Raw genomic sequence first — 72,089 nt, forward strand, 5'->3', positions numbered from 1 at the left:
CAATACTAGAGTCACACTGAGGTATTTTATATGCTTTTTATGTGCTTGGTTAGAGTCACACTGATGTGTTTTATATGCTTTTTGACTATTGTCAAGGGTGTCATTTTTGTAATTTCTTTCTCAGCCTGTTTCTCTTTTGAGCAGAGGAAGGCTACTTATTTGTTGAATCAATAAAATACTCTGCCACTTTGCTAAAGTTGTTTATTTGGCTTAGAAATTCACTGATGGAATTTGTGGGGTCATTTAAATATACTACCACATCATCCTGCATATAGTGACATTTTGAATACTTCCTTTGCAATATGTATGTCTTTACCTATATTTGTTTTCTAATTACTCTGGATAGGAACTTGAATACTATATTGAAGAGGGAGGGGGTGTCCTTGTCTAGTTCCTGATTTTAGTGGGATTGCATTATGTTTCTCTCCATTTAGTTTGATGTTAACTAAATGGTTTGCTGTTTATTGCTTTTACTGTGCTTCAGTATGGTCCTTGTATTTCTGATATTTCCTAGACTTTTAACATGAAGTTAAGAAAATATGCTTTCTGGACATTTAGTGAGATGATTGCTTGGATTTTTTTTTTTTGAATTTGTTTTTATAGTGGGATTCGGTTTATTAGTGACCAGTGGAATGGGATAAGGAAATGTGGGAGGGGACCTGGAGAGGGAACAATGACAGGAATGTAATTAAATAAAATAATTTCTATATTAATTTTAGTCATAAATTCAAATGCTCATTTCATTTTAACATCTACATTGCAATTCAATCGTGAATTTAGCGCTTTATGCTTACTGAACTGTGTAAGCATTAATTCTTAATTTACTCTTTATGCAATTTACGAATTTTCTCCATTCTTATAAAATTCCATCAATTGTGCTTGCATATGTAGAAGGCTTAGTATTCATAATTTGTGCAGAAAATACATTCATGAATCTTTTTATTTTAATGATCTGTTATGTGTGAACGTCTAAGTATAGATTTGTGCACATGAACACAGGCACCTGGGGAGACCAGGAGATGTCAGATCCCTTGGAGCGGCTTTTACATCTGGTTGCAAGTGGCTTGATGGATGTTGGAAACTGAATGTGTTTTCTCTAAAGAGCAGTAAGTGCTCTTAACCACTAAGCTAATACTACAATACTAATTCCATAATAAAACCAACCTATTTATAATTTTCTCATATATATCAGGGTATCTTTGAAATTGAGACATCTTGCCACCTTCTAGGTGCTGAGACTACATCGAGGCATTATTTTTTCCAGCTTTCTTTCCTTTATCATCGTAAGATTTGTTATATTAAATATGTTAATATTATGCAGTAAATCCTCCAAATGTTTCTTATAGAACATTGGTTTAGTGTCTGTTTCTTTCCTCTGCAATGACTATATTAATTTTACAGTTTACAGTTCTCCCTTTCTTTACACAATCAATCTGATATGTTTTTCTTTCATATAGAAGGAAGTAAAAACCTTTTAGTTTTTCTGTGAAGAGTTAATGTACTAAGAAAATGTGTTGAATTTCCCGTTATAAGGCCAATACAATACACTATTTCTTTAAAATCTTACTAGAGTTTTGTTTTTCCTTTTTATTATTATTATTGTTCTCATTAGTCTCATTATTTTTTTTTTCCGAAGCTGGGGACCGAACCCAGGGCCTTGCGCTTCCTAGGTAAGCGCTCTACCACTGAGCTAAATCCCCAGCCTCATTAGTCTCATTATTAATAGTCTGTATAAGCTTTTATGTGTTCTGGCCATGTAGTGAATATGGAAGTCTTCCAAACCTCTATGTGTATGTATCAAATTTAGGTTCTTGGTTTTTCATGGCATAAAATTTTATCTGCTCAGCCACCTCATTGCAACACAATATAAAACATTAAGCTCCAGGCTGCTTTTATACATTCAATGTTTTCATCATATTGCTTTTAAGAAATATTTTTATTATTGTAACATATTTTGTTTTCCATGTCCAGTTGGTAAATCTGGTATGCTTATTTTAATATTTAGTTAATAGTTTAATCATAATTATTATGCACTTGATACCTAGCTAATATGAAATTATCTTTGATACAATTGAATAAATGTAATAAGTTACCTACAGCATGATGCTTGGTACATAATTTTGTTCATTATTACTAAGCATTTGCATAAAAAAAAGAATATTTCATTGTCCCAATCCTGATGCCAATTTTATACTGTATGACAGCTACCAACTACATATGACTTTTAATCATTTAAAAGGAATTAGGATTAAATTGTTAAATGATATTTCCACAACATCATGTAAATAGATTTCTTTACTTCAATTAATTAAACATGCTACAGCAGGAAAAAATTTTATTTCCTTTGGATATGTTAAAATGAAATTTAATTTACCATTCTCCTGCCTATCAGAAAGTCAATATTCTTATACAGGAATATTTGCCAAGCACAGGTCATATTTCTGGTATAACCTGTAATTACCATCACCAGTCTTGTCAGTTTCAAGTGTTGTTCACATCATGCCTGTAAAACACAATGATCAACATGGCAGGATAACCAAAAGGCAGTGCAGTAGCATAAATAGCTTATTGATAGCCAACAGATCTCTAATTTTGCTTAAGACCTGTTCAATGAACATGGATTGTACTTGTAATTTATCCACGTATATAAGGCTATTGAAGCTGTGGTTATGGGGGAGAATGTACAGCCCCTTACTGACTTAAGCCAGTATCATACCTAACAACAATCATAGCCATGTGTCCTTATATAAAGAATTAATAACAGTCTCTGCAACAAACATCACAGTAAAAATCCCAGACATAAAAAATGAAGGATAGAAATTTCAAGTCCAGTCTCAATGGCTTTATCTACAAAATGTCACTTGATTCAAGGCTGAGGAACATTACAGAAGAGGGGGCAAGAAGATTGTAAGAGACTAAAGTTTACTATCAGATGGTGTCTCAAAGAAACACCAGAAATTACACTTATAATATCTAACTAACACGACTGCCTAAACAACAGCTGAGGAAGAGATGGAATGGGGAAGAATGGAAGTTTAGTCTTTTTTCTGCTTCAACTCTCTCTCTCTTCTTCTTCTTCTTCTTCTTCTTCTTCTTCTTCTTCTTCTTCTTCTTCTTCTTCTTCTTCTTCTTCTTCTTCCTCCTCCTCCTCCTCCTCCTCCTCTTCCTCCTCCTCCTCCCCTCCTCCTCTTCCTCTTTGTCTTCCTCCTCTTCCTGATATTCCTCTTCCTCATTCTCCTCTTCCTCCTTTCTCTCTCTCTCTCTCTCTCTCTCTCTCTCTCTCTCTCTCTCTCTCTCTCTCATTGTTTGAAAGTCCCTTGGTGTTAAGAGGGAAAGTATTAGATATGAAAATCTGTGAAAATAAGTCTTTTCTAAGCTTTAATTTTTGTGACTGCAGACAAAAACTTTGACTCTGATGTAACTGAGGCTTTAAATGTATTAAAAAAATTAACATATCTCATCTGCAAGAAACCTTCTAATATCTTATTGCTCTCTCTTCCAGGAGATGAGTGTCAATTGTGTCAATTGCTCTTTGTGTCAGGAGAAGGGCTTGTCTGTCAAATGCTTTGCAATTGCAAAGTTCTCTGAAGTTCTGCTCTCATTGCCTTTTCAATCTGCACCAGTCTATCTCTACACACCCCCATGTACTTCTCTCTAGCGAAATTATTTATCCTGGAAATAGGTTACACTGGCTCTGTCAAACCCAAGATTTGGAGAGCCTTGTAAGTGAGATCTGAAGAATCTCTCAGGTGGGAAGAGACACACAAAAGCTTTTCTTCACACTTTTTGGTACAAATTAGTGCTGCCTATTGACAGTCATGACCTTTGGCCACTGTATGGCCCTGCTTCCCCAAGCAACCCAAATGAGTCGTGAGGTATGTGCCCATTTGGCAATTGTTTCGTGGGGAATAGGTTGCCTTGTAGGGTTGGGATAAAACTACTTGAGGCCCAAATCTAACCACTCACAAGGAATTGATAAATTCTTGTTCATCTTCCATACCACAGTGAGATTCATGCTGGACCCCATCATCTATAGCTTAAGGAACCAAGAAGTCAAGGTGGCACTGAGAAGAACTCTGGGTCTGAAGAAAGTTCTGATAATAAATAGGTAATTAAGGATCTCAATATGCTCTTTCACAAAGGTGAAAAGTCTGTGAAAAAAGAAAACAAAATCACTGTGCTCCTTTTGGTGTCTGGAAACAATCTTAAGAAACATAACTTTGTTTTAGTGTGTTCTCTTTATTCCCCACCATGCTTAATTGCAAACAATTGTAAAGTATGTTTGCTACTAAATTACTTTAGTAGATCAGTCCAGTACTTAAACATTTTCATCTGGGCAGAGTTTAAACTACATCCTAATGTCTCAGGGGCCTTGAAAATTTCTGTATCTATTCTTAGCTATTTGGAAATCTTCCAGAAATTGTTTTTTATATGATCTAAGCTCGTTATGTTACAATTCCATATTCCCCAGTATATATACATTTATTCCATTGGACTGGAACTGCTAAGTAGTTCTCAGGAGATTGAATTGTTAGACTCTGCTTTGTGTACCATTTGGTCAGTCCATACTTCAGATCTGGGCACCCAGGGCCTATGATTATGGTACAGGAGTAGTCTTTCCTCCACCTTTTGATTTCTATTAGTGCGGTGGAAAAGAATTTCAGCCAGGTGATTACCAATATTAATATCATAATTTCAGATAAATACACACACACACACACACACATACACAAACACAGGTACCAACACACACACACATAAACACACAAACACATTCACAAACACAAAAACACATACACAAGCATGCATGCGCACATTATACAGGAATTGAAGTGGGTTACTAGTGACAGAATGCAAATATAAAAGTCAGCAAGTGTCAGATAATTAGATTCAGGTTGCTATTCAACAGGAAATAAAATAACACAAAATTATAATATTGAGTCTTTATGAATATAATTAAACCAAAATAAAATTTCATTTAAGTGTGCTGAAAATATGGAAGACATTAAAAAATTACCATGACACTAAAACTACAGTAATGTTTTGGCATGAGTCACCAAAACAGAAAGACAATAATTATAATAACCTCGGACTCATTGTTCTGAGTCTACTTACATCCAGTAAGGACCAATCAGGACAAAATGTTGGTAAAAAAATGACCAAGATGCTGAAAACAAAGCATAAAGTATTGAAGAGACACACACTCTTTCCATAGGCTTTAAGTGATTCTCCTATAACTTCTATTACTTTAAAAGTAAATACAAAAGAAAATACATTAAAATATTTTAACTACGAAAGGAAAATAATTTAAAATAATTTCATTGCTTCGTAATTGGGCGTTGTTAAGATGACAGGCGTCCTCCTAATGCTTAACTGTGATAAGCAAAGCAAGAAACACTTTTTGGTATCTGTGTCAAGTACATAAAATCTCAACATAAAAGAGAAAAACCACTGGGCAAATCCAAATTCAGAGACATTCTAGCAAAGTAATTATTTATCTTCAAAGGTGTGGTCACAGAAGATATAAATAGTAATGAATTATCACAGAATAGAATGACATAAGATATGCAATAACTAAATGTCAACTGGATTTCTGGATTGGATATGGGCATAGAAAGTGTACAGTTCTAGAAACATTGTTGTTATTTTTGGTCAGCCTACTGAGTTACTTGTATTTTTTTTCAATTTTCTAATTTTTGAGAATTAGTCATTAAATTGATTAAAGTATATAAAATTTAGTAATTAGGTTACAATATAAAATCATACTGTTTCCTATCAATTAAATCCATTTTTCCTGAATAGTTTGAATTCTGCTTTATTTTTTTATTAATTTATTTTATTAATTTATTTACGTCTCAAATGCTGTAATCCTTCCTGTTTTCCCCCACAGAGTCCCTCACCCCAATCACCATCCCTTTCCGATTTCTTCTTTCAAAAAGACAAAACAACAGTAGTTAAAAGGCATGTTTAGTCCCTGAATAGCTGTTCATTTGGCCACACATTTGAAAATCTACAACATTGATAGTGCAGACATCAGGAAGTAGCTTCAAAAATGATCTTCAAAAATTACATATTCTCCAGTTATCATCTATCAGCTATCAGCTTCACAAAACTGGAAAAATCCAAGAACAAAAATATCCTTGTAATGTACGTAGAGAAAATTGATCAGACAAGAAGGAAACAGATAGCAACCTTCCTGGATTCAACACAAGAGAGCCAAGGTTCCTGTAGTGTATTCTGCATGAGCTTATAGAGCTTATGGACTATTATCTGGAAATGAACTCCTACAAAAACCAACAAGAAACTAACCACAAACTGCAATATTTATCAAAGCCAAACAAATATGTGGAAAGTATTATTTTCAGCTCTATATGAGAAAATTAATGTTTATTAATTTGTATATTAATACAATTTTAATTTCATTACTGCACTTTTTTATTGCAAATATTTAAATAAATAGATTTTAAGTGACTCATGTGATCATTACCTTTTAGTGGCCTTGATTGCATTAAAGATTAATAATGTGTTTATTTGACTGTGATAATCACTATGAATATTCACGAAAAAATTTATGTCAACAAGGAACTGCTCTTCTGTTTTTGTACTTTTTGTTGTACATATGTAAGAGTTTTACCTGCTTGTTCACGTGTGCAACACATCCATGCCTAGTGTCCAGGAGGTTGATATTCCCACTTGGTCCTCTCTTTGATGAGCCTGAGAGAGAACGGGTGAGGGGTCAGCTAATAATGCAGACCCTTTAATGCAAGCGACAGCTTTATAATGTTTAATTTATTAAGAAATGATAATTTACTTTAATTAATTAGTTACTTAATTAATTAGTTAATTAATTAATAAGTGTGTGTGTGTGAGCTTGCCACTGAACATATGTGGACATCAGGTCCTCAGGCCTGGCAGCAAGGGCCTTGAACTGCTGAGCATCTCACCAGCCTGGAGCAAAATGCTGACCAAAGGAGGCAGTGGAACTTGAATGAAATGTTTTCTTTTTCTTTCCTTTTTTTTTTTTTTAGAGCTGGGGATGGAACCCAGGACCTTGCACTTGCTAGGCAAACACTCTACCACTGAGCCAAATCCCCAACCCCAGGTGTTTTCTTTTTAATTCTTTGAGAATTTATATAGATGCATGTGTGACATATTTGTTAAAATCCAGCCTTTCATTCCCTCCCTTTCAATTCCCTGATGCAAAGTCTGTGTTACAGGAAATGTCTAGAGAAGTGTGGATTTTTGGAAGCCCTGGGTAAGGTCTGAGCTTCTCACATCAGTCCTTCAGGAAGACTGGTGATTAGCGGGACCTTTAGCCACTTAGTGGGTGGGAAATGCCCCATTATTTCATTTTAAATGTCTAACTAGGCCTGGTAGGAGGCACATTCTTATCAATTCAGAAAAGCCTCAGTCCCCTTGACACCTGTCCCCAGCCCAGTGCCAAACCTAGAGGGCTCTTGTGTTTGGTGAGTATTGTCCTGGTGTGCTCAGGGATTTCTGCATTTGCTCTAGGACTCTGGGTGTTGGTGTGACTCAGACAGCACAGGGCTCCTTGCTTCTCTGGATTTCCATGAGAGAACTCCAGACCTTCTGCAGACTTCTTTAACAGGGTGTCGGTACTGCTAATGGTGTTCCCTTTAGGAGCTGATTTCTACTCTGGCTCATTACCCTCTCACTGGAGTCTGACCTCCAAGGTTTGCCCTTCAGACTCTTTGTCCTTACTTCAGGGAGGGAGCATAGAGCAGGTCTTAGCAGAAAAGATGCTGTGATTCTGAGTCGAGGGAGAGTGTGAACTGGGGACAACTGCAGCTTTGTCTGATGTTTGACATCTGGATTTGCCTTCCCTGAGATTTTTGCCCACACCCCCATCCCTGCTACTTCCTATCTTTGCCCTACCTTCCTGTCCTCCATCCTTACCCACTTCTTCTCCATGGTGAAGACCATTGCTTCATAACATCTTATTATTAGATATAACAGAGGCAAAGACATTGGAGCTTGTAGTCACATGACTTCACTCAGGAGACAAAGATACTAAACATTCCAGGCTGAAGAGGTTGGTCCCTGCTTCCCTCTGGTGCACCCCTCCCTTTCTCGGATAGTTTGAATGTGAAATGCTCCTCAGAGACTGTAAACGCAGAAACACAGCTCTCACCTTAAGGGACTAAGGATGATTTATTCTGCAACTATGTAGAGCAATCATGGTCCAGGAACAAAAATTTAGGTCACCCCTTATTCCAGTGTGGACACAGTTTCACGAAGTTTCATAGTTTGACAGAACAAAGAAAGTTATAATGCAAGGCAAATGTAAAATATGTTGGTGGGCACACACGAAGGCTTAAATCAAATTGGGGGGATCTTTTCCATGGCCACACGATGCTATATGATGACATTCTTAGCTTTTGGATGGTGGTAGCTAGGGGTTTACTAAGTTAATAGATTCCAATTTTTTTTTAAATCTATGATATATATTAGTTTTGACAAAGAGGTAGGCAAAGAATTCTGAGGACTAAAACTATCAGGTAACTAGTCTCTGGATCAGCAACATTCCAACATCTCCTCACCACTGCAGTTCTAACCAGCCAGTCAGCTTTCGCAGACAGCTTCTTCCTAGATATTCTCCTTTAAAGGGCACACATCTTTAAACAGTTGGACCTGAGGTGCTGCCACCATTTTGCAAAGGGATTGTGGAACATCTTAGACACGGGGACAAGCTGGCAGCCATAAAGTCACAGAGGCAGACTGCGAAGATCATGGCCTGCCTGTCCCTGACTCCAGCCTGGTTCTCTATATCATGGGAGCTTGGTGTACAGTGGCAGCCTCCTTTTTCTTTGTTACTTTGGTACTTTGTTAGGACAGTAAGGGAACTGAATAGCGCAATTAAGAGCAGTTCAACTAACTAGAAGCAGTCTTGAAAGCCAAGGGTACTGTTCTGGCTTTGCACTGAGTGAAGAGATGTTGAAGATCCTGTTGTCTACTTTCTGAATGATGAGTTTACATCTTTACATGCAAATGTCTGTGTGTGTCATTGAATGGAAGGCAGGGCCTTACCCATTGTAGCCGAGTGAAGCTAATCCCATATGGACTGGAGTTGGCTTCTGCTCCATTGCTGTTGACTTCTGAGACCATGAGAATAATGGGAAGCAGAGGAGGTCACTATGTGACAAAAGAGGCAGGGATGGACTATGTGCCCACAAGCCAAAGGGTGGTTGCATCCTGTAGAAACAATGGAAAAATAGGGAGCTCTCTCTCTCTCTCTCTCTCTCTCTCTCTCTCTCTCTCTCTCTGTGTGTGTGTGTGTGTGTGTGTGTGCGCATGCGTGTGTACGCACGCACAGCCCTATTAACACTTAGGCTCTAGATACTCACCTTCCACAATGCTGAGACAATGAGCATCTGTTGTGATATCCCCCATGTATGGGCATGTGTTGTAGCTACTTTCTGGCACTTACACTGAATGCCTTGCTGCTCTCAACTTGGCCCAAGCCCAGTGGGGATGACATGGCCAAACAGAAGGGGAGATGCTTGCACTGAGATAACCCCTGTAGATCCTGTCATAGCACTCAGTTCCTTGGGTTGATTGGTTCTATATCCCAGGGCCCATTTGTAGTCAGGATCCTGTTCTTAAGCAAGTGCTATTCTTGATAGGAGGAACAGCCATCTCTTAGTGGGATGTCCTCTGCTGGAGCCACTGCTGTAGCTTCCCCTGTGACAGTGGCACTGAATGTATGGGACTATTTCTGTCTTCGTGCTAGACACAAGGTAAATCCGCTCAGCCCCAGGACTATTCAGTGTGGGTCTCCTTCCTTCCCTTCTGTTTATGACCATCTGAGAATTCAGAATGGGTCTTTATGTGCAGAGCTGTGAGTACTGTTCTCTGCCAGATGAGCCACTCTTCTCTCAACTTCCGTAAAGCTTCATATCTCATTCATGTCAACATAGAGGAGACACGGCTGATGGTGTAGGAAGTCCTTCTTAACTTCCCTGGGACAGAACTTGTGGATTTCTGCCTGCAAAGGCAGGTCCACCCTGTGGAGAAGGGAGGGGGCAACAGCATGAGGGGTAGAACTGAGACCAGCCTGCTCCGAGCTCCCTTGTGTTTCCAGTGCATCTTCTTCTTTTTTTTTTTTTTTTTTTTTGGTTCTATTTTTTGGAACTAGGGACCAAACCCAGGGCCTTCCGGTGCATCTTCATTACACAGTTTTGTTTGCTCAACTCAGTTTTCAGTAGCATCATTCTGGGCCCCCTTTGCTCGTGGTTTGAAATTTAGAGCTAATGCTAAAGTAACCTCTGGAAAGGGGTGGAGCTGGGAGATGTAGCTTCTTCTCTACAAGTAAATCACAAATTTGTAAGCGGCAGGCGAGGTTGTTGCAAGTTTAGCTATTTTCCTCTCTGGGTTTCTTGTATCTTCTTTGAAGTCAGGGATTTGGGCAGGGATCCTGGCTCCTTCAAATTGCACACTTTTGGTCTTAGGATGTGTTGCTGGGGAAACAATAGCCATTCTCTACAGCACTCCCTCCCTTCGCACGGGACCTTGGGAGACATTTGGAATCCAAAGGACAGCACTCACCAAGAAAGTTCTTTGCTCTGGCTTTAGTTGCATTGACTGAATGAATGTTGTTTCAGGACCTCTGGACATTTATTTTTTCATGGGTTGTGTTGGGAATCCATTGGAATTGAAGCATTCCCTTCCGGAGGGAAGAAGGTAGCTCAGAAGATTCAGGAAGCTTAAGAAACCTATAAGGCTTAGGATTCTCGAAGGTTATGACACTCAGGTCCTGTTCCAAAGAGCAATAAGATGAGAACAATTGACCCGGTGTTCAGGGGTGGGTGGAGCTGCCTGCTGGTTGGGCTGAAAGCTACAGGATGTAGCTATTTTGAGTGTCACCCATGCTGGAGTGGGTTTTCCAATGATAGAGTTGTCTGAGCCAGTCGTCTGCTCCTGAATAGACATGATAAGGTAGACCTGGATGGAATTGTTTGTAGTTTGAGGACTACATGAGGTGAACACATATTGTTCAGGTCTACCCAGGATAGGTCACGTAACATAAGCTGCTAGACATTCATGTAGGCTAAAAAGTAGCAGAAGTCACCTTATGTTAACATAACCAGAACCAGGTAGCTAAGGGAGCAAAGCTAATGCAGTGTATAGGGCACAGGTTCTAGAGGACCCAGGGGAGGAAGGATGTTTGTCATCCTCGCCCCTCATCCCTGCACCTCTGTGCTGGTCCAGATACCACCAGGCAGGAAGCCATCCTACAATCCACATCTACACTGGTTTACCGCCCAGATCCAATACTTCAGGAACCTACAGCACTACAATGACCTCACGGCCTGCAGGGAGGACACAGCCAGTACAGAAGTTGATTAAAGTTAAAGGAGAACTATCACTCGTGTAGGGAGAGGTCATTTTCACTCTCCAGGAGTGTTGCATGAGAGCTCCGGCCTCCTGGGATCCACAGTTCTTACTTCAGGGCTCAGCAAAGCTCGGGTCAAATGTAGTCATTGGTTCGAGCTGCCTTCCTTGATAACTGAGCTGCCACAACGAAATTAACACTTAATTACGGTGGCATGTTTTTCATCTTGTGATACACAGTGCTGACCCAAGAAGGCATAGGGAAAACATAAACATCTGTTTTCACCTCTCTGCTGGAATAGGATGCATGTTTTCTGCTGGAAAGTTGTGAGTTTCCCTGTAATACAGGTTATGTTCTGAAAGGGATGGACGGGGACTCCAATCTGGTCTCTAGTAGTTGCTTTCAAATACAATGCTGTCTATTTATCTTATCTGTCTGTCTGCCTGGCTGTCTATCTTATCTATCTTATCTATTATTTATCTATCATCTCTCATCTATTTATCCATCCATCCAATCATCCATATACTTACTATCTATCTATCTATCTATCTATCTGCCTATTATCTATAATCTGTCTATGTATAATTTGTCTATTTACTATCTATCTACCATTTGTTTATCTAATTTCTATCATCTATGTATCTAATGTGTGTACATGGGTGTGTATAGATGCATATGTGTGCATATGTGTGTATATGTCTCCACATTCAGGTAGAGTCAGAGAACAACCTCAAGCCTCATCCTCAGGCATGGTCTGTGTTTCGAGACAGGGTCTCTAAATGTCCAGCTTACCAATCATGCCAGCTGTTGTGGTCAGCAGATCCTGGGGATCCTGCCCTTGTTTCCCCAACTGGCATTAGAAGCTTCTTCCACTCACATTTTGATGTGGGTTCTGGGAATCTAAACACAGGTCTTCATGTTTATGAGGTATCCTGGTTAGTTTTCACTGACATCTTGACATAACATAGAAGAGACTTGACATAGAGTCTCCTGGGAAGAGAGAACCTCAACTGATGAGCTGCCTCCATCAGATTATCTTGTGGCCTAATGTGTGAGAGACTGTCTCGACTTACAGTTGATGATGCTGGACCCAGCCACTGTGGGTGTCATCATTCCTAGGCCAGGGTTGGGGCTTAAAGAGAACGCCAACTAAGCATGGGCTAGTGAGTAAGACTGTGAGCAGTATTCCTTTTTAATTCTCTCCTCGAGTTCCTGTCTGACTGCCCACAAAAGCTGGTAATCCATGGTGCAAGCCAAAGAGACGTTTTCCGTCATCAAGTTTTTTTTGGCTAGAGTGTTATATCAAAGCTGTAGAGAGGCCGACTAATATGTGAGGCAGACATTTTACTGACCTAGTGACCGGCTTATTTGCAATCATGCAGTATAAAAGAAAAAGCTTTAGGAATGGGTACCAAATGGCTGACTATTTCTAGGGTGAATACAGAAATCAGATACCACAAAACATATATATGTGTGTGTGTGTGTGTGTGTGTGTTGTATATGTATATAATGTGTGTATGTATTGTATATATGTGTGTGTTTGTATTGTATATATATAGTATATTGTATATATACATTATAATATATCACACGTGTGAAACTGAGTGCACACACACTAATATGTATATGTGTATTTTTAAAATTATCAGTGCATTCCATCTATGTATGCTTATGTGTGCATGCATGCATGTGTGCATATGTTCTTGGTGTGCATATACTTGTGGATATATGTATCATCATGTCTGTATGCATGTAAGTGTATTTCTGTGTTGATGCTACTTAGTCTTGTCCTCCACATCGTAACCAGCCTGCTTACAGTGTCCCTTTAGATGGAGCTGGGTGTCTCCTCCTTCTGGTAGGAAATGATGGACCAAAAGTGAATATGATCATAGACTGGAGACCCCAGCAAAGTTCATACACACATGGTGGGAGTGGCTCTATACTCAGTTAGAAGCAGGTACTCAGGTCTCAGACCTTTTGTCTATGAACCAGAGAAGGACACCTTCCTTCTCTTCTCTCCTTCCCTTGTTTCCATGAAGTGTCCCCATGCTGCTCCTCAGTGTTGCTTGTAGCACGCTCCCGACCTTTTGCCACAAGAATCAGACCTGCACCCGGAGAAACCCAACTGGGCACAGCGGGTATCTGCTGGTCCCAGAATCCAGGTTAACTCAAGCACTCCTGTTGATCACGTAACAGAGCTGTGCTGTCACATGTGGGGGTATAAATGATCGTTCTCACCTGCCTTGTATACCTTGGGCCATTATCTTTCTGGTCCAGGCTTCAGACAACAGCCATACAGTGAGTTTTGCTACTAACTTGCCCTGGGAGAGAGCCAAAAAATTTTTAGTAGATATTATTAAAAGGCGTTTAATCCATAAACACATAACCAGCTGAAATGGGCTGAAAGTGCGGTTGTGACGGAACGGAGGATGTGTGAGGCAGCATTATCTAATAACCACCATTTGCCATAATAAAGATTTATTTTAAATCAAAGCCGATGAGTCAAGTTCTTTTCTTTAAACCTGCTTCTGCCATAGCCCTCCACATCTGTAACCCATTTTACTGCTGTCTCTTCTACTGAGAGCAGAGGCAAAGGCTTTCTATTCTCCCCAATGTTCCAACAGACTCAGTACTGATTCCTTTGGGCACTCCATGGAATGGTACCTTTAAGCCTAAACCCGCAGGTACCATTTGTTGGGGGGTCTTGTGTGGGTTCAATGTCCCCATTTGTGTGTCCAGCTTGAGCTCAGTTCTCACTTCATGTTCTCTTATCTGCGTGATCTCCCAACCCGAATAATTTCAGACAATGTTGTACCCACTTTCTTTTGCCTAGGTGGGGTTCTGTTCTCTTCTTGTCTCTTGGGCATCACAGAAAGTGTCTCACCCACAAGTCCCCAAAATAATTGACAAGGTAAAGCACATCGTTGGGTGACAGCAGGGGTTTTCAGAGCTAACAGGCACAGTGGAAGAAATATTGGTAAGATTTATTAAGTCATGAAGTAGTCCTGGGACTAAAAATATATGAAAATAAAAGAGAGAAACCCAGCTTAAATAACAATGCACATGAGCACACACACACAGACACACAGTCCTTCTACACAAGCATGCACACGCATTCAGGAGTTCACAGTTTACAGACAGTTGTCATCTTCTTCTGTGTGCTGACTGTGTTCACAGCTGGCTGAACTTACTGTGGTAAAGACCGCCACCTCTTTGATTATTAAACCATGCCTTTGCCACCTGGGCATCCAGCTCAGAGATATTGCCTGGCATCCGTGGACTGAGTGCCAATGGAATTGCCTGTGTATATGACTGGATAACATGCAGCCTCCTCTCCAGCCCTTCCTGTCCTTTCTCCCCTCCTTTCTTGGCTAGCTCTTTGGTTCTTAAGCTCAAAGTAGGGGAGAGCTATGGGGAAGGGGAAACCTGTGTCCCAGGAGAAAAGGTGGAGCCATGTTAAGAAGGTAATTGTAGCCAGAGAGGAGGTCTGGGCCCTGGGTTGGCAGCTGATATTTCAAAGGCTCTTGTCTGAGTCATTTATTGACTTCCTCTTCAGAGATAACTATACTCGAAGAAGCAATCCTCTCTATACCCCACCAGCTGGAAAGGAGCTTTCTTTATTGAATTTCCACATTTCATTTTTCATTTTTTGTAACGTGAGCATCATGTGTACTCACGGTTGTGTGCACATGTTTGTGGAGGCTGAAAGACTGGTGTCAGTCTCGGGAACACCACCCACATCATCTAAAACAAGGTATCCCATTGTCCTGGATCTCACCAGTTAGGCTAGGCAGGCTGGCCACCCAAGCCCCAGGATCCACCTGTCTCTACACATGAGCACCTGATTAATAATATACAGTGTGCACACACACACACACCGGGCATTTCCTTCAAAGTAAGAGCTCAGACTTATGGACTACAGAGTTAAAATAATCAAGGAACTGGAGAGATAGTCAAGCGGTTAAGAGCACTGACTGCTCTTCCTAGACGTCCTGAATTCAAATCCCAGCAACCACATGGTGGTTCACAACCATCTGTAATGGGATCTGATGCCCTCTTCTGGTGTGTCTGAAGATGGCTACAGTGTACTCATAAATAAAGTAATAAAAAAAAATAATGCAGTGTTTTTGTGGCTTTCATAAGGCTGCCTCCTTCACTTCTCTTTCTTCTTCTTTTCCTTTTCCTCCTTGTCTTCTAAGGCTTACATATATATATATATATATATATATATATATATATATATATATACATAATGTGTAGGGGTGTTTTGCATGCATGTATAGGTACCTTGGGTATGCCTGGAGTTCAGGAAAGCCAGCAGAAGGTTTTCCCTGAAAGCAGAGTTAAAGATGTGTGGGGGCTGCCATGTGGGTGCAAGACATCAAACATGAGTCCCCTGCAAGATAGTCCAGTGCTTTTAGCTGGTGAGCCGTCTCTCCAGCCCATAGTCTGGTCCGATCCTTAACGGCAGAAGGGATCATGGCCAGTCTTTCTTATCTGGTATGAGGTGGATGCCAGAGTGATCATGAGAACTCCTGAATGAGAAAGGAAGGATGGGGTAGAAGGCTCGTTTCCTACATCCTGCAAGGAAAAGGCATCTAGATTTATAGTTACTGGAGAAAAAGGGACAGCCTCATGCTTACATCAGTCACCTATTGGAGTAAAGGTCGACTGGATTGTCCTCTTCTCTGCTTAACAACACTAAAGAAAATGGATCATAAAGTAGAAAGAAGTCTCCCCACCCCTTTAACCAAAAGAAGTTAGACGTGCAAATTATTTGACAATTAAGGGGTGGGTAATGAGAGAAACTTGATGCCTGTTTTGACTGCAGGTTGACAAGGCTTTTGTAAGCATTTGAGTTGGGGACTGCAGTGGATTTTTGTATTTGTTACCTTTGTCTGGTGGCTTGCACTGCTTGAGTGTCAGCAGTCTTATGAAGGTCAGAGTATGTTGTGGTTAAGGTGGGATAGCAGGAGCTTAAAAATTTGTTAATGACTAGAAATTGGAGAAGGGGGGAAGGTGGCCACTATCTGTTTAATGAGAACTGGAATTTTCCTTGAGCTCTTTTACAGTAAGATGGTGAGTTTTGTGCAGCAGACTCAATGCTTCCCTGTAGGCAATACTGTAGCCCTGTCTGTCAGTGAGAAAACAAAAAAAACGAAAAAACACCACATGAGCAGCAGAAAATCTCCAAGACTGGCTCTTTCTATACAGCTCAGAACCCACCTGCCAAGGGAATGTTACCACCCACAATGGGCTTTACCCTCCTTAGTCAGTGAAAAATCAAAGAAGTTCCTCATAGACATGTCCTCAGACTCACAAACCTCTGGGCAGTGCAGCTGAAGCAGGGGCATTATTGAGATAATTGGATTTTTTTCGTCTGGTGGCTCTCTTCTTTCTTGACTTAAAACCTTCTGTTTGGTTACCAGGTGGGGTAAGGGAGCCCACATAGGAAATGTACTACAGAGTCCAGGTTCACCTCTGCCTCTGGTAATTTTGTTGGCCCTGTGGGAAGCCTTAAGTTCCTCCTCTCTTTCTGTTCCCACTGTCAAACGTTATAACCACTGTGCCGTAAGCACTCTTTCTTGTACATGGAATAAGGACAGAAGTGACTGTTTCATCTTGTAGGTAATGCAGACTGTCCATCCTTATCTTGAGCCTTCCCAGGTCACTGTGGCTTACAGTGATAGAAGAGCCAGATGCTGCAAGCACAGGTTCTTGTGAATAAGTGAGGCCTCAATCCTCCCTGCTGCCCCATGAAGTCTGTTTTAGTTTACTTTCTGTGGCTGTGATAAAATGCTTGGACGGAAAGTAGTGAAGGGGAGAAAACTATTTTGACTTCAACTTTCACATCAGGGAGGGGAGTCAGAGTAGGAACTACAACAAGGTCTTGAGGTTGATGCCACCAAGGGACTCTGCTTGTTGGCTTCCTCCAGCTCAAATAGCTTTCTTATACATCTCAGAATGACCTCCCTAGGGAATGGTGCAGCCAACAGTGGGCTTGGCCCCCCTAAGTCACTGGACAATCAAGGCAATTCCTCATAGGCCTGTCCACAGACCAACAGAATAACACAATAAGACATTTGCTAACCCCCCCTCATGTGTGTGTCTTTCTGTCTGTCTGTCTGTCTGTCTTTTTCTCTCTTCAAGTGATGCTGAGTTGATCATAGGTTATACTTAACCAGTTTTTGCTAACTGCAGCATGCATCTTGCTTTCTTGATTCTGTAGACACATAAACGGTGGAGACATGTGCCCCATGGTGAATCATACCTGATTCTCACCAGGAACTGATATAGATGAGATTTTGGATTTAGGAGTGAGTCAGCACTCTAAAGTATATGGCTATGAAAATGATAAGTGTTTTGAATGCCAGAGGGTAGAATTGGATTAAGTTGGGTTCTCTTTAAAAAGATATGGTGACATCTCTTATGTAAATGGCATGGTGGGTTCCATGGGAAGAAAGAGGAAACAAATTACTCTTTAGAAAGAACTTTATGAAGAAAAAGTCAACACCACAGACATCCATTACAGCCATGACCAGGCCCTGAAGCAGCAGTGAAAAAACTCTGGTCCTGATGGGGAACTTCCTTAGGAGAAATGGTTGCCAAAGGGAGTTGTTTTTTCCTCACTCTTTCGGCTTCAGTGCCTCAGCATGGGCAGTAACAGCATTTGTTCTGGGAAAAGTGAGGTGTGACCGACTCCCTGACGTGGCCCTACTGGATCTTACACACTCTGGAAGACCAGTTTTGCAGATAGTCCTAGTTGGGCTCTGCTCCCTGCTGGGGACAGAGTCTACTGAGTGAGGCCGGAGATGTGGAATTTAATCCACCATCAATTGTTTTAGATGTGTTTTATTTTTCTCATGCATTGCTTTAGAACAGGCCTCTTTATCACGGACCACTGGTCTGTGTAATTCATCAGCAAAGGAAAATGCTCAAATGGCTTTCTTTCAGACTAGCAGGATTTTAAAAGGTGGTTATTTAATTACAGGCTACTCGTTAGAGGGACAGATAAGCCTAATAGAGCATTTTATTTAGTGGGGGATTGACACCTGAGGCACAGCATATGTGTGTGTGTGTGTGTGTGTGTGTGTGTGTGTGTGTGTGTGTGGTGACATAAGTAACACTGTCAATTTCTCCCTGTCTAGTCTTCAGGTTTGATGCTAACTTGGAACTTTTAATGTGTCTTCAACCTCTCCCCTACACCTTTGCCTTCATCTCTTTCCCTCATCCTTCTCTCCTTTTCTCCATACTACAGGGAGGGACACCAGCTTTCAGTTCACAGGGTAAGAATGCCCAAGTTTTGAAGATGCAGCCAGTCTTCTCTGTAGCTCAGAGGCTGCAATCAGAACATGTCCACCTCTGAATTAGTTCTGCTGATAAAAGAGATACTCTGTTCTGGGTGCAAGCACAGAGCATGTGGGGATGGAACCTTTTCTGTGAGAGAATATCCCTTTTGACACTGAGACACACACAGAAGAAGGCAGGGCATGAAGGTTGCGATAGACCATATCCTGATGGGGACTGGGAAGATAACTCAGTGGGCAAGAGCCTTTGATCTGCAAGCATGAAGAGTTAAAATTCTCTCTGCACCTTTGTAAAAATCCAGGCATGGCTAATCATGTCTACAACATTGTAGGATGGAGGCAGGTGGATTGCCAAGAGCATCCTGGCCAGCCACACTAGCCAAAACGGTGGGCTGGGATTCATTGAGAGATGGAGAGTAGTGTGGAAGAAAATGCACATTCTACTCATCTCTGCACGTATGTACACACGTATGTGGCCTCCCACCTGAAAACAGGCACTCAACTCATACACACAAATGAATCCCCCAACCACACCCCTGTTGAACCCAAGTTTAGCTGCTCTATAACCTATGTGACTGAGTATTCTAGCAACACGAAATTTTACATTCTAGTTGTTTTGTAAACCCCATTTTCTGTTCAGTTAACAAACACAAGAAGCTAAACTTATGATTTCCCAGGCTCGAGATGTTGTGGCATAGCTTTTGGTCTTTCTGGAACAGCATCTGTCTATCAACAAAGTGACTTCAACAGAGGGACTTTCCAACTTGTGACAAGTAGTAATTTGAGGGTTTTAACTGGGTGTGTTGTGTGCTCATTTTTCCTTTTGAGAAGTAGATAGTACAGAATGTACAACATCACTCGGTTACAGGATGAACAACACATCAGAGCCTGGGAACAGTGAATTTTTTGTCACTGGGGTCTTGTGCATGTGGCGTATGTTAGGACAGTGGATCTGAGAGAGAGAGAGAGAGAGAGAGAGAGAGAGAGAGAGAGAGAGAGACAGAGACAGAGACAGAGACAGATACAGAGAGACAGAGAGACAGAGAGAGACAGAGATTGAGCTTGATCTTAAAATATCTGTTCAATGTATAATGTGATCAGAATACTATACCTCATACTTCAAATGTATACAGTCTCCATTTGTCAAGAATACTCAATAAATCTCAAAAAGGAAGGTAAAGGGGAGTTGGGTCAGAAAGTTCTGGAAGGGGCTAGGGAGAGAGTCTAACAGTTAAGGACTCGCTGCCCAGAATCTTACATAGATGCCCCGTGGATGTGGAGACTATCCTATAATTCCAACTTGTAAGGCAGAGGCAGGATGCCCAGAGCAAGCTGTCTGGAAAGATGACCCACACCAAAAGGAGCTTTGCCTGTGAGTGGGAGTTGCTGTCACAGTGAACAAGACAGACAAGACATTAAGGATATTTCCTGAATGTACCTTGGTCTTCCACATGTGTGTGCATGCTCATGTGTTAACTGGGTGACTAATTATTTCTCTCTCTTTCTCTCTCTCTCTTTCTCTCTCTCTCTCTCTCTCTCTCTGTTACACACAAACAGAGTCTCTCTTACACACACACACACACACACACACACACACACACACACACACACACACACACACACACACACACACACACACACACACTGAACAAAAAAGTTAAGTTCTGGAAGAGGGATGCCCAGACTGGATGGATAAAATAAGAAATAACAAATTGTGTTGGAACTCACTGTGAAGGAATAGGAGGACCAGAGGGAGAGTTGTGAGTGTGGCTGTCTGCTTGTGCCAAAGTGTAAGGCCATATAAACCCAGTGCCACCTCCTCCAGGATCCCAAAGCCATAGCTCTAGCTGAGGTATATTTAGTCAGTGATGTCGGCTGTGTGTGTGTGTGTGTGTGTGTGTGTGTGTGTGGTCAGTTTTGGGGGTGAATGTGACCACAAGCCCATGCTCATCGGTTCGCGATCCTAAAAGTGCTTTGGGCCCCATCTTAAGTCATCACTGCTCTCAGTGCATGAGGTTAATTGTCTTTCAGAAAGCATCTTAATCGGGCTAATGGTGCATTACATCACAAGGACGTTTTCTACTGTAGATAAAATAAACACATATATTTTAGAATAAACAGAGACTTGAAAAATGTAAGTGGAAAAAATATCACTACTGATTTTGCATTAAAAAACACATTTATTTTAGAATTCTCTAGGATAGTTGCAATTTCCCATATAACCTACACATGATTTCCATATATTAGCATCTTACATAATAATATGAAAATAATTAAGAGAAATTAACCTTTGGAAAAAAAAGTACATTTTTCTTCCCAGCTCCTGCTCGCACAATGACAACTCTGAAAGTAAGTATTTATTAATAAATTCCTAAGCCACAAACTTTGGCTCATTCCCGGACTTACTTATTTAACCCATTCAAATTATTCTGTGTCTTCTACATGATTATATACTGTTCTTTCATACCCTTTCTTAGTATCTTCCTCAAAATCTCCTTTAGCATCTGCCACAGCGTCCCTCCCTGGGTCTCCTTTTATACACTATTTCCCAGAATCCTCTCTTGCTGCCAGTGTTCCGCCTTCTATTTTCTGCCTCAGCTCATAGGTCATAGACTTTTTTTTTATTGACAGGTGATGCTTAGAAGAGATTCTCTCTACAAACCTTGTGCATTAACATAAACTAAATGACTCATTTTAAGTTCTCATTTTTACATTTGTCCATGGTCTTTTTTTGTGTCATGTCATGTGGCTGCAGTGCCTGCAAAGGCCAGTAGACGGAGACAGATCTCCCAGAGCCAGAGTCAGTTTTGAGGATGCTAAGGGTTCTGAGTAGCTGAGCCATATCTCCAGCCCCTAAACGACACAATTTTGTCACAGCAAGGGGAAAACTGGACACTACTACTCCTATGCCTTTTCACACTGTAGGTTCCAATCCACACTTTATTTAGAAACTAAGTGTCCTGTAAGTGTATTAAAGTTTTTTTATTACCACTTCGGGTGGTACCTATCCCTGCATTTCCCCTAGTTTTTGAAGGTTGTCAAGGTATGAATGGCCCGTTTTCCATGATCTTTGCTTATGGTCCACCTTTCTGATCTACTGAGCCTCCGTACCCGATCCTTTAGGTCCTCGATATGTGATGATACCCCCACCCTTGTGGATTCATGCTTTTGAACACTGATTTACAATTTTTCTTGTGCAGCCGTAGGGAGGTTTGGCACCAACTGATTTCATTCAGCTTGTGCTATGTAACAGGTAAAAATCCGCTGAACTTTAAAATATGCATTTGAAGAATTTAATGTTATATAGATAGTATTATGATATGGTGTGGAATTTAAATATTTCGCCACCTGGGAACTGAATTTAGGACGTTGTGTAATCTTTTAAAAACCATTCTCTGGTTTTAAATTTTGGTGTGTGTGCGTGTGTGTGTGTGTGTGTGTGTGTGTGTGTGTGTGTGTGTGTGTATGTGTGTTCATGTGTTTCACAGTGTCCAGGATCCCATCTACAAAATCTGCACAGATAAATCCCAGAATAGATGGGTGGAGACTCTGGAAGCTCCCCTACTCCAATTGAGAAACTACTGGCAACTGATGACTACAGGGCAGAAGGCCTGTTTTCTTCATGGATTTGGCTCCTGACGGCTGTCCATGCTCCCCTGGATGTCTGTACCAACCCCACACATCTAGTCAGAACGAAATGGACTCAGCAGTTTCTATTAAATGCAGATGGAATTAGGAGGGAGGAAAGGTGAGGGATTTGAAGGGAGGGGATGGGAATATATTTACTCAAACACATTACGTGTACGTACCAAGTTCTTAAGGAAAAAAATTTAAACAAAGTAAATAAATAAGTAAATAAATCTGCTCATGTTTGCACATGTGCATGGGTTTATGTGTGTGTGTGGGGGGTGGTTGCACCACCCTGCAACAAGAGGATACCATGCAGTATCTTTCTCTATGTCTTTCTGCCATTTTATTTTGATGCACTGTGGTGGTTTGAATACGCTTGACCCATGGGAAGTGCCACTAGTAGGAGGTGTGGCCTTGTTGGAGAAAGTGTGTCACTATGTAGGCCAGCTATGAGGGCTCCTAGTGTTCAAGCTCTGCCCAATGAGGAAGAGATATGCTGTTACTGGGTGACTGTGGCTGCAAGTCTCTTTCTGGGCTGCATTCGGATTAAGATATTGAACAATCTCCAGCATCATGTCTACCTGGACTCTGCCATGCTTCCCACCATGATAATAACAGACTGAACCTCTGAAACTCTAAGCCAGCCTCAATTAAGTGTTTCCTTTATTAAGAGTTGCCTTGGTCATGGTGTCTCCTCACAGCAATGTAAACCTAACTAAGACATATGGTGTCTTTGCCTGATCCCAAACTCTCATAATTTCATCCCGGCTGGAAGCCTGCAAACCTTAATGATTCTGTTGCCCCTTCCTGTTCCCAGGGTTACAGGTTTCCCCTGCCTGTTTAATGATGACTGAGATCTGAGTTCAGGTCTGCTTAGGCAGCAAGCGGTTTCAACCACCCATCCTCCTAAGACCTATCGTGTGGTTTTTAGTGTTTACAAGAGCATTACGGTCAACATGCAAACACAAATTAGAGATGGTAAGTGAATCTTGACTGCACCTTGTTTCGGTATATTTGAGTTGTTTCAGTGTCTTGATTTCACCTTGTTTCGGTATATTTGAGTTGTTTCCGTGTATTTGAATGATTGCTGAGGATTGGGAGACTTAGCATGAGATGGGAAGGAGAAAATGAGGATGCAAAGATCTATCAGATCCCTGCCACTTGCCCTTGCATTAAACATTTCATATTTAAAAACAACCACAACCACCACCAACGACAACAGTCAGCAACAAGGCATGCATGCAACAGACTGGCAGAGAAGACACTAAAGTGCATTACATACCTGTAACCTCACTTTCTCCACTAAAGCCTCATATATTGTGCTGATGGATTTTGTTGTCAAACCCTGATGATTAATCCCTAGATGGGAGCCCCCTTAACACCGAGATGAATGACACCGTGGGCGATGGGATAGGCAGAGCTTGCGATTTTCTTTCCTTGTAAAGTCAACCGAGTAGGGAACTAATAACGACAGCTCACATATATAAATAAAAGAGCCTTTCACACTGACGATTGGAATTGTTACTATATATCCCTTTTCTTTGCATTTCTTTCACTAGTGTGTTGTTTTCAGTGCCATGCTTGCTACATAGAAAACTGTGCATGTTCTACACTATGTATCTTTTGGGGGTGCACTCTATAAGCTAAAGACTAAATCAATTCATATCAAAGGGTTCCTCCCTGTCCTGTTTACAGAACTGAAATTAAACTGTTTTCACAAAACATTTCTTCACACTTGCCTGGCTCATTGTTGTTTGGGCTTGAGTGTGAAATTTCTCCAGGGTCTCAGCTGTGGGAACACTTTGTCTGAAGCTGATGGCACTGTCTAGGAAGGTTGTGGAACCTTTCAGACTGTGCCTTAGGAAATGTAGGTCACTGGCGAAGGAAGGAGGGAGCTTGCTGGTTTGGACCGAACTCTTGGCTGCCTGATACACCCATATATAAGCAGGGCTCATGCAGGCTCTCAGTGACACAGATCAATGCACTGTTGCCATGTGGTCATTGCCAGGACAGTCTGAACCCAATGACTGTGACTGTGTGCCCTAAACAAACCTCTATTCCTTTATTTTGATTGTGTCATGAATTTTGACACCTTGACATAAAAATAATGTAAGTGTACATCTGCATGTCTCTGTGTGTGTGAGAGAGAGAGAGAGAGAGAGAGAGAGAGAGAGAGAGAGTGAGACAGAGACACAGATAGATAGACAGAGAGACAGAGAGACAAGAGATAGAAAGAGACCGAAAGAGGGAGAAAGTTCATTACATTAAGTATGTATAATTTGCTCCTTGAATCATAAGGCAGTCAATTGGTTTGATTTATGTTCAATATTTGAATTCTTTAGAGCCATACAGCCTTATATTACATAGCTAAAGCTAATAGTTTAAATTTTCTATTAAGTAATAAATTGTCTTTATCCTTGAGAATATCATACATGTATACAATGAAACATGGCCATAACCTCTTCCATTTCACCCTCTGCTCTCCCCAAATTCCCTGCCAATAACCATCTCTCAAAATTCATATCCTCTTTCCCAACCTATAACCACTAAGCCTAATAAGCATTGGTTATGTACTAATTGGTATGTGACCATCTACAGGAATGTGGGAATTCTACCAGTGACCAAACCCTCAGAGAACAATGATTCTTTTACACCAGCAGCCATCAGCACCAGAAAGCTCCTCAGTAAGGGATTCTGTCTAGTTGTTGGTCCTTTATATACCTATGCAGGTGACCACAGCTGCTGTGAGCTCACAATTGCGGCACTCATGTCATGTCCTGAAGGCAGCAAACCACAGCACTTCTTCCCACACTCTTGGTCTTACACTCTTCCATGCTTCCCGAGTCACAGGAGTTAAAAGAGACTGAGTATCATCCATAACTGGGTCATCTTTATTGCTTCCCACGCTAAAATGCTCTCTTAAGAAACATTATTTTAGGGCTGGATAGATGGCTCAGTAGTTAAGAGCACTGACTACGATTCCAAAAGGCCTGAGTTCAATTTCCAGCAACCACGTGGTGGCTCACAGCAATCTGTAATGGGATCTGATGCCCTCTTTTTGTGGTGTGTCTGAAGACAGTGACAGTGTTCTCACATACATGGAATAAATAAATAAAACTTTAAAAAAATAATCTTTATTTAAATTTTTACTGGAACCAGAAACTTTTTCTTTTTAGAAACCTTTATAACATTTACACACACACACACACACACACACACACACACACACACACACTCACACACAAACACACACACAAACACACACAAGCACACACACACAGAGAAAGAGAGAGAGAGAGAGAGAGAGAGAGAGAGAGAGAGAGAGGGGGGGGGGAGGGAGAGAGATCGATCTAAAGGACTAAAATATACTCCTAAGTCAAAGATAAAGCCCAGACACTTGTCAACAGGATTGTGGAGAGTTAATGGTGGAATGACCATGGAGCCTCCAGAAGGCAGGATCCAGAGACAGTGGCTCTACCAGGTAGGACATCTACTGTTTTTTAATGCCATCATGACCAGGATTGGTGAGCTGCAGACTAGCCATGTGGGTGTTAGCCTGCAAAGTGCACTTTGTATGGAGACTGAAGTGTTCTGCCCAGGCTGCCTTGGTTCCCTCTCACGTCTAAGATTTCTAGGAGAGTAGGAAATGTTTCACCAGGTTCAGTGGTATTATACAAACTGCAGTCATGGGTCACTTTCTCTGCTGTTAGCTGTCTGTGGAGTTTGGCTCCAACATTCTTCAATAGCCTTGAAAGGGTTTCTATTTAACTCATTCTAGGCTGATCTGTCTTTGTTTTCCATAAAGGTTCTGTGAGATAGATAGTGATCTGCTCCTAGAAGTAAAGCAATGCCTTGACCTTCTGAATCTTCCCAATTGAGTCCTTGGCTGAGGTTCGTTAGAACGTCAACCTCCTCCCAACAGATATCTGTGCCTGGAAATATATCCTTTATGTAGGTCTATTCTTCTGGTGTGTGTGTGTGTGTGTGTGTGTGTGTGTGTGTGTGTGTGTGTGTGTGTGTGTGTATGCACATGATGGTATCACAGAGAAGGCTGTCGAATCTGCCATTTATTTTTTTACACTGTGTGTGGTTTCCTATTTAAACTTGTTCTTAAGTTTCGTAAGAGTTTCCGTACAATCTTCATTTTTAGGGAGAAGATCTTCCAAATGCGTCTTCCTCTGGTCTCAAGAGATGAGAATGAGTCATTAGCATGGAGGGCTGAATGAGAGCTGCTGGTTGGTTCCCAGTGATGCTGTGGGCCCTAACTTTGTAAGCTCGGCCCTGTGCGCCAGCCAGAGCCTCTGTGTTCTTTGCGCCCCTCCTTGGGAGGTGAAGTATGCATTGTTTGTACTGTTTGCCCTAGCACTGAGCCTCTTTTGAAATTGTTTTCCCTGCCTCCCTAGACACAGTGCAGTGTGAAGTCCTTCCACATGGAAAATCGCTAGCCACATTGAACAGGGGAGAAGGGAGATTCAAAATAAAATACAAATGAAGAAAGCAGAAGTGACAGCCATGTATGCGATAACCCGGCAGCTAAGGGGGTGCGGAAACGTGCAGTTGGCTGCAGAACTTGCAAAATTTGAATGGGACTCATTCCTTTACACAGCTTACATAATTTACCACGAAATATTCGGTTCCTTTGATGGCTATCTTTCTGTAAATCCTCAATTGGGCTGTGTGTCTTCGTGTATATCTCTGCATGTGTGTGTGTCTGTGTGTAAGTCTCTGTGTCTTTCTCTCCTTCTGTGTCTGTCTCTGTCTCCCTCTCTCCCCCTCCCAATTCCCTTGCCCCTCCCCCTCCCCTTCTCCTTCCCTCCTCCCTCCCTCCCTCCCTCCTTCTCTCTCTTTCTCTTTTTTTGTTTGTGTTTGTTTGTGTGTGTGTGTGTGTGTGTGTGTGTGTGTGTGTGTGTGTGTGTACGTTCAGAGATTGTCCACAGATACAAGTGGCTATTTTGCTACCAGTCTTTGGCAATTTTGCTGTGATAAACTCTGAAAAGGAGGATGATCTTCCGATCCATTCCCTGTTGCTGGTCTTTCCCGTACAAGTCTTATGAATTCTCCTTTCTTGGTTCTATAGATTTCCTCTAGTTCGTTTTACCACACCCCACCTCCATGCTTTTCTTAGTTTGCTTTCATATAGTGGGAACCTCCGAAATTTCAAACTCATTACTTTTGCGGCGTTTTTCCGCCTGAGAAACCACATAATCTGGAAGCTTGTGCTAAAACTGGACACTTAAAATTTATTCGTTATTAGAAATTGTGTTTAAATTTAAAAATCATTTCCTCATTTGTGTGGGCTCATCCGACATGTTAATAGGCAGTGGTTACTGATTGATCATGGCGCCCTACACTTCCAACCTCACACAGACTCTGACAAGGATTACTTCCGGTGCTGTGTGACTTATTTTTTCGCCTTCCAATGAAGGTGCAGACTTGAGCCATTTCCGGTGTCAGCACTTAAATCACATAGTTCCGGTTTCTCACATGCTTCCAGTATCTAGGTTGTGTCCTTTTACATGGGACATCCGCGGCACGGCACAGCATTCCCTTGGTCTGAGCAAGAGGGATCTCTGGTTTGGATTGTTTTCTCTGCCCAAAGTACATGGGATTAAATTCGCAGACCCCAGGAGTCTATAGTGGCTTCTGTGAACTCTGTGTTGTTATTATCTTTTCAAATCCTCTTAGTTCTTGGCCGAGTCGCTGACAGCTGCCTCGCTCTGTGAACTGGCTGCCGTCCTTCTATTACAGCAATTTGATCGATATGTCGCCTTCATTTTTTAGCTCTCCTAACTCCATTTTCTGAGAAAGGCTACTTCTCTCTGTGCGCATGGCCTCAGGTGTTGGACGCTACCTCTTAGGAGTTCTCAGGCCCTTCCTTTGTGGCTCTGCATCCCTGCAGACAAGGACCTAAAGTCTTTGAAACAAAATTCAGTAAGTCCACGGTGGCTTTTTCATGCCTTTTGAGAAATCCGAGGACAAGTCTTTCCACTGGCAGCTATTCACACACATTAAACTCTTAAGTCGAGAAATCCAACTTGCGTTTTAATCCTAATATCAACAAACACATGAGTTACCAGTAGATTTATTGAAAGAATCAAGTATGATTTGGACACTCCTTTGTCTCTCTCTCTCTCTGGAACACAATTTTTCCTCTTTGAAAGCTAAAATTTCTAATTTTATTCAAGTCCATTAAAAATCCACATTATTCTTAATTTTTTGATGGGAATGACTTTAGTTATCTACAGACTGACCTGCTCCACCCCCCTCTTTCCATGACTAAAAGGAAGGCTATTTTAAAAAACAGTTCTGCCTAATGAAAACCTAGTTTTTTCTTTTGTCAAATATTATTTCTTGACTTCTGGATTTTTTTTAATACCAACAAGGCAACAACTGTTCTGTAGATGTCTCCCCCACCCCCATATTACTTTATTCTTTGGTAAAGGGTGAGCCCCCTCTATGCTCATTATCAAATGCTTCTGATTCGATTTGTGGAAAAAAGCAACCTACTGTCTGTCTTTTTCTAGTGGTGTTCCTTTTCAGGGACTGAGAAATACCAAAGCCTGCCTGAGAATTAGGATTTTTCAAAAGTCTCATCTCATTTTGGATTCCAATTCCAAAGTTGACATTCATTAAGGGGAACGAATATGAACTTCCCATCACGGTTGGGATGTGTATTATTATTTCTTGTTATATTTATTTTCCCTTTGTGACTTGAGATGTAAGCTACCCACAGAAAAAAAGAGCTATCTAACCAAGTCCCCATCTTCCCCTCTCTGTAAGTTGAGATTTATAAGGCTGAAAGGAGAATAAAGGAAAATGAAGTGAGTATGTAGATGTTGTCCACGTACTTCCTAGAACAAGAAACAGACAGAGACATGTTCCATGAACACGTGTATCAGCTGGAGCAATGAAACTGCAGGATCCCTGGCTAGATCTAAAATATCTGTAAATGGTGTTTGTGTGTGTGTGTGTGTGTGTGTGTGTGTGTGTGTGTGTGTGTAAACCTGGGTGTATGTGTATATGTATATATGTATGTATGTCTTAGGGTTTTACTGCTATGAAAAGAAACCATGACCAATGCAAGCCTTACAAGGACATTTATTTGGGGCTGCCTTATAGGTTCACAAGTTCATTCTATTATCATCAAGGCAGGAGCATGGCAGCATCTAGGCAGGCATGATGCAGGAGGAGCTGAGAGTTCTACATCTTCCTCTGAAGGCTGCTAGAAGACTGGCTTCCAGGTAGCTAGGTTTAGGGTCTTAAAGCCCATGCCCACAGTGACACACCTACTCCAAAAAGGCCACAGCCACTCCAAAAAGTCCAAACCTCCTAGTAGTTCCACTCCTATTTGGCACTATTTGTCTTTAAACATGAAACTTATTCATAAAACTGTTCAATGGACAACAGGTAACTTTAATGAAATACGTACAAAAGTATTTGAAAAATAGACAGGAAGATCTGTGCCTTAGTTACTGTTCTATTGCTGTGAATAGACACCATGACCAAATCAATTTATGACAGGAAACATTTAATTGCAGTCTTACAGTTTCAGAGGGTGAGTCCATGGACCATCGTGGTAGACACCATTGCAGCATGCTGGCAGGCAAGCAGGAATGGCTGAAGTAGATCATGTGAGCTCACATCCTGCTCCCCAGATGAGAGAGAGAGAGAGAGAGAGAGAGAGAGAGAGAGGGAGAGGGAGAGGGAGAGGGAGAAGGAGAAGGAGAGGGACAGGGAGGGAGGGAGAGAGGAAGGGAGAGAGAGAGAAGCCTGGTGGGCTTTTGAAATCTCAAGGCCCCCACGTCCCACTCACCCATCTCTTTTAACAAAAACACAACTCCCAATCCTTTCTAAACAATCCACAAACTGGAAACCAAACACATTCAAGTATTTGAACCTCGAGGGTCACACTTATTCAAAATCCTGAAGTATGTTTTTTTTTTCTTTTAAAAGAAATCAAGTAATGAGTGCCCATCACATTTGGTAGTATATTTTACCATTACATTTCATTACTCAGAGGTTAGGGTTATTTGCATAACAAGTATCCAATCCAGCCATCATTCTCCCATAAGGCAAATGCATCATACCTCCCCCCTTTCTACTTGATTATCCACGTAGGGGTTACAGAAACATATCCCTTCATCCTGATTTATTTCAAAGCATGGAACGCTATTGATGTGCAATTAATTGCTATTCATAATGGGATAAAACAGAAGCCAACATGATTGAGTGTATTGTTGCTGGGAGCTGAAGATTTCCCTTCCATTTAATAAAACATGACAAATATGATTTTTAACGCAAGCCTAGAAACCCCAACAAAGCCTTTAGTTTATATTTGTTTCAATATTTCCAGATCATTCTCTGTGATACACAGCAACCTAGAGGAGGAGAATTGTGTGGAGTCACTGACACACACTCAACAAAGGATTCGTTTGCACAATAAGGAGATATATCCTGTTCTCTGAGAGTTGCCCCCAGGACTCCCAATGATCTAAAAGTACTCAGGTTCCTTGGATAAAACGACACTGCATTTGCATATAACCTATGCAAGCCTCTTGTATACTCTAGTCATATTTATATGTGTGTGTGTGTGTGTGTGTGTGTGTGTGTGTGTGTGTGTGTGTACCTGTGTGCATAAAGACATGTAAGTTCAGAGGCTAAGGGAGGGTAGAGCGTGTTCTTCTCCTTCACCACCTACTGTATTCCCTTGTGACAGGGTCCCTTGCTGAACCTGAGGTGAGGTAAACTGTGCTCCTGTTCTCATACCAAGCACTGGTTAATGCATGTGTAACCACACACTTGGCTTTACCCCTCTGCCATTTCCCCAGAACCTCCTACACTTTAAATAATCTCTGAATTACTTTTGTACTTAATGAAATGAAATCATGAGGGTCTGTTATTTAGGAGATGACAAGAAAAATTGTTTGTATGTGTTCAGTACAGATATGGTATTTTAAAAACCACTTTTATTAGTTCCTTGAGAACTTGGTACATTATATATTGCAAAAATCTACTTTTCATTTCTCTTCCTAACTCTTCCCAGATCCATCAACACCTAATCCCTTCTCCCAACTTCAAGCTCTCTTTCTGCCCTCTGTAATAACCCACTCAAATCATTTATGCTGCCCATAAATTCATGGGCATTGGGCAAGCCACTGGAGCCTGGCCAGCTTATCACCAGCTATATCTTTGTATAAAACTGACTCTCCCTTTCCTGTCTTCTAGGGCTGAGGGATAGTGGTCCTGTCGTTTATAGAAGACACTGCTTTGTTCTGGTTCTCGCTAGGAATTGTATCTTATATTTCCACTCCCTCTTCCTTGAAGGTTCCTAAGACTCAACTCCTTCACTTTTTGCCTCTCTCTGTGAGTCTGTGTATATGCATGAGTGTCTATTTTATAGATGTCCCATTTTACATTCAAACCAACACATGGAAGGGGGAGTCTTTACAATTGACTGCTTAAGGTATCTCACCCCAGACAAAATGCTGCAATGCAGACATGGTGTAGCAAGTACGAGAAAGAAATAGGAGATGTTGAGAAACCTACCCAGCTGTTTCTAGTGTGAGGTGAAGTTTAGACCTCTGACACAACTTCTGGCCCTACCTTATGGGTTTAAGATACACGTTGTCTCAGTACAATGTTCAAAGGTGGGACTATGAAAAGCAAATGGACCCTGTGGGCTGTAATCAATGAGTTCATCTGTTGATAGATGTGTATGAAGTTGGTGGGAAACTAGGAGATAGAAAATTAAGGTACTTGGTCGTTTGGAACATGTCTTGGAGGGTGTTTTTCTATCCTTGATCTCTTCCTGATTTGGTGCTTCTTGGATGCCAGTGAGGGTAGCAGTTGAGGTCTACCGTGCCCCTTTCATGGACATGTGACCATGGACTGAAACCTATCAAACCATATACCAAAATAAGTTTGTTTACTATGTGAGTTGCTAGGCAACTTGTAAGAATGATGAATGGGATTAACATGAATGTGGCCAAAAGTGATGCTGACCATACCAGTTCAGGTCCGGATTTGATGTATGAGGACCCATGACTAAATCCTTTAAACTCTTTGTCTGGAGGCTGCACGCTAAGAGAAGACCCTATGTTTCCCTAGTGGATTTATCCAGACGATTCTGCCAATGTATCTGTTGTCTTAGCAAATCAAGAACCTTGCTGCTTACAGCTCTGGTCCTTCTCCTGACTTCACTTCTGTGTTTTTAATAGACTTCTATTATGAACTAGTGGGAAATAAGTATTAAAAAAGGGAAGGCTAGCAAGCACAAGGCCGTGGGTTCGGTCCCCAGCTCCAGAAAAAAGAAAAAAAAAAAGGGGGGGGAGGAAGCTATAAATTTTGCTGTAAAATCATTACATTACACACTTAAAATAAATGGATTTTTAAAGTATGTAAATTATACTTCAATAAAGCTTGGCCAACTATGATGCTTGTCCTGTGATTTGCTATTTTTCATAGTTCCTGTGACTTTGCTCTTAATAGTAGTGGGTTTTATCACAGTTGACTCAGACACCAGTGTAACCATGCAGGGAGAACACTCCATTCCGTCAGGGAAAAAAAATCAAGTAAAATTCATTGGCTTTTTTGATGAGGGTTTTTCTGGTCACAGCTGAGTTGGATGGAAGTTGTACAGCTATTGGCTGAGAGTAAAGATGGAGAGAGCACAATGTTTATGGGGATAACTGAAGGTTGTGCTCATGAAAGGACTGAGTCACAGAGTACAGTTGCAGATACTCCAGCGGCTGATGGATCTGAGGCCTATGGACCTTGCAAGACTGCCATTATATGTTTTGTGATGTCATGCCGAGTGTGAGATAAGGCTAGATGAAGTGGAAAAATTTTGGTTTCTTTGGAAAGTCACTTGTGTCACAGGATGTTTTTCTGGAAGCTATGTTAGGAGAGGATGTTTTCCTGAAGCAGACACATGAGAAGGCATATGATATTTTGCTGGAGCACACGTTTGAAGGGGGACAGGATGTTTATGGAGAACATAAATGTAATCGCACAGAGAGGGAGAGGACAATTTAACATTGCTACACCTTGTAAGGCTTCAATGGTCTTTGCTGGACTTCATTCCATAATGAGAAATGCACAAAAGAAGCTGTGCTATTCGGGCTTCTTCTGGCTGCTTCTGCTGCTTCTTGTTTGTTTGTTAGAACCTTGTGGTCTCTGCCAGATCAAGGCACTGCTACTGCTTCGTGTTTTGCTTTTGCTAATGGGCCGTACTGCACAATGAAGATTGGAGTTACCCCAAAGAATTCCTTCTAAATAGGTCCACAACTCTCTCCTTTTCCTATCAACTTTCTCTCTCTGCTACCTCTGGATGGTGGGCTAGAAGGGTGGTTGAAGTGCTTAAGAACCCTAAATAAAGAAGGTTTTGAAAAAATCTAAGCGTACAGATAGATTCATGGGTTTTGAAAAAGGGTTATGTCTCCTGCTGAGAGGAAATGATATGTAGGTTGTGACTTTTTGGTTCTGTGGTCTACTGTGACCCATTAAATGACCAGTGACTTACAGTCTCCCAGTAAGTGTAGCATACACTAAAATGCTTTTTCTTGGCATTGGGAGCTGTAGAATGTATTCATTTCTTGTCATATATTCTCGAGTATTCATGTTGGTAAAAGTAGTTACTCTTCAGTTCTGCCATACAGGAAGTGGGTCTATACACTGAGAGAAGAGAGTGACTGGTGGTGAGTATGTAACATGGAGTAAGAGAAACATTACAGTGCTTGGTCTCTCGCACTTTTTTTTTTCCCAACTTGACAATCTGGAATCAACTGAGAAGAGAGAACAATTCAAGAACTGCCTCCATAAGATTAGTCTTTGGGTAAGCCTATGGAACATTTTCTTGATTAATGATTATTATGGGAGGGCCCAACATTGTGGCCAAGTTCATCAGTAGTGATGTATAAAAAGAATAGCCTTTTAGGCTGTAAGAACTAGCAAGGGAGCAAGCCATGGGGAGTGTGGCAATTTGAATAAGAATGTCTCCCACAGTCATATATTTGTATATTTAGTTAACAGGGAGTGACAGTATTTTCAAGGATTAGAAGCATTAAGAGGTGTGCCTCATTCAAGGAAGTGGGTGTGTCTACAAGGGTGGGGTTTGATTTTTCAAGATCCCCATGATTTCCCAGAGTTTCTCTCTCCCAATCTCTCTCTCTCCCAATCTCTCTCTCTCTCTCTCTCTCTCTCTCTCTCTCTCTCTCTCTCTCTCTCTCTCCTTACAGAGCAGAGAGTTACTCCAGTGTTATGCTCTCCCCATGATGATGGACCAGACTTCTGAAACTGTAAGGTAGCCTCCAATTACATGCTTTCATTTACAGTAGTTTCCTTGACCATGTTGTCTCTTCACAGCAACACAACAATGACTGAGACAGTGAGCAAGCCAACAAGCAGTGCCCTTGTTACCGCTTCAAGCTCCTGTTCTGGTTTCCCTCAGTGATGGTCTGTAACCTGTAAGGCAAATAACCCTTTCCTACCCAAGTTAGTTTTGACCATGGCATTCATCACAGAGAGGAGGAAGCAAACTAGAACTTCACAGGTCAGTACATGAGCAAGTCTTACCTTTAAATTAAAACAAAGTGTCTATGCCTTTCCATTTTTGGTTATGAGGTAAGAGTCTGTGGCTCTACTAGACATACTATTTCTATAAGAAATTGTCTTACTTAGGGTTCCTATTGTTGTAAGGAAACTTCGTGACCAAAGAGCAAGTTAGGGAGGAAAAGGTTTATTCAGCTTATACTTATACATTATTGCTCATCACCAAAGGAAGTTGGGACAAGAACTCAAACAGGACAGCATCCTGGAGGCAGGAACTGAGGCAGAGGCTATGCAGTGGCACTGCTTACTGCCTTGCTCCTCATGTCTTGCTTAGCTTGCTTTCTTATAGAACACAGGATCACGAGCCTAGGAATGGTGCCGCTCACAGTGGGCTTGGCCCTCCCCCACAAATCACTAAGAAAATGCCCTACACTTGGATCTTGTGGAGGCATGTTCTCAACTAAGGCGCCCTCTTCTCTGATGACTCTAGCTTGTGTCAAGTTGGCATAAAATCAGGGTGGTGGTTAGAATGTGATCATCCCATGGGAAGTGTGGCACAAGTAGGAGGTATGGCATTGTGGGAGTAGGTGTGGCGTTGTTGGAGGAAGCATATTACTGTGGGGGTGATATGTTTCTTCTCCAACACCATATCTGCCTAGACGCTTCCATGATTCCTGCCTTGATGAAAATAGACTGAACTTCTGAACCTGAAAGCCTGCCCTAATTAAATGTTGTCCCTTGAGGTTGGGGATTTAGCTCAGTGGTAGAGCGCTCTCCTAGGAAGTGCAACGCCCTGGTCCCCAGCTCCGGAAAAAAAAGAACCCTCCCAAAAAATGTTGTCCCTTATAAGTTGCCTTGCACATGGTGTCTTTTCGCAGCAATGAAACCCTCAGACAACCAGCCAGTATAAAAACTTCCAAATAGCAGAATTAATCAACAATAGAAAGTATTTTCAAGTCCTGCAATGAGAAACTTATTCTTGAGGGAAGAAACAGCAATGAAAGAGTCCAAGATAAGGTTGCCTCCAAAGAAATTCTTGGAGTGTAGATGTGGCTCAGGGAGACCCCATGGAGTGCACAGGGGCTTCTCAGGAGGAAACAGCTACATGGTCAGGAACTGCAAAACATTTTAAAGTCACGGCAAATGGCATAGGAAGGGGATCTGCACCTATGCATTGGAGGCACCGTCAAGAGTTTTCTGAGGATAAGCTTATATGTGAGTAAAAGACGGGAACTTCCTGGGGCTAGATAGGGTAAAAGGGTGCACAGGTGTGTATGAAGCCATCCATTCGAAGGAGAGCAAGGTAAGACAAGCCAGTGCAGGAGCTCTTTGAGGTTATCTAGGGGCATTGAGCAGAGAACTCAAAAAACATTACAGGATGGAACAGAGTCTACTAGTGCTCAGGGAAGCTAAACACAGGATCCACATAACACCTGACATAAGCTCACAGCATCCTCATCTTCTCTTTTAAATTACTTTTTACTGATCATACAAAATAATGGGCTTTCTGATACTTTCAGGAATCGATAGATATCAACTTAGTTTGGCATTCACTACTCTTGAGTTATCCTCGTCAAAATGTCCTCTGGGAACCCTCCACCTCACATCCACCTTCTGTAGTGATGGTTGGCTGTTCTTTAAGGAACCAAAGAGACCAATATGCATGCGGCCCAAGTTCACCTCATTTTAGACCCTTTCTGTTCTTCCTGGGTCTCCTGCTTCACTTTTGGAGAACTCCATCTTGGAATTCCCTCGTGCCTCATTGTCCTCTACTCCCTCATGTGTTCTTTAGTCTTTCTTCCACATCACCATCATTTTAATCTTTCTTAACCTCATCCTGGTCTCTTCTCTGCATGTGAAGTTGGGATTTATTTAAAAAGATGACTTTAGGGGCCTGAAGAGATAAACAATGGATTAAGAGCTCGTCTGCTTTGAAAGAGGACTTGGATTTTTCTTTGAGCTCATCCAATGGCTCCCAACCACGTTTAATTCCAGCACCAGGGGACCTGACTATTCTTGTCTCTGTGGTCTCCTGTATTCATGCCCTGCCCCTTCCCACATAATTAAAAATAATACATCTACAGATGAGAAACAGGTTTCATTATGTTTTGTTAGTCAAACAATCCCCGATCTTCTCTGATTCTGAGTCTCCTTGGATCAGTTATTGGGTTTCCCCTTGAGTTCCAAGACGACATCCCTATTACCTGCCACTCTTTCCCCAACTGCCTGTTTATCTCTTAAACTTCACCACAAAGAGTCTATCTATTTCTGGCCCCTATCCACTGGTTCCTAAACATCCATCTTTTTTTTTTCCCGTGCCATCCCTGCTCCTCTAAGCCTCATCTCCAGTTCTTTACTCTCCCTAAATACCAGACCACCTCAGTCCTGTTTGTTTTAGAGTAGTGACATTAGACTTACTGTTCACAGCCTTGACCTTTCTGGCTTCCTCTCAATGTTCCATCCACCACAGACCATCTCCTCTACCAAAGTGCTCACACACAATATGTCACACTACACATTTTAATTTTTAGAGCAAAAACAAATTCCACTGGAAAAGATACTGGGGTTGTCAAAGGTCCTTGCGTATCTGAACACAGAAAAACAAACATTTTCCCCCCCCAATACTATGAATATCCCAACTATGTCCCCCACACTTTGTGAATTTCACCTTAATGGACCTTTTCCATCAGATTATAGACATAGATGTGGACGTCGCCATCAAACTTGAAGTACACGGAAGGCTTGGCTAGAACTTGGTAAATGACTTTGCCGATCTTTTTGGACCTGTCATTCTGGTGAACTGCACCAATTGACCTGTTAGGATATCGCTGTCAACATCTGACTTCACCTCTGCTGGAGCAATCTCTGGAATGATACGGACGTTACCTTCTGTGTAATCATCTAGGAGCAGGTTGATGTATAGGTCTGGATCTTTCTCGTAGGTGATGTAAAACCAGTCCTTCATGATCAGCACCTGGGCTAGGACCACACCCCTCCAGTTGTCCTTAGAGCCATGTTTGCCCTCAAATTTATGCTCCACAGCTCAGCCAACCATGGCACTTGCGAGATGTGTGTCTTTCACTTGAGGAAACACTACTTTGTGAATCAAGACCTTAAGCTTTAAAATCCTCTCATCGCTGTGAAGTTCCAGTCCTTAGACACAGTCAATTCCATTATCCTTGACCAGATAGAGAGAGGGATTTGTTGGCAGTTGATCTAGAACGATGACCTTCCTTTGGGTGACAGGCTCATCTCCTTACTTCCATCCGTGAGAAATTCTGCAGCCCACAATATTCCCCAGGGCCTGGGGAGAAGGCCTCCTCCTCCTCCACTTCTGGAAGGATGCTATGCTCATCCTCCTCAGAGATACCCTCTTCTTCTTGACTGTAGTGTGGTATGCCACGGCACTCCTGGTCCACTGTCTTGTGGCTATCGTTCTGTGTTCAGGCTTCATACTTGCCCATCCCTGGATTTGAAGAGCTTGCCTGCTTAAACCAGACACAATGCTGTTGCCTCTGTCATATGATTACCTGCAAGAACAATGGGGTTGGGGTGTGGGAGGGCGCTGGACCAAGGCTCTTGTCTAAAAGAACTTTGGAGCAGGTGAGGAAGGCGATGGTAAACAGGTTTGAGCATCTGAATCTAATTCTGTCATAATCAGAAGTTCATAGGAGGGCTGGGCAATGGTTTAGCACACCTCTAGTTCCAGCACTCAAGAGGCAGAGGGAGGCACACCTCTGTGAGATCAAGGACAGGCTGTTCTACAGAATTAGTTCCAGGATAGCCAAAGCTACCCCCAGAAAAACCCTGTCTCAAAAATCAAAATGTAAATTTCAAAGGGAAATGAAAAAATGGTTCTCTACAGCTCAGAATAACATATTCAGACACATTTCTTCAGCCCGAGGCACTTTGCCTCTGCTGCGGAACATCTCCTTGAATGGGTAGGTCAGTGTGTGATTAAGTATCCCTGTCCCCACTTTAAGCAAGCAGAACAGAGAAAGGATAGCAAAGGAGCCAGAAGGGTGGCCACACCCCTCTTCTACCCTCTAACTATGACCTATGTGGCAACAACCACAAGTATCTGCCCAGAGAAAAAGCATACCAGTCCACTGGCTTTCTGTACTGTGCATCCTGATCCAGCCCCAGGTTAATTCCGGGAAATTGTTGCAACTTTGACCACAACAAGAGTCTTTTGTGTAGGCAACAACAGCCATTTAGAAAAAAATACCTCCTAGGGTTGGGATTTAACTCAGTGGTAAAGAAGTTCCTTAGCAAGAACAAGGCCCTGGGTTGGGACCTCAGTTCCAAAAAAAAAAAAAAAAAAAAAAAAAAGAAAAAAAAAAAAACAAAGAAATATTATCTCCTAAAATGCACAGGCACAGAGAGGAGCTTTGGCATTTTAGTAGAATTATGAATTAGATGTTGTTAGCAAAGTATATTAAACTCCGGAGACTGACTAGCCTAGACCTTCTGCCTAGCTCTCAAACCTGGAAGACATTAGAACATAAGGTTACTTGCTGTACGAGGGTAAACTTTTAGCTTTCTGGGCTACTAAGTGTTCTAGTTATCTTCATAAACGTATTTAGCAAAAGAAAATGTCCTAGTCGTTAAGAATCTGTCTTCTGAAACCGGTCAGGCACCAAAAGGCTGTTGAACAGTTGTGGAGTTCAGGAGCTGAACTGGCTTTCACACACCACTGGGAAGATAGTGAACCCACCTTCAAGGTAGTCTAGCACCTCCAAGTGGAAGAGATGCACAACCTCCTCCCTTGTGCTCTGTGACATCATCCAGGTTCTTCTTATATCATAGAAGCCCTCTCAGGCCAGTTCCTTCCCTAATTATACTGAGAAACTTCCAGCCTCCAGGTTTTAGCTTCTCATGCTGCCTCCTGGAGACTCAAAATAAAGTCCCCAATCAAATATTCTGATGACTCGAGTCACAGTCTGCCCAAGTAGCTCTTTTCATGCACTTTTTTTTCTGGAAAAGTCTCTTTTGTTTCTGAGTCACCACATCCTTGGTAATTCTTTTCCCAGCTCCTATCTTTCCTTTGGTTATCTTTAAGTCATTCTCTGTATCAGAAATATGGCTAGCCTCTCTCTCCGAGGCAGGCCACTGGATAGCACACCAAAATTAGCTTTATCAAAATCCACAATTAGAGGAGGGCCATTTTTATTCAAACAAAGCTGGAATTTAACAGGATTAAATACCTTGTATTGAAGTCAATGGCAATCATGAATTATGGATTATTTTCAAAGAGCGAGGAAAAATTAGCTCCTAGGCCTACTTCCAAAGTCAGGATAAACTGATGACAAACCCGATAATTTCCTGCCCCAAAACCTCACATTTTAAACATCATTGAAAGCCAAGAAAATAGGCACACAGATCTGTCTGTGTGAGTTACTGCCCACAATTCATTTTGTTCACCTGAACCTCAACTTTAGAAGAGTGCAAGCATTACCCACTTGAGAAATCCATTTCCTGCTCATGTTTTGTTGAAGAAAAAAAATCAATCTAAATAGAACAAAAGAGATGGAGTGTACAGGACGGGTTGTGTGTTTAGAGCTCTTAAGGAAAGCTCGCAACAAGTGGTATGTCAACATACCTCAGCTGACTCAGAAGCAAACAGGTGAGGACCATAGGAAGCCTTGGACATGAACAACAGGGATGAAGGTGTCTTTCCAAGGCAGGGAGACAGAGCAGAGAACCCTTCCGTGGTCTAGTTGAATGAGGAAGCTAGTGGTTCTCCACCTAAGTCATCGCCGTGAAGCCGGCTCGTGAAGTTCTGGAGCCATAGACTCTCCAGTGCCTGAGGTTGAAATGCAGCTACACCCCCAACCCCCATAGGAACAAGCACTTCAAGGAGAGGTACTTGAAGACTTCATTCTTTGAAGCCATCTTCTCTGAAGGGTAGGTCTCCAATTCCTTAGCAAGAAAGGCATAATGTTTTCAACCTTGTTGTCTTTCCAAATCTCCCATCTCTGTGAAGCCCCATCTTGAAGATCTTGGCCAGGGCATCTGGCTTCCTGAACTGATGTCTCCAACAGGTTTCCTAAAGTCTCATTTAAGCAGTTTTTGATGGATTACGTGTGACTTATCTAGAGTGGAAATGGGGAATGAATTCTGGCTTATCTAAGTCCCTGGAGGTAGTAGGTGCTTATAGAGATCAGGTGAAGGAATTATATACATGAAAGTGTTAATCCATTCTTCGGGTGCTACCTGTTTTGTGCACGCTGTCAGGGATCATGACAAGTGATTCCAGAAGGGGCAACATGAATGGAAAGGGCAAAGGGTGCTTATTAGTCTGTGCTGTCAAGCGCCTCTTACACCAGCATTGATGCAGAGATGTGTCTTGGAACCTCATAACCGAATTTGAAATGCTGATCCAGATACTTGCTCCTCAAAGACTGCAGGTACTAGAAAATTATTGGTTGACTGTGTTAGGGAATGAACATGTGATAGGATTTGAATAGAGCATAGAATGAATAAGATTGATATTAGAATTCCATGTGAATTTCAGCTGTTACTCTGACGCTTCTACATTGATGTCTCATTATTTTTTTTTTGTCCTAAAGCTCTTAATATTCTTTCCATGATGATATTTTTGAAATATTGAGTATGCTACACAATGGAAAGTATTTTCTCTAGTCACACATATTGAAATTCTAAATGTCTCTTGACATTTTATGCAGTTGCCTGGTCAGAAGTCCTGAGATGCGTTCAATGCTGGTAAGTTGATTGAACACAAACTGTTTGTGTTACAAGCTTTGCTTGTAAATAATTCTTTTGGTGACCCCCTACTAGATTGTACAAATTCCTCCTGCCTTTTACAGACATATCGACAACCACCCTTGCTTGGAGAAAGGAGTTAAGTGTTATGCCTTCTTTGAATGGGGAGGATGATCTAAGGTTACACTCTTCAGAGAAACAAGGTATCAGGTAATGTAGGAAGAAATATGCATCTAAGCAACAATAAATGTTCCAAGCTAAACCTCTGCAGTAAAGTAATGTATGGAAAATACCACTCCTTTTTTAGTGGTATTATTAACCATTGTAATTTTTTATATTTCAAGTATTACCCCTTTCCATAAACCCCACCTCCACATATTCCTCCTCTTTGTCTCTAAGAGGGTGACTCCATAGGCCCCATTCATTCTTTCCTCACCCCTCTAGCATCACTCTTCTCTGGGACATCAAGCATCCAAAGGACCAATTGCTTCCCCTTCCACTGATGTGAGATAAGGCAGTCCTCTGCTACATATGTAGAATAGCAGACCATGTACAATCTATGGGTGGTGGTTAGGCACACGGGAGCCCTGAGGGCTCTGGTTAATTGATATTGTTGTTAATTACAGTCTCCTTCAGCTCCATCATCCCTTCCCCTACATCTTACATTGGGATATGTAGGCTCATTTCAATGGTTGGCTGTGAATATCTGGATCTGTATCAGTCAGGTGCTGGCAGTGCCTCTCAGAGGAAAGACATACCAGACTCCTGTTCGCAAGCATGTCTCAGCATCAGCAACAGTGTCCAATTTGGTGTCTGCACATCTCTGTATGGCCTTTCTTACAACCTCTGCTCCACATTTACTCCTGTATTTTAATAGACACGGATAACTCTGATTTAATAAGAGATGGGTGAGTGGTCCCATCCTTACACTGTGGTCATATCTATCTACTCCAGGTGGTATCTTCAGGTTCAATCTCACTGTTGTTGTTGATGTTGGCTAATGTCAACACTGTTGAGTCCAGAGAACCTGTTGCATCCTTAGTATCTGGGACATTCTACAGGATACCCCCATCCTCCAATGTTCCTTCTTTGTATACTCATTCTCCTGGTCCTTTGTGCTTCTCTCCTGTCTCTTCCCACATCTTATCCTGCTCTCCTGTGTTTCCATTTAACTCCCCTCTCCCACACAGGCTCCTTCCTCCTTATGCCTCCCATGATAATTTTTCCCACTTCTAATTGGGATTGAAGCAGTCACTCTTTGTCCTTTCTTGTTGAGGTGCAGAGTGTATATGAGATTTTTGCGGATATTGTGAGCTCTTGGGCTAATTTCCACTTACAAGTGAGTGCATTCTATGTGTGTTTATTTGTATTTTTGTTACTCCCCTCAGGATGATATTTTCTCATTTTATCCATTTGCCTATGGTCTCCGTAAGGTCTCCTGTAATTGTTTAAGGGATTTTTGTGTTTCCTCTATAAGGACTTCTATCTCTTTACATCTGTTGTCCTATATTTCTTTGATGGAATTATTTATTTCCTTCTTAAAATCCTTTAACATAATAATGTCAAGTGATTTGAAGTACAAACATTTCTTTTTCTTTTCTGTTGTGTTGAGAGTATCCTAGCCTTGTGTTGGTGTGAGAAACGGGTTCTGATGATGTCATGTAACCTTGGTTTATATTGCTTAGGCTATTATACTTCCCTCTTGGCATCTCATTATCTCTGGGGTTAGCTGGTTTTACTGTCTCTGTCAGTGGATTGATCCTCATGTAATCCCATGTGTCAGGACTCCAGGGACACTTGCTCTCTCCTGAAGGATCTTGTGTACCAAGAGCTGTCGATCAGGTTCAGCGACAAGGAATAGATAGAAATCAGAAGTATCCTGTAACAGACTGCCCCTCTATTCCTGGATTTTGAGGGCTCCAGGCAGTTCCCCCTAAAAGTGGTAGTCTCTAATGTGACCTTGAGTGTGTCAGCACTCCTGGAAGTCCAACCATTTCCAGGTGAGATATGGGGAGAGAGAGATGAGGTACAGGTTCAGCTTTGTAAACGCAGCTTTGGGTCCTCTTGGTTTTTAATCTTTCACTGAAACGGCTCACAAATGAACTTTGACTCCGTGACCAGTAAGCCCCTAGGAATGATCTTCTTTTTGTATTTTCAGAGACGGGACCACAAATGATTGGCACCTGGCATTTTTACATGGGTGCTATCAATTAAAATTAGGTATCTTCTTCTTTCATGTCAATAGAATTCCTAGCTGAGATAATTGCTCAGTCATCAAAGCATTGCTGTTGAAAATGAAATAGACTATCATTGACAAATAAAAATGTTTAGGCAATGTCATCTAGGTCATTGAATTGTAATATATTGAAGAACTCACATAAATAATTCATGATGGTTTAACCAATGAATGGAATGCATATTCATTAAAACGAAGAATAGTATAAAGTTTATTTTTACAACTTACTGAATCATGTAATAAATAATACTCTCCATTAATGTACCAGGCTCCATAATAGTGGTATAGATTAGGAATGAATAAAAAGTATTATGAGCTATCTCTTATAAAAATTGCATTATGATATAAAAAAGAAAGAAATGAACGCATAAATCAGTTTGTTGTAGTTGTTTGTATGCAAATAACTGAAGAATCTATCTTAGAAATAAGGTCATGGAGATTGTCCTAAGGAAGTGACAGCTAACTTAAATTAGATGAAAAATAATTTAACTATATTTCGCGCTATATTACTATAAATATGAGGTCAATAAATGGAAAAGAGTTTGACATATACAAAAAGTAAATGTGAAAGGGTTTGTATAGATTAAGTGATAGAAGAAAGGACCAAATAAATCTGAAGCTTAGATTTCACATATGGGCTTACAGAAACACTATGAAAGATATAAATTTTTGTTTATGAAAAATGTCTAAGAAATCATGGAATAGTTTCAAATAAGTTTGTTTAACTCTATATGTACATACTAAGGCACTCTGGTAAATTATGTTATAAAACGATAAACAGAATTATTTGAAGGATGTTTTTGAAGTCAATCTGGAAGTAGTGTCAGTGATAAAGAAACAGATTCATATCAGACAGCTATGATGTATATTTATTTGTTTGGTAGTAGACTGATTATGGCGAGTGGTGGAAGAAAGAAAGATAATGTCTTGTTTTGAGCAAATGAAAATATGTTGGAGTTATTTACTGTGATGTGGAATATTTCATGATAAGTGTATTTAGGAGAATTTTAAAGGAATATATTTTAGATCGATTTACTTGGAGATGCTTGAGAGAACCTCTAACTCACTAGAAATTCCTATTTACTGTTAAAGGTTTGGTGATTTAAGCCATTACTCAGACCATGAATTAATAACTGTTATATAACAAAAAATTTACTTTATAGATGTATTTTTTCCCACTATATCTGGTATTTCTTATTTCATTAAGAGCAAACATATGCTTACATTAGATGCTTGTTTAGTACATGGGGACAAATAATTGCCCATTTACTTACTACAAACATTTGGATTGCAATTAGCATTATTCCAACTTTATGGGAGCTGACACAGCTGTTTGATTAGAATGTAATAGCTCATGAATGTGAATTTAATAGAAAGAAGTGATTTGCTCAAATTTTGTAAAGTTACAAACTCTAGAAGAGTAAAAATATTTAATAAATATCTACCTCTTCTACGTTTTCTCTTTAGTATTTTAGCGTGTTATGATATTCATGCAAAAATTCCTTATCCGATGATTTTTAACTATAATATCCAGTACTAATAAGCATACGTACACTATTTTACAACTATGAATAATATATGCTTTCAGAAAATTTTCATCAAATGAGCCAGAAATTCTTCCTGACTTCAACACAACATGGCCATTGGGAACAGAATAAACCACAAATAAGGAAATGCAGAAAGTGATTGACACACGCAAAATTCTTGGTTTTAAATTTAATAATCATGCTAGTTATTGGATAGAGCTTTGAAAATAGAGTCAACGACAAGATGAAAAACACTGAAGAAGAGTATTTAAATTGAATTTTTACTAAATAAAAGAAAACAGTGGATCTGAAGGTAAGCTACATTTAACAAAATGACCCTGTTCTTCTGCCACTATTTTTTCAATGCTTTGTTTTTTGTTCCTATATTATGTTCCAGTAACCTCTCAATGATTCTGGTTATTCTTTAATAAATGATCATGCAGTTCAGCTGATCTAATATTCCACATTATCTTATTGTTCTTCTGTATCTTTAGATATTAAAATTATAGAGAATTATTTTGGCTAGAATAAAATTTTTTTGTTTCTTTATCATAGGAGAGAAGCAATTATTTTCAGAGAATGGATACCTGATATTTTCTAAATAATGTCTAGAGTTTTAAACCACATATTTTAGATCAATCATTCATACCTTCTCCAAATGAAACTCCTTAAATGTTACTACACATATAGTATGTAAAGGGAGTGATATATAGAAATAAAAACATCACCTATGAAGCCACAATCATCTCTTATCCCCATGATGAAATCCAATACTAGTAAGAGTAGATGGTACAGACACATTGCAGGATAGATCAGCATCATTCAAAATGAAGATTTAGCTGGAAAGTGATTTGAACTAAGTATCGTTAAGAATAATGTGAATAAGCTTAATGTTAGGAGAACTAGTTTACCTGTTATGGTTGCCTTATCCCTTCTTTACTTGGGCAGTCACATTTCTGCTCTGTGGAATGAGACAGTCTCCACCTCCTCTGCCCTCATGTATTTCAGTTTGTCATTTGGTCCACAGGACATGCATATACCTGCCGATGAATTTTTCTTCTTGGAAATTCGAAATGTTCATATTTCCTGACTTCTGAGAGAGGGTTAAAATCAAACGGGAAGTGAGTTACCTACCACAACTCTTCTGTATTATTATCAAAATGTTTTTTTTTTTCAGGGATGGGATACTTGAGGTGAGAAGAAAGGAAAGGTTCTGCTTTATTTGATATATTTTAATACCTCATTCTTTGCCCCTGTAAAGGACCCAGCCTTATCTGTCAGGCCTGGCCATGCTCCTGTCACTACCCCACTGCCTTTCTCATGCAGTTCTAATTCTAGCTCCTGCTTGCCACTCTAGGTTTCATCTTGAACAGATTCATCTCATTTCCCTGTGATCCTGCTCTGAAACATATGCAAGTTTTTGTTTTTGTTTTTGTTTTTTTTTTTGTTTCATTTTCAAACTTTTAAATGTTTATGTTAATTTTTGTTTAACCTGTTTTATGGAAGCCTTAGAGAGGAATTATTCATAGATGTCTGTTGTGACTGGAATGAGATAATAATGAAAAAAAACCTTTTTTATAAGTTTACAAGACATTTTCATTTCTAAGTATTTCTCTTACATAAACACACCATGCTGGTTTATCTCCCTGTCTTGTCCTGAATTCTTTCTTCCCATTGGTACTTGAAAACTGCCTCTTCTGACTTACTGCATAACCGTAGATGCTTTCATACATGAGGAAGGAGTTGATTCTTCTACACTTTTCTAACCCTTTTTTAGATGTATCTTCCTACTCTGTTGAGCTATTTGAATTAGTTTGGATCACTGTACTCAAAAGTATAGTAATATAGTGCTTGGGCCTTGAAAATATCGGTCATTATTGCCCTGTCATAGTTTTACAGCTCAGGTTTGGGCCTAGTTACATTTTGGAACTTTACTATAAGAAGTTTGTGAACTTGGAAAAAACCTAGACAGCAGCTATCAATACTGTCAAATGGTACTTTAATACATGAGGGCTATAAAAACCTTTAATAAATCATGGAAAAGCAGTCTGAGTTTTCTGTTTCTGTAAAGTACTTCCTCTACCGAGGAATATCAACATCCTAAGCTATCAGGTAAATGCAAATCAACAAATTCTGAGGTTACACAGCACACCAATCAGAATGGCTAAGAAAAGAAATTCACAACAAATTCTGGCAAGGAGGTGGAGCAAGAGGAACTCTCCTCCATTGTTGGTCAGATTGCAAGCTGGTATAACCATTCTGGAAATCAGTCTAGAATTTTTCTCACAAAGTTGGATATAGTACTACCTGAGGATACCACAATCCCATTTCTTTGATATATACCCAAAAGATGCTCCAACATATAAGAAGGACACATGATGCTACAGGTTGAGAGAAACCGTTCTTTTTTATAATATCCAGAAACTGAAAACAAACCAGATGTCCATCAACATAGTAATGGATAAATGAAATATAGTACATTTACATACCTGTGTTCTTTTAACCTATCAAAAACAATGTTTGCATAAAATTCTTAGGATAGACTAGAAATTATCATTATGTGTGAAGTAACCTAGTCACAAAAGAACACAAATGATATACATTTATTGGAAGTGTGTATCAGCCCAAAAGTGTGGAATACATAAGAAAGAATTCACATGTCATGTGAAGCCCTAGCAGGAAGAAGACCAAAATGCAGATGTTACATTCTTTCTTAGAAGGGAGAAAAAAATATTCATGGGAGGTAATTCAAGGATAAAGAGTTAAGCAGGGACTGAAGAAAGTGTCAAGCAGAGACTGCCCCTTGTGGGGATATGTTCCATATGCAGTCACACAAACCACTCACTATTGCTGATGCCACCCAGTCCTTGTTGACAGGAGTCAGATATGGATGTCTCCTGAGAGACTCTGACAGAACCCTACTGACACTGGTGAGGATGATTGTAGCTAAACATTGGATTGAACAAGGGGTATCAATGAAGTTGTTAGAGGGTATACTTAATTAGCAGAAGGTGTTTGCAAAACCGCAGGAAGAACAACAATATCACCCAACCAGACCCACCAGAAATTCGAGGGATTAAACCACCCACTAGTGAGTACAGATTGAGGGACCCATGACTCCAGCCACATATGTGGCAGAGGATTGCTCTGTCTAAATTCATTAGAAAGAAAAGCCCTTAATCCTGTGAAGGCTTGTATCCCAGATGTATGTTAATGCCAGAGCATTGAGGTTGAAGTTGATTGTTGAGAATTGGAACATCCTCACAGAAGATGGTCAGGGATGTTATGGGAGAAAAAGGAATGGAAATAACATTTGAAATGTAAATACATAAAATATTCACGAAAAATTATTAAATAAAAATGATATCTTGTCTCATTAAATTAATAATACAGTAATTATCATTTGCCATTTCTGATACTGACACAAATATTAGAGTTTGGTACTAATTTCCTTTGGTCTCTTTTGTTGTCTATATAATATTTCCTTTTCTGTTATGACTAATTTAAATAAACATGTACTTTACAATTTAAAGGAATATAGAATGAAAAAAATATTGACATAAATGGTGACTTCCCTTTGTTAAAAGTTGGACAACTCCTTGAAGAAACTTTAATGGATAATATCAAAATAAGTTTATAGAAATTGTATATCAAATATTTTTTGTTAATAGCCACATTCAGGAAATGCTTATTATATTTATGCATTATGGTATTTGATTTCGGGAATAAACTCAATGATCTTAGATTTTATAATAATGTACATAAGTCATTTATTCTTAAAATTTGTTCACAGGAAGAAGTTATCAACGAATACATATATGCAATGTAGCACATATTTCTAATATAAATAGAGCAAATTAAATATATATATATTTAACAATATATGATGAACAATCATGTTAAAAGGAAGATATAACATTGATTGTACCTACATTTGAAGTTGATATGATACATGCTTCCATGTATTTCTTTCTAGATACCTAATAAAATAAAATTAGCGTTGGAAAAAGTTGAAACTGCAATTAGAAGGCCTAATCTAGTATACATATCTAAACAATGCTTTGAAAAAATATACAGAACAAATTTTCATGTATATAAGTATATATACATATAAAGTTTATATATAAAGTATATACAAAAATTCTCAGTGTCCATAACTTATCATTATTACTCAAGCAATATCCTGGTCATATTAGAGTTTAATTATCACACACACACACACACACACACACACACACACACACACACACACACAGAGTTACCTAAAAAATTTAAACATATTAGCAAATAATATTCATTCTGATAAATCTAAGGAAAAAAAGATGAATTAAATTTACAAAATAATGTTCTCCCAAAAGTATACTTTCTAGCAAATAAATATTGCCTTATGATATGTGGAAAATCTACACAAAGGAATACTACTCAGATATCAAAAACAATGACTTTATGTAATTCATAGGCAAATGGAGGGTACTGGAATCATCCTGAGTGAGGTAACACAACCACAGAAAAACACACATGTATGCTCTCTTTGATAAGTGGCTATTAGACCAAATGATTGAATTAACCTAGATGAATAGAACACATGAAACTCAAGACCGGTGATCAAAATGTGAATGCTTCACTTGTTCTTTAAAAGGGGAACTACAATACTGTTAGCAGGGAATTGGGAGGCAAAGATTAAAACAGAGGCAGAAGGAACACCCATTCAGTACCTGCCCCATATGTGGCCAATACATATACAGCGACCCAATTAGACAAGATGGATGAACCAAAGAAGTGCAGGCTGACAGGAACCAGATGTAGATCTCTCCTGAGAGACACAGCCAGAATACAGCAAATACAGAGGCGAATGCCAGCAGAAAACCACTTCACTGAGAACAGGACGCCCGTTGAAAGAATCCGAGAAAGGACTGGAAGAGCTTGAAGAGGCTCGAGACCCCATATGAACAACAAAGCCAACCAACCAGGGCTTCCAGGGACTAAGCCACTACCCAAAGACTATATACATGGACTGACCCTTGACTCCAACTTCTTAGGAATCAGTGAATAGCCTAGTAAGTGCACAAGTGGATGGGGAAGCCCTTGGTCCGTCAAGACTGAACCCCAGTGAATGGGATTGTTGTGGGGAGGCCAGTAAGGGGAGGCAGATGGGGAAAGGAGGGGTTAGGGAGTTGTTTGCTTGGAGAACCAGAAAGGTAATAACAATTGAAACGTGAATAAGAAATAACCAATTTAATAAAGATGGACTAAAGAAAAAAAGAATACAGTACAACACAGGTAAAGAGGTAGATGCCCTTTAAGAGCAAACACAAAAATCCTTAAAGAATTACAGTACACCTAAACTGGTAAAGGAATTCAACAAAACCATCGGGAAGTAAAAATGGAAACAGAAACAACAAAGTAAACCCAAAGAAAGACATTAGGGATATAGAATACCTGGGAAAGAGAAAGAGAGTAGGAGTCGTAAATGCAACCACCAACCAACAGAATAAAAGAGTTAGTAAAGAATCTCAGGGGCAGAAGAAACCATAGAAAACATTGACACAATTGTCAAAAAATACAAAACAGAAAAAGCTCCTACCCAATCCATCCGGGAAATCCAAGACATAACGAGAAGATAAAACCTAAGGATAATAGTTATAGAAGACTGTGAAGACTCCCAACATAAAGGTCCAGTAAATATCATCAAAAAATTACAGAAGCAAACTTCCCTAACCTAAAGAGAGAGACATCCTTAAACATAAAAAAGCATACAGAATTCCAAATAGATTAGACCAGAAAAGAAATTTCACCAATCACACAATAGTCAAAACATAAAATGCACAAAACAAAGAAAATATATTAAAAGCAGTAAGGGAAAAAGGTTGAGTATTATAAAAAATCAGACCCATCAGAATTAAACCAGACTTCTCAAAAGAGACTATGGAAGCTAGAAAATCCTAGGCATATATCACACAGATCCTAAAAGAACATAAACGCCAGCCCAGGTTACTATAAAAACTATCAACTACCGTAGATGGAGAAACCAAGATATACCACAACAATAGGACATTTACATAATTTCTTTCCACAAATAGAGTCCTACAAAAGAGAATAGATGTAAAATTCCAATACAATTAGGGTAACTACACAGCAGACAAAGAAGAAATTAATTTACTTTGAAAAAAACACAAAAGAAGAGAAAGAAGATAGCTGCAGAAACAGAATTCGAATTCTAACAACAAAAATAATAGGAAAAAGCAATAATTTGTCCCTGATATCATTAACATCAATGAACTCAATTCCCCTTAAAAAGACAGACACTAACTGATAGTATATATAAACTGCATCCAGCATTTTTCTTGAAAAATAAACACAATTCAATGACAAAGACAGATAATTAGTCAGTTCGAAACGCTGGAAAACAATTTTCCATTAAATGTTACCAAGAAACAAGCTGGGGTATCCATTCTAATTTCAAATGAAAGAGATTTTCAAGCAAAAGCTATGAAAAAAGATAATGAAGGACACTTCGTACACATTAAAGAAAAAATATACCAGGAAAAACTCTCAATTCTGAATAGCAATGCCCTAAATTCAAGGGCATACACATTCATAAAAGAAACTTTACTAAAGTTCAAAGCATGCATAGTCCCTCATACAATAATAGTTGGAGACTTGAACAATACACTCTCATCAAGGGGAGGTACATAGTCCCCATCAGACAAAGAGGGCTGCAAAACTACTTCTCTTAAAGGTAATCTCAGTGATTACTCTTATTCCAAAAATGGATTAAGACATGCCCCCTCTCCACAGGAGACTTTAATACATCGACAGTTGCCAAAGCAGGACAGAGAGCTTTGTCCAATCTGAAAGACAGTCAAAGATGTCCCCCATCTCCACCAAAGTGCCTTATGCAATCTGCTTAGGGTAAAGTGAGTTTTAAACCTGATTCTGCTGACAAAGGTGATTTCAGAACTTCCCTATTAAACGTAGAGGAGCTTCAAAGTCTTCCACTATTGAAAAATGAGATTAAATCATCACTTATGATCCCAGGGGGGGAAATACAGTCACAAACCCCAAAGTCAACCTCATAACACACATAACAGCCCAAGCAGAGACAAAACTTTCTGCATGTACACCATTAGATCAAGAAGGATTGCCAGTTTCAGAAGGGGCTCTTGAGAGTTCCACACCCATACAAGATGTGTTAGAAAATTCTGAGTCCACCCACGGAAGTCTTGTGCCTTCTGCATATAAAAAATATGATCTAGCACCCTCACCCTCTCCCCCAGTACTTCCAATGTCCCTATACAACAGAGAATTATTCAAATATCCTCTACCACCAAAAAGGACCCTCCTGACTTGTCATCAGGCCCAAAAGAGCCAAGTTTATAACAACACACAGTCAATGACCATGTAGACTCCATATATATACAAAGTGCAGATAAGATACAACATCCCCTACCTCCTCAGGGCACTCTAGGTCATTCTGTCCTGTAAGGAGAGGCTCCAAAATTTTCCACATATTCATCAGAGGTGCTAGAATTTCCCAAAACTGAGCATGATTCTCTGAGTAGTACTCTATCTCATAAAGAGACTGTGGGACAAGAAACATCTACAAAAGGAGTTCTACCCACAGCCACATATTTAGAAATGGCTTGTGGATGCGACACATGTACAAAAGATGTTCTAGGACATATTCCACCTGTAGAGAAGGTTATGGATCCAACCATATGTCAACGAGGAGTAGGGAAAAATGATACACAAACAACAGTGTCTGTAACATCCTCGACATCTGAGGAAAGGGATTCAGGATTCCATTTGTGCAAAAGAATGGATATGACCTCCACAAACTTCACTGGTGTATATAGGAACTTCTTAATCGCCTCAAGATCAGCCATCTTCCCCAAATAGAGAAGATGCTCCACACCCTTGCAAATATGTGCAGAGGGTTTCCAGTGCTTCTTTATACCACAAGCAGACCCAGAATATCTGCCAAATACCCAAAAGGCTGTGGATTTTACCTTATCTCCTAAAGGGGCCTTGGAAGCCATTTTGCCTATCAAGCAGGCTAGGGAAGCTGACAGTTCTATTTGAAAGTCTGTCTCCACTTCTACAGCAGAATAACTTTCTCCTGGAACTTCCTCAAATACACAAGGATATCTAGAAAAATCCTTATCTGCTAATGAGGCTCTAAGTCCTTTAACATTTGTCCATGATGCTCTATGAGAGGTCACATCTTCAGAGGTAGCTCTAATCCCTACCCCCCATTCTGATATCACAGTCCGGATTTCTACACATATACATGGTACATTAAGGCCTTCCTCATCTGAGAAGGATGTCTTACGATCTACTGCATCTGAACAGCATGTTTTACAACTATCCCCATCTACCCAAGTAGATTTATTTCACATATCCACTCTGGGGAGAGATAGACGACATTCTCCCTCTACCATAATGGACCACAGACATCGAGTTTCTAGAAACAAAGGGTTAAGATTTGATCCTTCGGATGGGGTCTTGAGTAATTTCTCCACTAAGGAAGACAGTTTCAACCTTCTCCCTTCTGCCAAAAGGTATCTTGTGCCATCTTCTTCTGCAAAAGAGAAACCAAAAGCTACAACTACTGCTCAGGTGAGTCCCACAATTTCTCCATCTGTCTAAAGGGCCTTGGAATTTTCCATAAATGATGAAGGAACTGTGGAAAGTTGCCAATCCTTACAAGGGCATGCTGGACATTCCATATTGTCCCAGATGCTCAAGTAACTCCTCCTTCTACCAAAAAGGCATGTTCACCATCTGCCCTAGGATTTCAGGGAATTTCTTCACCCCTCTCTAGGGCTCCCGAAAGTGTTCTCCATGCTCAAAGTGATTTGTCATTGTGCAAATTAGACATCAAAAACACAAAACTTTTTTTTTTATATTTCCAAAGGTCTGAGGGAAAGTCCATATTGAAAAAAAATCATTTAGACCTTTTGCCTTTAGCCCAAGTATAGCAGAAAACTTCCATGTCTTCTAAAGCATTGAAAAATCAATCTGGCTCTAGCACTCTTCCTTGGAAACATTACAAATCATCCATAAAATCCCCAGGACCATCAACATCTAAAAAGGGGTATCCAGAAACTTTACCATGTCTCCAAAGGTCTTTAGGATGTTCATCAACTTCTCCAAGAGCTCAGTTAACCCAGAGAACAAAAGAACTAAAGCCATCTTCCCAGGGTCTTTTCCCAAGAACCACATATTTCTTCTTTTCTTTTATACCAAGAAAGAAGGCAAGCTTCCTTTTCCCCATCTCTGATCTCTTCATCCTGTTTGTTCTCCCTCCCAAATGGCTCTTTACTCTGAATTAGAGGCCAATTAATAAACCATAGTTACATGGAAGGAATATCTGAGAGACAGTTGCTGACAAGACAACACTTGTGACATAACAGAAGCAGCTAGTGCTCTCCAGGATACAAGAGATTTTTCATGGAGGGCCTAATGATGATGTCACTGAGAATTGCCATAGCCTACTTGCTAAATAGCCTTCCTTACATAGACCAGATACAAGGGTGCCCTTTCCAGGAGTGTCACCTGTAACACAATGGAAAACTTTACATGCTACATCTCTCTAAAGCTAGAGAGTTCTCTCTGCTTCATTAGTGGTCACATGCTCTGAATGGAGAAAGTTAGTCAGTGGCTTAGCATGGGTAGAAAATATCTAGGAACAAGGAGTGAAGGAGATTCTTCTGGAGATTAATTTTATTCCCAGGTCCAAACCTGTGAAATACAATTCAAAACCCTAGGTTTTCTCAATTTCCCATGTGCCAGAATTTTCCCCACAGACCTTTAATTGAATGAATATTGTGTTACATTTTTTGACTGTACATTCATTGACAGGGGACATTATATATATTCCTGCATGTGTACTCAAAAATTTCATTTTTCCAATTCCATTTTTTGCAATAAATTTGGCAACAAACTTGACCCAGCTTTAGAGTGAATATAACAGTGGAAATATTGTGTTTCTACTTCAAATGATCAACTCCCAAATCATTATTTTATCCAAAAATTAACAGATATCAGTTAAGCAAAGGACAACATTGACTATAGAATGAAGTTCTCTAGTTCTATTAGATATCCGTTCTCTAATATCTACCTTCCTGTGTTCCCAGGGCAAGACATGAGGGTTTCTTCAGTCAAAATGTCAGTTTCAGGGGGATGTGCAGTGATATGTATGGCTTGAGGTCCAGTGAAACCTCAACTTCAGCAGGTTCATAAGAACAGGAGGGAATCTATTTGGCAATGTCATTTGTGGATCCTATATTCTTGACCTAATTGCGCAGAATATATGTAAATAGTCCACCAAAATTCATAGCTGTAGGAGCCACCATATATATGGTGACATATATCAGTCACCAAAACTAGATAAGATTAATGAAGCTAAGATGTGAATTCTGCCAATAAACAGTTATAGATCTTTCATTAGAGAAACAGCCAGAGCATGTCAAATACAGAAGTGATTGCTAGTGGCAAATCAGAGAACTGGAAACAAACCCCTTGTTTGTAGATGTTGAGAAAGCATTACAAGAGCTGAATGGGCTTTGAACCCCATAAGAACAACAAAGTCAACTCACCAGAGCTTTCTGGTACTGAACCAATATTCAAAGACTGTTTATGGACAGACCTATGGATCCAACTGCATATGTGGCAGAGTATGGCGATGTTGGGCATCAGTGACAGGATAAGCCCTTGGTTCTCCTTAGTTTTTACTGCTAGTTCAAGGGAATGTCAAGGCAGACTTAAGGGGTTATAGAAGAAGGGTAAGAAGACCAGTTAGGAATCTTATGGACAAGAAACTGGGAAAGAAAATAACATTTGAAATGTAAATATAGAAATACCCAATTAAAAATGGTATAAAATTTGCTAAAAAATAAAAAAAAAGGAAAGAAAGAAGAGAAAAGAAAATTAGAAGCTAATCAGACCTATTGACTCAGTAATCCAAAGGGTCCCTGTCAGGGAATTATAGTCAGAATAATACTAGTGGAAAGATTGAGATTATGAAGTCCAAATTTGGAGCACTTCTCTCTCTTAAATACCAGTATCAGACACATACTGCTCTATATGTATCCACATAATTAAGTAGTTTACTCTGAGTTGAGGACACAATACTTGTTTTTCACTTCTTTCTTAGGACCATTTTCTTCTGGGCAAAAGAATAAACACCAGGAGTTCTAAGGAAAAGAACAGTGTCCTTCCCAACACCTGGCCTTTGGGATAAAGATATTAATGATATAAACATTACTTCCAGAAACCATTAGAAGCAGGGAAGTCCAGGTTCTTCTGAGAATCCCGTATATGGAGGGCTAAGTTCAAGTCTGTGTCTTAAGTGAATCTACTCAACTCCTACCAAGGACTCACTGAGATTTCCCATAATCCATGTATTTCTTCCTTTTTTTATACCAAGACATAAGGCCAGCTTTCTTTTCCCCATCTCTGATTTCTTCATCCTCTTTGTCCTCCCTCCTAAATGGCTCTTTACTCTGAATTAGCGGCAAATTATCAACAACTATAGGTACGGAAGGAATATTGGAGAGGCAGTTGCTGTAGCAGCAACACTTGTGACATCACAGAACAAGCTAGGGCTCTCCAGGATACAAGACATTTTTCTTGGAGGGCCTAAAGATGATGTCACTAAGAACTCCCTACCTGGGGATCAGCTTTCCTTGCATTGAATAGATTAAAGGATGTGATTTGCAGGTGTGTCTCCTGTGACACAGTGGAAACCTGTACGTACTACATCTCTCTAAGCCTAGATACTTCACATTCCTGCAAGAGTGTTTACAAGGTCTGAATGGAGAAATTTATTCAGGGGCTTGGCATAAGTAGAAAACATCTAGGAACATAGAATGGAGGAGATTCTTCTGGATCATAATTCTATTACGAGATCCATTCCTGTGAAATACAGTTCAATTTACTAGGTTGTCTTTGTTTCCCAAAGACCTGTATTTACCCTACAGACCTAAAATTGAGTGAATATTATATTTCATTTTCTAATTGAATATTCCTTGATTTGGGACTATATATATATATATATATATATATATATATATATATATTCCTGAATATGTTATGAAAAAATCTGTTTTCCAATTCCATTTTTTTCAATCATTTTGTCAACAAAGTGGGTTTAGCAAAAGAGTGAATATAACAGTGTAAATACTGTGTACCTACTTCGAATGATAAACTCCCAAATGCTTATTTTATCCAAAAAATACCAGATATCAATAAAACAAAGGACAACATAGACTATAGAATGTGGTTCTATTTCTAATTAAGTATCAGTACTCTCAGATCTACCTACTGTGTTCCCAATGTCAGTTTTGATGATTTGGGATATTTTACCATGATCATTTCTTCAGGCCATACATCATACTTAGGAGAATGGGCAGTGAGAGAAATGGCTTGAGGTCCAGTTAAACCTCAACTTCAAAGGTTCATAAGAACAGGAGTGAGATTATTTGCCATTGTCATTTGTGGATTCTAAATTCTTGACCTAATTGCGCAGAATCCATGCTAAATTTCTACCTAACCTCATTGCTGTAGGAGACACCAAATATATATATATCTATATATCTATATATCTATATATATCTATATCTATATATATCTGTATATATATATATATATATATATATATATATATATATATATATATATACAATCAAAACTAGATATGAGTGATGAAGCTATGAAATGCATGCTGCCAGGTACCGGATATAGATCTTTCCTGAGAGACACAGCTAGAGCATATAAAATACGGAAGTGAATGCTAGTGCCAAACTAGTTTCCTGACAACTGATCTGTTATTGGTTGATTTTGAGAAAGGATTACAAATGTTGTGTAAGTGAGGGTTCTGAGGGTACCTGGAAGAGAATGTGGGACAAAGAATGCGAAGAACGATGCCAAGATAAGAGTCTGAACAAGTCGTCAATTTTATTTTTCTCCAAGGCTGAATTTATTCTATAAAAGGGGTAACAGAGTGAGGGGGAACAAAGAAACATTTACGCAGGGCAAAAACACAGGATTTGTTTGGTCACGGACTGATGTTGAAAGAATGTCAGAGAGTTCGCAGGTTTGCCATATTATTAATCAGCAGGACAACATTATCATATTATTATTTTCTTTCTTTTTTTTTTTTTTGGTTCTTTTCTTCGGAGCTGGGGACCGAACCCATGGCCTTGCGCTTCCTAGGTAAGCGCTCTACCACTGAGCTAAATCCCCAGCCCCATATTATTATTTTCTTGACCACCAAATTTGTATTAGTCTTCTGCAGCCGGCTGGGGATTTTCCATACTTAATTGTAACCATAATAATAACATCTACAATGGAGGGCTTCTAGGGAATCACAACCAACATCTCCCCCTTGTATATATTCAAATGTAAAAGTGACCAATGGCCATGCGTGTCCTGGAATGAACCCCTTGGAAACTGTGTCTCTCTTAGGTTGGGGGGTTGTTTGTCACATGGCCAAGAGACCCTTGAAGCCAGGGCCCATCATGGGATAAGGCAGCAGCTGATGTCGGACCTCCTGTCTTAGGCCCTTAAGTCATGAATATATCACTCTCTTATCCATCACTGATTGTCCAGCTCAGCACGCAGGGGTGAGAATTTTTTGGTTTTTCATCAAAGGCATCTGGGCAGTAGGCAGAAAAGAATGTTGGCCTCATTTGACTGAAGGACATAAATGTCCTTTCCTGGACGGGGATGGAGATTTGTAGGTGAGTTTGACCCTCATCAAAGCATCGTCGATAGTTAGCCTATGATAATATAAGTGAATAGATTTTGTTGTTATATTATCTCCCTGTTACTTAACAAGGCTGGTTAAATGATTCAATGTCCAAGGGCCAGAATATATAAGCAAAAGACAAAGAGATAAATAGGTATCCCATGTATGTCAAAGAAGGAATAAGCAAGCCCCATATCATTAAAGTACAGCATCAATAACTGAAAAATAATGTGTTGATACACAGAAGGAAAAATAACATGCTGATTAACATTTTTTAAATTCTCAAAATAAATCAAATAGACAATACAATTTGGGTTCCTGCAACAATCATAATTGCATTATCCAAAAAGTCAAAGGTATTGCATTGTTCAAGAATACATATTTTAGCTGTCCTGGAGTGGGTTGTAGGCTTCTAATTCTTCTCGAAGTGGTGCAGTTCTTTGTGGAAGCAGGTCCTCTCACTGGAGTGCAGATTGTAGATGAAGTTGTGCGTACCTTGCACCATGTTCAGTGCCTCTCTGGGCTCCTTATTTGGATCAGTGCCCAAAAGCGGGACAGTAAGAATGCACTGTCTCTTTTAACAGTTTTATAGTAAATATAATCTCCGTATCAGCACCTGATTGAAACATTCTAAGACCCCAAGTATATCAATCTTGTTTCACACTGTGGAGGTATATTTAATATTTAGGGGGATGCACCATCCCCTTGTTTTAGAATTAGGACCTTCAGAACATGAATCTAGGACATGCATATTAGCAGGATGGGATATATTTTAAGTCATAGAACACAGTGTCTTAGGTGATAAAATTCTTAAGAACAGCGGTAAGGGGCCAGGCAAGAATGATAGGGGGTGGCCTGGTGAGAGTGTGTGGAACAACCCGATAGGTGACAAATAGCGTTCAGTCGCACAGCTAAATGAGCCTGCTTTCTTGGGCCAAAAAGGCCAGGCCATAATCGAGCACAGGCTTTGTGCCTGTGAAACAAAAAGGAGAGCAGAGGGGCAGCTGGTCTGTTACCAGCTGTCTCTCTACTTTGTCCTCAGCTCAGCTCAGCTCCTTAGAGTCAGCTCAGTGGCTCTGCCTCTCAAGAGACCCAGCCTCTGAAGGACACTAGGCTTCTAGTAAGAATTAATAACAAAAGGATAGAGAGATAGTTAAGACCTGAGTGCTAGATGCCACGTGGCTGATAAAATAATTGTATGGTTCATCTACTTTAAGGGGGTAGTTTCTTCCAGGCTGTCAGACATGCTAGATGACCTTGTGCCAAAAGACCAGGAGAAAATAGCACTTGAGAATTGAAGGGGGTGTTATCCGACTGAAGCCTCAGATATCAGAGAGTAAGCAATAGTAACAGGCAATTGGTTTTAAGGACTGTTTCTACCGCCATTCCTGAGGCAGTGGTCACGATTGCGTTGGGTTTCCTGACTCTTATAACCAAAAAATAGATTACTAACACTGGAGTACTGATCTTTAATAGAAGTATAGCCCTCCAAGGACTGCAGTAGTAGCCCTTTACCAAGCCGCCTTACTGAGTTAGAGGGCCATAGAAAATAAAACATTGATCCTGACCTTGGCCACAGCCTCCAGTTGGAGTAAGCTGAAGAGCCGGTGCCAAGTCTTTCTACTCTTGTCATCCTAGAGTAAAGCCTGTTTTGTCTGGCTCAACAAAGTTCCTTGCAGTCTGCTGCAGACTCTTTCTGAAACTATTTTCGGGACTACCCTGACCCCAACCTGGAGCATTTTGACCACAGGGGCAAGAACTGACTGTTGCAGGGATAGGATCAGAGGCACTCTCTATGTCAATGATGACTAACAAGGAAGGTGACTTAATGCTGAAGACCAACTTCACACTTGCAATAGGGCCAGCAGATAAGGCATGCTCCCTGACAGAAAACAATTTCTCTCAAAAAATTTATTTCCAAGTTAAGCACCAAGTAGACCAAGTAAAACTTATTGAGAAAGAAAGCAAACAGTTCAATGATTTCAAACACTATCATTAGTCCAAGTCCAAAAATGAAACAAAAGCCAAAAAAGACACTCGACAATACCAAAGAAAACAAAATAGACAAACGATACCAAGAAAAAGCATTCTACAAGCGAATTCCACAGATGCCTGTTACCTTCAGTACCTGGCCCAAAATGCAGCTTAACCTTAGCTGCTTCTGGGATGAGGCAGACCATCTGATCCCACCTCCCAATGGGATTCTAGAGTGTCCTCTAGATTCCTTTCTCTTCCTAGAGCATGTTCTAGGGCCTATGGCCTGTGACAACAAGCAAGTCGACCTGACACAGCCATAGTCCGCTTACAGGACCAAGTGGACTCTAAACCTTCTCCAGTGGGGACTCAAACCCTTCAGCCAATAGGGGCAGACAACACAAGTCAACATGAAACAAAGATGAAACATGACAAAGAGACAAAACAGAAAGTAACACAGAACACAAAACACAGACTTGCTCGAGCTTACCTCTGATCTCTTAGCCAATTATGGTCTGGAGGGAGCACAGTCTCTGTGATGCACCAAAATGTTGTAAGACCCCATAGTGGACCACTTCTGGAGCGCAATCATGGAGCACTGATTGACAAAGTGACCGCTGCAGTAGCATGAGGGTATAAGGTTTTTTAATCCACATACATGGGGTTGCTCATCCACACAAGGAGAGTCAACCTTGTACCCACAGTGCACATAACTTCAATTCATTATGGAAGGTACACTTCAGTAAAAGGGTTAATCCATCCATTAAACAATCACTAACTGGGTATTATCTTTTGAATCAATTGTTACCTCCTGGGTGAACTATGGACAAATATTTTTACAAAATCTAAGATTTTTTAAAAATTTTAACCCTATTCTTTGTGTCCTGAGTGACTCTCTGTGTCCTGTCACAAAAGAGGAAAGGAGAATGCTTGTCCCATCACTCAGCAAAAGCTTTGGGGGGGGGGGGTTGGGGGGTGGGAGCAAAGGCTCCAAGGGGAAGCAAAGGCTTCCAAAACAAAGATGACAAACCAGTCTATTAACAGGGAAAGGCTTTCTCATCCAGGACACCTTCAAAGAGAAACACCTTGGGTGCCTTCTGTAAGTGAGAGATATGAGGGTGCCTGGAATAGAATTGGGTACAAGGGTCGCAAAGAAGAACGTTAAGATAGGAGTCAGATCAGGGCGACAATGTTATTTTCCTCCAAGGCTGAATTTATACCATAACAGGGATAACAGAGGGAGGGGAGAAGTAAGAAACATTTACTCTGGCCAAAGATACAAATTGGAGTGGTCAGGGAATCAGCTGATGTTGACATAATATCAGAAAATTCACAAGTTTTTCATATTATTAGTCAGGAGGACAAGTTTAAAATATTATTATTTTTCTTTACCACCAAATGTGTATTAGTATTTTGCAGCTAGGTGTGGATTTTCCATGAAAATAGTGATAATTAATTCTAACCATAATAATATCATCAACAATGGAGGGAGTCAAGAGCGTCGCTCCAAACAGAACTGAAGGGGCTTTTAACTCCATAAGAAAAACAATGCCAAAGAACCAGAGATTTCTGGTACTAACCCAATATTCTGTGTATACACAGAATTATGGCTCCAACTGCATATGTAACAGAGGATGACCCTGTTGGGCACCAATAGAAGGAGAAGAACTTGGTCCATCGCAGGTTTGACTCTCAGTTCAAGGGAATGTCAAGGTGCAGAAAGGGAGGTTATAGAAGAAGGGTAGGGGAATCAGTTAGGGCTCTTATTGACAGGAAACTGGGAAATAAAATAGCATTTGAAATGTAAATATAGAAATACCCAATTAAATAAGCAATAAAATTTGCTAAAAAATGAAAAAATGGAAGAAATAAAAGAAAAGAAACTGCTAGCTAATCTCACCTATTGACTCAGAAATGTAAAGGGTCACTGTAAGGAAATGGTAGTTAGAGTCATACTACTGAAAGACTGAGATGATGAAATCTCAACTAGAAGCACTTCTCTATCCCAGATATCAGTGTCAGACACAAACAGCACTATAGGGATCCAAAGCCTGAAGGAGTTTACTCTGAGCTGAAAATACAATACTTGTTCATCCCTTCTTCCTCAGGACCTTTATCTTCATGACAAAAAGAATAAAAGTCATGAGCTCTCAGGAAACAACTGTGCCCTTCCCAATATTGGCTTGTGGAATAAAGAAATGAATGATATAAACACTCTGACTTCCAGGAACCATAAGAACAGGGAAGTCCAGATGCTTCTGAGAGGCTTCCATCTCCTGATTCCCATATGTGGAAGACTCAGATCAAGGCTGTCTCTTCAGGGAACCAACTAAAAACCTACCCAGGACTAATTTAGCTCTCCAATGGACCACGTATTTCTTCCTTTTTTAACACCAAGACAGAAGGGCATCTTCCTTCTTTCCACCTCTGATCTCTTCATCCTCCTTTTCTCCCTCAAAAATGGCTGTTCACTCTGAATTAAAGGCCAATTAGTAAGCCCTAGAGGTACTGAAGGAATATCTAAGAAGCAAGTGCTGTCACAACAACACTTATGACCTCACAGAAGGAGCTAGAGCTCTCAAGGTTACAAGAGATTTTTCAGGGAGGGACTAATGATGGTGTCACTGAGAACCTCCACATCCTACCTGCTGAACAGCTTTGCTTTCATTGACCAATTTTGAGAGTGCCTTTTCCAGGTGAGTCTTTTGTGACACAGTGGAAGCCTTTACATACTATATCTCTCTAAATCTAGAGACTTCTCTTGTCTTCAATAGTGGTTACTTACTCTGAATGGAGAAAGTTGGTCAGGGGCTTGGCATGGGTAGAAATGATTTAGGAAAATAAAGTATAGGAGATTCTTCTAGATAATATTTTTATTCCGAGGTTCATTCCTGTGACATACTGTTCTATTTTCTAGGTTTTCTCTTTTTCCCGACAGGCAGTATTTTCCGTATAGACCATTAATTTATTGAATATTATATTACACAAATGTGATCATGTTCTAGTTTTATTTTCTTGCATAGTGCTGAAAAAATGATACCCAATGCTGTATTAGAACAAATATTACATAGTACACCTAAAGAAATCAAATTCCTCCCAAGGCCAACGTAACATCATAAGTAATCAATTTCAATTTACAGAGAAATGTTTAAATATTGTATTATTTATCTTTAACAGTACTCAAGAATCTTTAAAAAAAACAGAAATCTAAATATCTGTATAAAAATGTCATATCTGCTTTAAATGATCAGAATGCACATCTGTGATTGGCAATCCTTATTAAAACCTATCAGGAACTGAGGCTAAACCTGGGACAGAAATCAGTCATCAACAGTCCAGCCTTTGTGACAGTCACACCATTAGCCTATGCCGCCATAGTTCTTGATCCCTGACCTTAAAAGGTCCCAGCCTTTCCAAACCTCAAACTGTTACATAAATTTGTTATTACCTCAGAGTCAGTAGGGACAACATCTTAGTCAGCTTCACAAGCAATTTACTTTTCCAAATGTGTTTTAAGGTTGGCGGTCGTCGCTGACCATTCTACATTTCCTCGGGAAATGATGGAAGCACTGATCTGCCCCAGAGGCAAATCCTAAAAGACCTTGACCACTGTTATTGCAAATTCCAATGGCGCTGCCCTCTGAGTGGTGTGAAGCTCCATGAGGATTTTCATGCACTTCTTAGATTAAGAGAGATATTAGTGCAAAAACCGAGTGACACTCTGCATGAAGTCCTCGTTGGGTTCCTGACTCTCCAAGGTCCAACGGGACTGGGCGGAAGAGTGGGCCATACCCCAGGATTTCTAAAGCTCTGTGTCATTCCTCCTTCACAGGCCTTGGCCATACTCCATTTCAGAACCAAATTTGAACCATGATTTTAACCTGGATAGAATTTCAAATACTATACTGAGTAGGAAGTGTGGGCATCCTTACATTGTCCTTAACTTTAATGGAATTTCTTTATGTTTCTTTCCATTTAGGTTGATGTTGCGTGCTGGCTTGCTGTCCATTGCTTCTACTATGTTTCTGCATAGGACTGGTATCACTGATCTCTCTGATGCTTTTAACATGAAGGGGGGTTGGAATATTTTTGCAAGCTTTTTCAGCACCTAATGAGATTATTATGTGATTTTTTCTTTCAGTCTCATTATATAGTAGATTATATTGATGGATTTTAAGAAATTGAACCGTCCCTGCCTCCCACTAGATATTAATAATTACATAGCATAACCTACAGAAGGGATCTCATATTCTCACGCATACTCTTACAGCTCTCCAAAACAAAAAACAAAAAACAAAAACATGCAAACAAAAAAATCATGCACCCTACAGAACAGATCTAATACTCACAAAAACACTCAAACATCCCAATAGAAAAAACAAAAACCAAAAAACATGCAAGCAAAGAAAAAGCACTGCTCCTGTAACATCAAAATAGCATGAACTAAATATCACTTCTCATTAATACCTTTAAGCATTAATGGCCTCTACTCAGCAGTAAAGGGACACAGGCTAATACAGTGGATTTAAAAACAGGATCCATCCTTCTTTTGCAATCAAGAAACACAATCTAGCAACCGAGATAGACACAACCTCAGACTAAGGGATCGGCAAAGTTTTCCAAGCAAATGGACACAAGAAACGAGATGGAGCCATTCTAACATCCGGCAAATCAGACTTTCAACCAAAAGTAATCAAAACAGATGGGGAAGGACAATTCATATGCATCAGAAGAAAAATCCACCAAGATGTCATCTCAGTTCTGGATGTCTATGTGTCAAAGACAAAAGCAGCAACATTGGTGAGAGAAATATTCCTGAAGCTTAAATATCACATCGAACCTCAAATATTAGTAGTGGGGAACATCAATGTCCCACTCTCACCAAGGACAGGCCATTGAGACAGAAACTAAAAAAATATAAATGATGTAACTAACACGGGGTTCAATTAAATTGACCTCAATGATATCTACAGAATAGTTTACTCGAACACAAAAGTACACTCTTTCTTTTCAGTACCTCATGGACCCTTATCATAAACTGACCATGTTCTCCCACACTAAACAAGCCAGATCAGATACAGAAAGACTGTGCTAACCATTGGATCTTTTCAGATCACCACGGATTAAAACTGGACTTCAACAATAAGAAAAAGTGTATGAACTCATTGAAATTAAATAGCTCGCAACTGAAAAACAACCAGTTCTGAGAAGACATGAAAAACAAAAAGGGTTCCTAGAATTTAATGAAAATGAAGGCACAGCTTCTTCAAACTTAAGGGACATAAGGAAAGCAGTGCTAAGAGGAACTTGCATATTCAGCACAGGGCACTTTCATAAAGAAACCGGAGAGACCACACACTAGCAACTTCACAGCACACCTTAAATCTCTAAAATAAAAAGAAGCAAATACATATTAAAGGAGGAGACAGCAAGAAATGATCAGACTCGGGGTGAAAGTGATCCATCAGAAACAAAGAGAATACAAAGATCAAAAAAAAAACCAAGAGTTGGTTCCTTGGAACATCAACCTGACAGACAAACACACAGACAGATAATCTAATAGGTGGAGAGAAATCATCCAAATAACAAAAGCAGAATTGAACCAGGGAGCCGTATCAATGGACACTGATGAAAGTCACAGAATCTTTAGGTCTCACTTCAAATACCTGCTGTCTCAAAAATTAGAAGCTCTGAACAAAGTGGATGATTGTGTAGACTGATTACACTGATCACAGGTAAATTCCGGTAGGATAAACTATGTAAATAGCTCTATAACACCTAAAGAGACACAAACAGTAATTAAGTTTCCCCACTGAAACAGCCCCAGATTGTTTGAGCACAGAGTCCTACCAGATTTTCAAAGAATTCTCAACCTACTCCAAAAAACAGAAACAGGAGGAAAGTAGCCAAACTGATTCCATGTCACCACTGTCACCCTGACACCTAAATCACAAACGACTCAACAAGGAAGAATTTCAGACGAATTTCCCTTACGAACATTGGTGGAAAAATTACTAGGTAAAATGTTCCAAAATAATATCCAAACGCATATCAAAACCGCCATTCAGTGCCATCATGTAGGCTTCCTCTTGAGGTTGCGGGAGTTGATCAATCTAGGAAAACCCATCAAAGTGATCCACCATATAAGCAAACAAAACTGAAAAAAAAAAATTCTACCCTCAGGATTTCCCATTAACATGCGAGCTCACTTGGAGTTAACTTTGTGGATGTTGCATAGCATGCAGTATATTTATATGTGTGTGTGTGTATATACATATATAAAATATTATGTAATAAATTAATATATTAAATTATTATATACTAACATTATAATAATATAAGTAATATTAATATACTATATTAACATATTAAATTGTTATATATCAACGTTATGATAATATATAATAAATATTACTCTAGTATATTAATATATTGAATTATATCATTATAATAAATAATAAATAAAGATATAGTACATTAATATATTAAATTATTAAATATTAATATCATGATTCAATATAATTAATATTTATATATTATGTTAGTATATTAAATTATTATATAGTAATAATACTATACCTCTCTTACCCTATTCTGACTCTCTACCTAACCCCATCCTCCACCCTCCATTATCAAATTTCCTCTCTGGCTCCCTGTCATAGGCTCTATCATTTACTGAACAATTAAAATAGACAGAAGGTTCATATGCGATCTCCTTAATACATGATAGAGGTCTAGTTAGAGGCATCCTCCTTTGAGGAAGCTGATAAATATAAGGATACAAATACCGTTTGCCGGGGAAGATCAAAACTGAATAATGACATTGCATATCTATTCAGTGGATTCTGAAAGAACGAGGAATATTCTTCCTATAGACCTAGCTGTACTACTCCTGGCCTTATGTCTGAAAAGACATCTGCCATACCGCAAAGACACGTGCTCCATCATGTTCCTAGCTTCATTCTTCATAATGAGTAGAAAATAGAAATAACCGAGATGCCCCTCAATGAGAGAATGGCTACAGAATATGTGGTTCATTTACACTATGGAATACTACGCAGCTATGAAAAATAAGGACATTGTGAAGATGCGGTCAAGTAGATGGAATGGGAAAGTATTGTTCTGAATGAGGTAACTGAGACCCAAAATAACATGTACATGATTAAATTTAAGTGATTAAAAGAGGGTATTAGCCATAAAGTACAGAATTCACACGCTGCGATCTACAGAACCAAAGAGGCTAAACATGAAGAAAGATCCACGAAAAATGCTTTGATTTCACTCAGAAGGAGGAATAAAATAATGAGAGGAGGCAGATGGAAGGAAAGGATTGGGTGGCTGAGGGGATGGGAAGGGATATGGGGTTTGAGAATCATTTCTTGGGAGAGGCGTGCAAAAGGGACAGAGAGCCAAGAGAATAAACTGAAATCAGTGACTGTCCAGGGTTGGTACTATCTCTATGATTTGCCTGCAATCTGGGATGGGTGAGGCTACACTGGTGTCCATGAGGGTGACTTTAGCTGAGACTTGTAACAGTGGGGATACAGATACTGAAATGGTCACTTTCCGTAGCCACGGAGGACCTATGGTGGAAGGTTAAGGACACAAACCACCCCCAAAATTTTGACCCAGAAATTGCCCTCTCTGTAAGAGACACAGGGACAGAGATGGAAGAGGAAATGAGGGAATGGTCAAAGGATAAGTGGCCGGATGTGAGACTTATCCTATGGGCAGACGGCAAACCCTGACATTATTAATGGTCTTTTCTTGTGTTTGCAGACAGGAGGGTAGCATTATTTTCCTCTGGAAGGCACAATGGAGCAGCCGACTGAAACAGCTGCACAGACGCACGGCCAAACATTGGATGGAGCTCAGTGAGTTCCACTGGAGAGCTGAGGGAAGGGCTGGAGAAGCAGAGGAGCTTAACGGGCTTCACGATATTCCATGACAAAACCAAATTTACACAGTATCGTTCCACATATCCAGTCCTACAAAGGATAATCAATGGCAAAGTCCAACACATGGTGGCAAGTAAAACCATAGATAAAGAAAGAAATTAAACTATTCGCAGCAAAACAGAGAAGAGAAGCACACAAACATAAACTAACTTCAAATTATGAAAAAACAGAAAGCAACCATCACTATTCCTAAATATCTCTAAACATCAAAGAACACAATTGCCCCCTAAAAAGACACAAATTAGCAAACTGGATATGGAATGAGGACCCAGCATTTTGCACTACAGGGAACACAGCTCAGAGAAAAAGACAGACATTACCTCAGACTCCATATTTACACAATGTATGGAGAAGAGTAAATATCCCCTTTCTCCACAGGGGACTCTAGGTCATACTGTCCAAAAGGAGAGGCTCCAAAATTTTCACATATACATCAGAGAAGCTAGAATTTTCCAAAACTAAGCAGGATTCTCTGAGTAGTACTCTATCTCATTAAGAGACGGTGGGACAAGAAACATCTACTAAAGGAATTCTACCCACAGCCACATCTTAGAAACGGCTGGTTGATGTGCACATATACAAAAGATTTTCTTGGACATATTGCATCTGTAGAAAACATTATGGATCAAACCATATGTGAACCAGGAGTGGTGGAACATGAAATGCAAACACTAGTGGCTGTAGCATCCTTGATATCTGAGGAAATTGATTCCTTGTTTTCCATTTGTGCAAAAGAATGCATATGACCTCTGCAGGTTTCACGGGGGACTATTTGAACTTCCTTATCTCCTCAAGATCAGGCCATCTTCCCCAAATACAGAAGATGCTACACACTCTTACAAATATGCACAAATGGTTGCCAGTCCTTTTTTATACCCAAAATCGGGCCCAAAACATCTGCAAAGTACATCAAAGACCTTGGATTTTACCTTATATTCTGAAGGGGCCTTGGACCCTGTTTTGCCTACCAGTCAGGCTTTGGAACCTGCCACTTCTACACGGAACTCTATTTCCACTTCTCCAGCAGAAGAAATTTTTTTGGAACTTCCTCAATTACGCAAAAATATCTAGAAACATCCTTATCTGCTCATGAGGCTCTCAGCCCTCTCACATATGTCCATGATGCTCTAGGAGAGGTCACATCTTCTGAGGTAGTTCTAATCCCTACCCCCCATTCTGATATCACAGTCAGCATTTCTAAACATATACACGGTACATTAAGACCTTCCTCATCTGAGAAGGATGTCTTAGGATCTACTGCATCTGAACAGCATGCTTTACAACTATCTCCATCTACCCAAGTAGATTTATTTCACATGTCCACTCTGGGGAGAAATAGTCGACATTCTCCCTCTACCAAAATGGACCACAGGCATCCAGTTTCTAGAAACAAAGGGTTAAGATTTGATCCTTCTGATGGACTCTTGAGAAATTTCTCCTCTAAGGAAGACAGTTTCAACCTTACCCCTTCTGCCAGAAGGGATCCTTTGCCATCTTCTGCTGCCAAAGAGACACCAAAAGCTACAATATTCCTCCCGTGAGTCCCACACGTTCTCCATCTGTCCAAAGGGTCTTGAAATTTTCCAAAAATGACGAAGGTATTGTGGAAATCTGCCAATCCTTACAAGGGCATGCTGGATATACCATATTGTCCCAGGATGCTCAAGTACCTCCGCCTTCTACCAAAAAGGCATGTTCACTGTCTGCCCTAGGGTTTCAGGGAATTTCTTCACCCCTCTCTAGGGTTCCAGAAAGCGTTCTCCATCCTCAAAGTAATTTGTCATTGTGAAAATTATACTCCAAAATACAATAACACTTTTTATATTTCCAAAGGTATGATGGAAAGTACACATCGAAAAAAAAATCATTTAGACCTTGTGCCATTAGCCCAAGTATATCAGAAAAATCCCATGTCCTCTAAAGCATCAAAAAATCAATCTGGTTCTATGACTCTTCCTGGGAAACATTTACCATCAGCAATAGAATCCCCAGGACCATCAAAATCTAAAAAGGGGTATCTAGAATATTTATCATCTGCCAAAGGTCTTTAGGATGTTCAGCAACTTCTCCATTAGCTTGGTTAACCCACAGAACGAAAGAACTAAAGCCATCTTCCCAGGGTGTTTTCACAAGAACCACATAGTTTTTCTTTTCTTTTATGCCAAGACATAAGGCCAGCTTCCTTCTCCCCATCTCTATTCTCTTTACCCTCTTTCTTCTCCCTCCCAAATGGCTGTTTACTCTAAATTAGAGGCCAATTAGTAAACCCTAGAGGTACTGAAGGAATATCCGAGAGGCAGTTGCTGTCAGGACAACACTAGAAACATCACAGAACCAGTTAGGGCTATCCAGGATACAAGAATATTTCAGGCAGGACCTAATGATGATGTCACTGAGAACTTCCATGGCCTACCTGCTAAACAGCTTTCCTTACATTGACCAATTTCGAGGGTGTCTTTTCCATGACTGTCTCCTGTGACACAGTGGAAACCTTTACATACTACATCTCTCCAATGCTAAGTACTTCTATTGTTTCATTAGGGGTTACATTCTCTGAATGGAGAAAGTTAGTTAGGGGCTTGGCATGGGAAGAAAAGATCTAGGAACATGGAGTGGAGGAGATTCTTCTGGATAATAATTTTATTCCCAGGTCCATTCCTGTGACATACACTTCAATTCCCTAGGTTTTCTCTGTATCTCCAAAGCAAGTATTTTCCCTACAGACCTTCAATTGAATAAATATTGTATTAACTATTTTGTCTACATTCCTTGAGAGGGGACGTTATACATATTCCTGAATGTGTACTCAAAAATTCTGTTTTCCAATTCAATATTGGCAATGACTTTGTCAACAAAGGGGGCACAGCTAGAGAGTGAGTATAAGAGTGTAAATACTGTGTACCTTCTTCAAATGATAAACTCCCAAACACTTATTTTATCCAAAAATTACCAGACATCATTAAAGCAAAGGAAAGCATGGACTATAGAATTTGGTTCCCTTGTCCCATTTGATATCAGTTATGCATTATCTACCTTACTATGTTCCCATGACAAGACTTGAAGGTTTTTGATGTTTT

The sequence above is a fragment of the Rattus norvegicus genome, chromosome X (assembly GCF_021556685.1).
Source record: "Rattus norvegicus strain SHRSP/BbbUtx chromosome X, alternate assembly SHRSP_T2T, whole genome shotgun sequence".
NCBI lineage: Eukaryota > Metazoa > Chordata > Mammalia > Rodentia > Muridae > Rattus > Rattus norvegicus.